We start from the raw sequence: 72,089 nt of genomic DNA on the forward strand, positions 1-72,089 counted from the left end.
GAATTCGTTATGTACTTCCGTCCACCGTCTAGATACTCAGATCCAAGGATTAACTTCACCGCGGAAAGGAATGCATTGTCTTCATAGATGAACAAGTTCATCAACCTATCATTGCTTATTCCTCCCCAAAATGCAACCTCTATTTTGCTTGTCTGTAAAGAAAAGTTGGCCTCCATATTTCAATTCGAGATACCTGTAATTCCAAAACGGACATGCGAATATATCATACTAATAGCGACGTCTATAAATTATTTCAATTTTTATCAACCTATGCATTAATTTTTTAGTGCTTTCTAATAACTAAATTCATCTACCACAAGTTCCATGCTATTGCCCTTCTAGAATCTAAGTACTTGTATTCTGCACCATAGTTTGTTTGGGTGTTTGTACACTTACACGTATCCATACTATCCTACAAAGACCTTGGATTCATATGATGTACACAGCTAATAGAAAATTTCATTCTGATATCTACTAACAAGGCACGTTATGCGCTTTTGAAATTTCCACGCATGACTCCTTCAATGCATTCTCTACTACCGCGTAGCAGTGATGAAGACTAACACCGCGTGTAATGCACTTTCACAATGTTGCGACTTTACAGGTGAATGTCATATGTTGACCCGCGAGACAGTGATTGCACCTAACACATCGTGTTAGGTGATTTCACACATTCGTGCACGACCTGTTAAACGCATTCTCTATTAGTGCAAAGCAGTGATTTTGACTAACATGGTGTGAGTATGCTTTCGAAATTTCGCTACTTCATGGGTCAATAACATTTATTGACTCGCGAGGGGGCGATGGAGACTAACGCACCGCGTTGTCCTCATTCGCAATTTCGCACATGACCTCTTTGATGCATTCTCTACTACCGCGAAGCAACGATGAAGACTAACACCGCATGTGATACGCTTTCACAATTTTGCGACTTCACGGGCCAATGCCATCTATTGACCCGCGAGACAGCAATTGCGACTAACACACCGTGTTAGCTTATTTCAAACTTTCACACAAGACCTATTAAACACGACCTATGTTTGCGTCTTCTAACCCTAACGCGACCAATCGAAAACCTAACGCGACTTCTAACCCTAACGCGGCTTCTAACCCTAATGCGACCAATTGAAAACCTAACACGGCTTCTAACCGTGGGGTGGCTCCTAACCCAATCCCAATCGTCCAATCGAAAATCTACGGTTACAAAGATGGGACTAACATCATGTGTTAGTCCCATCTGGTTCAATACTTCGCGGATTAAGCCCAACATGTTAACCCGTGAAACGATGATAATGTGATATCTTCTAAATCTAACCCTAACCCGACCAATCAATGTGCATTCTAACATGGTTGTGTCTATTAGGATTGTCTATTATGGAACTTAATGCGAAAACCAATGGTTCAAAAGGGGCGACTACCATCACTTGTTAGTTACATCGTAAGGTTTTTTGGAGCCAGCACACATGCATCCTATGTGGTCTCTAACCCTAATGCAATGATATGCATCTATTTTGGCTCCAAAATAGGCAAATATTCGACATATAGAGGCAAACAAGAAACGTAAACAAACAATGTAAACCCTAATGATTTTAAACAAAATCCCAACTGAAATAGGAAAAATATGAGTTATAGAGGAGGATTTCAACATACCTCACACCTTGCTACTGCTCTCATGAAACTCTTCTCCAGCTCAAGTTGTAGCACAACACAGAAAACTACAGTCCCAGAAATCTGCCCTCAATCATTGTGAAATTGCATGCCCTTCAACAATCAACTTGTTTTGTGCTTCAACAATAATATTTGCGTTTGCGCATTAGTCTACCTTTTTCCATGTTAGGCCGATAAAAAAGGCGCCATGTTTGTCTATCGTTTGATGAAGGTACATTTTTTGAAGCCCGCGCCCTCTTTTTCCCACCAATATGTCGTTTGAACGCAGTTTCTTCATTCGTGGGCAGTTTTTTATTTTGAGGCTTTTTTTTAAGCTCGCACCCTCATTTTCCTGTCGGTATGTCGTCCAAATGTAGTTTCTTCATTCATTGGTAGTTTTGAAATCTAGCTTTTAATGTGTGTGTTATGCACAAAAAACTGTCGGCAACCATGAAGCGAGCCACGGTCGTCCTCTGGCATGTCCACATAATTTCGTGTGGGCCCTAAGGATTGAAACCAGCAAGTCCACGACAGCTCCACGTCACATACTGTGGGTCCAACCGCTGCGGCAAATTGGCATGGTATGCATGTCTCGAACATGTATGTCAATGCATTTTGTTGGTATGACAAGTCCCTTTTGGAGCCAAAATAGACGCGTCCATTAATTCCTACAGTAATCTGTTATTGACTAAATAACATAAAACAAACACAAAAAGTTTATTAACCTCTCTTTAAGACCCATACGTGCTCTGCAGATCCCTTGCACCCATGTATCCAAGGGTTTTATGTGCATTTGGCCCCCTCGTTGCGGCCTCCATTACAGAAGTTGTTGCCCCATCATCCTCTTTAGCTACCCTGGTTTCTTCTTAAGCAACCCTTGTTTCCTCCCATTTGGCTCATTCTCTCAGTGCGGCTCCTGATGTAGTCCTAGCCATCATTTCCTCCCATACCCTGCAAGGAGGCTCGATTACTAAGGTTATTTCCTCTGTTCCTGTGTAAGGAGTCTCTAGCCCTCATTTGGCATCCAAATTATTTATTGAGACTAGAAGCTTTGCTCAAGTTGAGTCTGGCGCTTCACCAATAATTGTCAACGATGCTTAGGTAGCTGAAAATGAGGATTTATACTAAAGATGAGGCTTGGTGTATCATTTCTCTAAGCCTCTAGCCTTCTCTTTCAGATTTTCACAGTTAGGTCCTCTCTTCTTAGAAGTCTCTTTCATTTACAAACATTGAGCTTTCCCTTGCCCTTAAGGTTTTTTCATTTCTTCTTTTGTTTCCTCTAAGAATTGAAATTTGGTGCCAAGTCAACATTGGGTGTGGGCAGAGTGCTCTCTCTCTCCATTAAACCCTGGTTATCATCTCTCAACTCCCTTAATGAATCACTTCATGTGCATTCAGTTTTGGGTCAAAATGCCAAATCTTTCCATCCAATTTTGGGAGTCGTATTATGAGGCTATCAACAACTCAATTGGGTGTTTCTTCAAAATAGGTGATTCCACTTTTCACATGGGTCATTCTACATTTGTTCGTATTTTAATGGATATTGATACCTCTAAACCTCTCCCTACAAATGTGATTCTCATAGTTGGGGATAGGCCTTGGACACAATTGTTAAATTACGAAGGGCTCCCCTTCGATTGTCATCGATGCTTTGCTATTGATCACTTGGCTTCGGACTACTCTCTTTTGCGTTAAAAAGGTTATCTACTTGGTCGAAGATTACTAAGGAAGATCACTTGATGATGGAGGTCCCTTCTTCTGCTAAGGATTACTCTTCCCAAGATCTTGATGAGGGTCTAGCTCCAAATATATCATGCCCAAATGTTCCCTATGCGATTCTTCTTGTTTTGTGTTTGTCTCAGCTAGCTTTGAGTGCTTCCTCACAACATTGGCTTCCTACAGTGGTCGATGACCATCTCCCACTTGGTAAAATCCCCTCTCCCTCAGTTGTTGTTGATCACCCATTAGAGGGTCACCTCTTCCCTCTCATTGTAATGGGGCCACAGATGATAGTATCACTTGGATTTTAGAAGGCAAAAAGGCCCTTCCCCTTCTCCCTTTACTCGTTTAAGTGTGGTGAAAGAGAATTTGGTTGTTAAGATTGAGACCCTTACTTCTCATCGGTTCCTAGCTCCAATCAAAAGATTTCTCTATCTTCTTTCCCAATCTTATCAGTCATGAGATTAGTCCAATTCTCCTTGATGGCTAACATGTAATGAGTCATGTCCCTTCCTGATCTTACCCTATCAAAACAATATTTTATATTTTTTAATTTCTACTACTAATTAATAATTAGTATAATTGAGAACATATAGTCTAGTATTTTAAGCGCACAACTAATGATATCTCTAAAAATTCAAGATGTTAATTTGATTCATTACTTTAATTTATTATAATAAATTTACATTATAACAATCGATAAATTTATGGATTGAATATTTAGTCAAATGGTTCAAACGTTAATCGTGTTCTCTTAGTGGGTGTAGGGATCTACCACTTGACTTAGCTTACTCCCATATTGAATCAATTCCCTTTAGTGTACACATTAAATATAAAGGTTATACGCTAATCTTTCCATGGCAAATCTATCTTAATTTTAGACTTAAGGAGTAATAAAAATTTATAACCAAGCGACAATGAAATAGAGATCTCATGATAATATATAATAAAATCAAAACAAATATGGAATAATAAATCTCACAATGAAATATATAATAAAATCAAAATGAATATGGAATAAGAAAATTGAGTGTTCTCTCAAATAAAACATAAAAATTCAAAATAATCTTTCAAAAATGGGATATAAAATTGTCTAAATAGTCATTGGAACACTCACTTGGCCACCTAAGTTGTTTTTCACATAAATTATTTTTCTAAGATTTTACAAAGCACAAGCCAAAACACTAAGAGGAAGACTTTTCTCCATTCCTGTGTGTCAAACTCACTTGCCAAGCTTCAAAATCTACCACTCAACACTCTTAAAGATAAGGTTGTTATGATGAATTGTTTGCTCATTCCTACCTACATAGGGGGAGGGGCCAGAAGTTGTATAGGGTCCAATAGTTGTACACCCACTTGTGCTTATAATATCCAGTCTTGCCACATGTTTATACTATATATTGTAAATAAATAATCCATATGTAAGGGGAAAAAAAACTAAATGTTGGTCAAAATGGACCAATAATTGAACATAAGAGAACCTATAAATGTTATAAATAAAAAGACTAAATACATAAATTAACAAGAAAAAAAAAATTGTTCGAAATAAAATATCATAGCTATCCACTATAAGTGTGTCATTTATAAAATAAGATTCTCACTTAAACAAATATTGTTATCATAATGAAAAAATATTGTTCTTATGTGTACAACTATTGGGGTAGCAATGTATATGCATTGGAGTGTTTCATATTAATAATGTGTCTTATCACAGCTATAAAAGATGAACACAATAAATACCCTTGTTTTTTTCCATGAAATATGAGGGATTTTCCAAAGGTTTTAGTGTTCAACAATTGGTCCCTTTGTGTTCAATATAAGTTGTATTTTATATAGTAAATTGTTATTTTTATAACAAAAAATATTTTTTTGTGTTCAACTATTGGTCATTTGTTGTTGGATATAAACATTAGAGATAACACACATTAATGATTATTCATAGGGAATTGGTCCATTTAAGTTGCATATAAGCTATATTTTATATAAAAATACGATATTATACTAATTGCAAATGATATTTTTTTATTCAACGATTAGCAATTTTAAATTAAGTTTTGGTCAAATCTTCAAAAAGTCATTTTTTGGACACTTCACACCATACATGTTATTTTAACAAGTTGCATGATGAGTCATGCCTTCAAACCTTAGTTGTAGATATTTAAGTGTCCATTTTACATTTCTAAAAAATAACATAGGTCTTACGATACTCCATGTGACGGTTGCATGTTGACAAAGTTAGCCCTCACGACTGCGGGTCCCTCTTCCCTATCACCTAAGACACTTCCTTGAGATATTATCTCCACCTAATACAAAATGGAGAAGTAATAATTTTATTGGGTTTTAAAGTTAAATCCTGGTGTATATAATTCATACTTAAATAAATTATTCTAATTTCCTCTTATAAACTTATAAGGCACTAAGAGAGGGGGTGAATCAGTGCAAGCAAAAACTTAATAGATCTAATAACACCTTTCAACAACTTGAAAATCAATATGCATGCAAGAAATATAACCACATAAGCAAACATCCAACAAAGCACGCAAACCATAACACAATGATTTTTCACGTGGAAACCTAAATGGGAGAAACCACGGTGGGAATTAGTACCCACAAAGATCAACTATCTGTAGTATAGAGATCTGATCGGTTAAGGTCATACAACACCCTGTCAGGGGTACACCCCGTTAAGAGTGTTTTAGCTCGGTTAAGAGCTATACAATAAGGCCTGTTAGAACCCTGCCCTATTAGGAGCTACCCGGTTAAGGGATTTCAAAACACAAGCTAATATGTCACCTTGTTAGAGGATTTTCACCTTCGGATCTGTTAGGATCCTACTACACCTTGTTAGGAGTGACTGTGTTAGAGGATTTTCTTGCTGCATCTGTTAGGAAGACAACAAGATCAACTGATCTGAAGTTATCACCTTTGTGCCTAATTAGATCCGCTTCTTCTCTACTTCTATCACCGACTAAACATCAAACCCTAACTTCTTCTTCCACCACATGATTAAATTCTCACTCTTGATGCATAACATCATACAACTTTCATCTCTTTATAAGAACTTTGTTAAGTCGGCTAAGAACCTTAAAGCAATTCCCTAGATTCATTGAATCTAGTCACCTTTTATATTTTCCCGCTCTTTACACTTGAGTCATGTTGGTCAAACAAAACATAACATAAGTCTACCGGTTACCGATCAAAGTAACTCTGCTTTACCGGTTCTTTGTTCTTCGTGACTGTAACCGCTCTTCTTATCATAACTCGCTCAATACATTGAATCTTTTGATGTGGTTTCAATCAAAGACCCATGCCAATGTCATAAACATATGTTCCAAACCGCAGCATCTAACTCTACTCCAATCATATGTACCGGTTTCTTGATCATCGCTTTGTTCCTGCTTATCGGTTGCCTGTAACTTAGCAGTTTTGCTATCTGACAGATTCCACTACCGGTTAGGCTATACCGGTTGGTCTAAATGACTTAGATGACTAACAAAACATGGTTTTCATCAATGACAACACAAATAAAGTCATCAAACAACCTATTACAACAATATCATCATCATCGAGCCAACAATCTTCCCCTTTAGCATTGATGGCAACACTTAGGAAAAATTTTGTCTAAGTGTCACATTACAACAATCATGACCTGACTCAAATACAAAACTTTCCCTTAGCAATTACATGCTATTACAAAATTTTGACTGACTTATACTACTCCCCCTTTGACAACAATGACAAAGGTAAGCAAATACATATACAACACACCAAAATTTGCATTACCAAATGTATAAGAGTTCAAACATTTACAAATACATTTTGAGAAAAACATTAGCAAAAATTAGTCTTCAAGACTTTCAAATCATTCTCCCATGTCTACAAAAGAGTAGATGTAATCTCAATATGTGTTCGAATCTGGTATGCAAGTTCTTCCATAGCATCAAGTGTACTCATTTCAAGTGTAGCCAAAATTGTCTGTCTCTTTGTATCCTCTCTGCAAAATTTGTAACTTGGGGACTACGTGAGTTTGTAACTCCTACAATGATGTAGTCCTCTTAACCTGTTATGCCTCATATGCCTTAAGCTTATGATGTACCACAATAACATATCTACCAAAAATTGATGAATCATTTAAGGGATCAAATGATTCACTCAAAATCCTTAACTCCTGCTGAGCTTCCTTTCTCTTCTTGTCAAGATCATCAAAGAACAATCCAAAAATGCAAATAGTAGATAGAATTTTACCTCCACTCTTCAATGCTTCTCTGATTTAGTCCATATTCACAGTAAGACCTATTTTGTCTTTTTCAATTGTCTCGATTAGCATCTCAATCCTTTTCTTTTCATATTCCTTCTCCACATTGTGTAGAGCAGCCTCTCCACGACTTTTCATTAACTCCCCTATTGTTGTGACCAAGTGGTCCAGTTTTTCAATGGGAGTTGCGAGACTAACAATATCAATCTCTAGTAACAGACTAGAAAATATGTCAACTGCAGTATGTATGGTTTGAGCTTCTCTCCTCTGAGCTCTCATTATCTTCTTCTTGGCCTTCCTCGATAACACACTTCTAGTGTAACAGTGGGGACACATGTAGTACCACCTTCCGGTTCTTTCTCTATTTGAGTAAATATCTCATCAATTTCAAATACCTCTAGTAGTTCTCCTTCAATTACCAGTGCCTCTAGAGTATCTTCTTCCTCAAATGATTCAATACATTCTGGTTCCTCTTTCTCCGGTCCTAAAAACTTCTTCAAAATCTCCTTAGTCTCGACTTGAACCGACTGGAACTCCAACAAGCAATCTAGTCAACCTCTTCTTGGTCCGGAATAATGGTTTTGATCTTGAAAAAATTTCCTGCACTTCTTCCTTAGATGTCTCTAGTTGCAAATGCATCAGTACATACTCAATTGTTTCTTTGTCCTGCCTAATAATAGTCTGCCATCTTCCTTCTAATTTATTGTACAAAGAATCAGGTATTTATCCTTGTAATTCAATCAATGCTTTGCTATAATGATTCATGTACCAAACAACTAAATCTTCACTCTATTTTTGCTCTTCCTCATCAAAATGATTATAATTCTTATGTACGCCAACTAATATACCATACTTCCTTATATTCTCCAACAATTTCTCAAGTATAGTAGTTTTAGTTACCTATGGATTTACTGATTTAATAGTAGGTGTTCCAACCACTTTGGATTTCTTACCACTTGCCCTCAATTCCTTCTTGTCTCCTTCAGATTCTGTTTTCTCTGTCTCTTCCTCTGCAACAGCCTTCAAAAATCTTTGGGCTTGATCTTTCTTCCTCTTACCAGTAGCTATAGGTGCTTCCAGTGCAATCTCCTTAGCTTTTCTTCTGATTTGTATCTTAGGAGGAGGAGGGGGCTTCTCCTTAACAACTGTACTTCTGGTTTGTCTACCGGTAAGGTACACTAGAGGTTCCTGCCTTTCAGCTTCAAACCTGGTTCTAGCTTCAGCAATCATTTCCTTTGTGAAGCCTTGTTCCACAGCAAATTGCTCAACTTCTTTTCTAACCTTTTTAGCTATTACTGGTTTTGCCAACTCAGAATGTACCTCTATTGATTTATCTTTAAAAGTTCCAAACCTAGTTATATTAGGATCTTCTGGTGTAGATAGAAGGTGATCAGCATAAACAATTAGAATGTTTGCCTCTACCTCATATCCCATAGGCATGACCCATGAAGTCCTTGGGTCTGCAGCCTCCATCTAATAGGTATCAATATCAACCATAAAGTAGATAGAATCTCCATACCTTTTTACAACATGCTCTGGTATCCTTTCTCTCTTATGCATTCTCTTCTGGAAATCTTTGAAATATCCCCAAATTGTCTTTGTAAACTCATTCCCAAGCAACTTAATGTTGTTCTTAATTTGCAACATTGTCGGTGTATCCACAGACCATTGGATATCACCCATACTGGGAAAAAAAAAAAGAAATAGAAAAACAATCCAATAATCAACTGACCAAATTTGAACTTTTGTTGCTTGTCCTTCTTGATTGATTCAAGATTCAATACCAGTTGGGCTCTCAAGGCTTCTGCTAGATCATAATTAACATTCTCTTTCAACATCTAGTAAGTTGTGTGGATACCAGCTCCGGGAATGCTATTCATCTGGCTCGAATGATAAACTCTATAGCTGATAATCATAGATGCAAGCTTTACCTCTGGACCTTCAATCTTATTTACTGTCATCGCACGACCATCCCACTTCAATTTTGTCAATTGAATCACCTCATCATTCGAGATTGATCTAAGAACAGGAACTTCACCGATGGCCCATAATCTGGTGACAGCATGGATAGCCTCCTTGGTAATCTTATGCGGTCTATCTAACCACATGAATTGATCATGAATCATGCTCACAACATATCTGACATGCTCTTCTTCAAAATCATCTATAAAGTTCACAGCATGGTGAAAACCTTTATCGGTAACCCTTCTGAATTGATCATTTCCTTGTTCATCACACAGTGTTCGGTATTGATTAAAGATTGCAAAAGTTCCCAAATCCTCCAATTTCCCGCTCTTTACACTGGATAGGGCTCCAACTGGATTTGTCTCCGTCGACTTATGAGGATGCCTCTTGAATTCTAGTCAAGGCCTTTCGGTAACATCAACAATGTGTGGTGTATCCATTGTGAAAATTCAAACATAGAATCGGATTCTCAGAGAAATACCTTTAAATTTCTTTGCAACTAGGGTTTCCGATCTAAATGCTCTTCCACCGATTCACTTTTCCACAAATCTTCACAATCCGCTATCAACTTCGCCAAAGTAGCAATCAAATGCTCTTATGTGCTTCTGTCGCTCTCTAAATATGCTCTTGAAAATGCTAGGTGAGAAATGAGACTTGTAAAACACCTTTTATTTCCTTTTGCTAACTGCATTTAATACAAAACGGTTGAAAATACCCTAATCACCGTTCAACCCTAAAACTTGCTACCGATTCATATAACACATCCAAACTACCAATTTGAAATATAACCGGTTCAAAATCACTTCATAACATCGTATAGCATCAAAACATGCAGTTTTGACTTACCACACATCATTTAGGAGGTCCGAAAATGGATCTAACAATATTCTCCCCCTAAGCTTCATACACAACTTAGTTTACCAGTGAGGGATTCTCCACACCAGGTGAAGAATTGGAGTTCTCTGATGGTTTCTCCTCACTTTTCTTCCACCATATCTTATTCATCTCACTTCTAGTTTCTTCTACATCTACCTTCTTCTTTCCTTTCCTATCAACAGACTGATTAACCAGTTGGTTCATTCTAGCTCTACAAAACCTTGCAATGTGTCCCTGTTTGTGACAATGGAAACATGTCATTCTAGATGCTCTCCAGGGTCCAACATTGCCTCTATTAGTTCTTCTCCAACAATTCATAGCTACATAACCATAGTTGTGATAGATTGAACATGTCACATTCCATCTATTCTCCATTTCATAAGGACTAGACCAATTCACATAAGGTCTCTACCAAGTAGGGTTCCTCCGGTTATTGTAAGATCTATGTCATTCACCATTTGACCTCTGATTCATATAAGATCTCTTATTGTTCACTCTTGACCTGCACTCAACAACTCTATGTCCATACTTGTTGCAATTGAAGCAATATCCATCAAAAGTACTAGGCTTATATCCTTCATATGCATAAGGTCCATAGCCATCAAAAGTACTAGATCTACATCTACAAACATTTGCAGTATGACCTACCCTATGATAGTTAAAACATACTAGTTTGTAGGTTCTCTTATCGATGATCTTCTTGGTCTTTGGTGTAGATTTGGCTTCATCCATGGTGTCCTTGGTACCGGATGGCTCTCCTTGTTCAAAAGTTGTGTATCCCAAGCCATGTGTATCTTCATTTTGCTTTTGTGTCTGAATCTGCTCTTGTTGAATTTAGCTAGAAACTCATTTGCATCAGCCAACTCCTTGGTAAGATCCTCATTCTTCTTTGTAAGACTTTCTCTAAGAGACATAGCCATGTCTAGATCAGCTTGTATTTCCTCTTTTTCCTCTCTTTCCTCACGAAGATGTACATGCAAGTTACCAATCTCTCGATTCAACTTAACGATCTCATGCTCCTGATCTCTTATTTTGTCTTCAGTTGTCCTCCTAGCTTCCAACTCTTGACTCATCCTGATGGTAAGGGCTTCCAACTCTCTCCTCAGATTTGTCTTATCATCATTCAGCTTTTCCGCCTCATTAACCAAGGCATCAATGTTTGTTTCATCAGATGAACTGTTTTCACTGAGTTCCAACAATTGCTCAACCAACTCTTTTCTCTTAGCTAATGAAGCTTTGTACTTGACCTTTAGTTCATCATGGGCTTCTTCAGATTCTACAAGCCTATTTGAAAGCTCTTTGTAACTCATTGAACTTTCACCAATGTTAGCCTTAGAGATCCTTCCCAAACGATTAAGCCTTAAGGAAATTAGGCTCTAATACAAATTGATAAACTTACAAAGCACTGAGAGGGGGGGTGAATCAGTGCAAGCAAAAACTTAATAGATCTGATAACAATTTTCACCAATTTGAAAATTAATATGCATGCAAGAAATATAACCACATAAGCAAACATCCAACAAAGCATTCAAACCATAACACAACGATTTTTCACATGGAAACCCAAATGGGAAAAGCCACGATAGGAATTAGTACCCACAAAGATCAACTATCTTTAGTATAGAGATCTAACCAGTTAAGGTCATACAACACCCTATTAGGGGTACACCCCATTAAGTATGTTTTAGCCCCGTTAAGAGCTATACAATAAGGCTTGTTAGAACCCAATCCTATTAGGAGCTACCCAGTTAAAAGATTTCAAAACACAAGCTAATGTGTCACCTTGTTAGAGGATTTTCACCTTCAGACCTGTTAGGATCCTACCGCACCCTGTTAGGAGTGACCTTGTTAGAAGATTTTCTTGCTACAACTGTTAGGAAAACAACAAGTTCAACTGATCTAAAGTTAGCACCTTTGTGCCTAATTAGATCTGCTTCTATCACCGACTAAACATCAAACGCTAACTTCTTCCACAACACAATCAAATTCTCACTCTTGATCCATAAAATCATACAACTTTCATCTCTTTATAAAGAACTATGTTAAACGATTAAATATTCACCTATCAATTTAAACATTTAAGTCATTACACATCAAATATCAAGATATGTTCAATTGAAAATGCCCTAACATTATAAATCATATCTATATTACATCAACATATCTAATAATACATCTTAGATAATATAACTCGATATGAAAATACTTGCATACAAACTAATCTAATCCACAATGCATAACATCTTATTACGAAAAAGAATGGAAAATATTAATAACTAGTCCATTAAAGCAAATAAAAAACTATTACAATAAAATTTAATTAAATATATGCATAATATAAATAAAAATCTATTACAATAAAATTTAATTAAATATATGCATAATATAATTGAGATATTTGTTTAAGTTGCTGACGACATTGATTATGATTTATAAATTATCTTAGACACTAATACACACATCATCACACCCTTACATTTTAATAATACAACTTGAAGTTTAATTGATGCGTTGATAAATTCAAAATACATTTCAAGCTTCTTCACAAAAGCCTTAAATAACTCATTACATTATTTTTTTATCTTACAATGATGAATTGCATTTAATGCAAATCTTGAGCCTTCTCCCGTATATTTCTACAAGTTACCCAAACTTAGACATTTGGATTAAAAATCAATTACATCGTATTTAAACTTCAACTGCAAATGACAATTGAGAAAGTTTTTGGATTAAATTAAACAGTGATTTTTCCTGCATCAACACTACAAATGATTGTTTGGAGAGAATACCATCAATTTTGTGAATAGATTCTTTTGGTTAACGATCTCCTTTAATTTCGTGGTGTGCAACTGCTACACGTTGTTTAAGGGGAATAACATCAATTTTGTGGATTTTTTTTTGGTAGGGAATCCCTTCAATTTCGTTGTGTTTTTTTTATAATTTACTAACATTTCGCTTACTATTTGGCAACTTAAACAACTGAAATGACAAAGTAATGTACAACACTAGCATTTGAGAATATGTACAGCTTTAAGCCAAGCAACCATTCAAAGTTATGGTCAGCACAGAGCAGAAACACCAGGTTCACCTTTTGCCATGGCTGTCATTTGCTATGAAATCTTATTAACTCCAAATAGCCTCAGTCAACCCTAAGGTAAGTTTTTTCACTTCCATCAAATTAAAGAAAAGATTAGAACAATCCAATAAGAAAATCAGTGCATCCATAATATTTGGTATTTGTTGAGGGATCAAGCAAGTATTAAGTTCATTTAATTTCTTATTAGTTGCTCTTTTATACACTATAGCATGTTAATCGACATGTACCTAGAGTCATCTCAGAAAAGCATCAATCCATTTCTACAGTCATCTCAACAAAGTATCAACAAAGGTTAGCCTTCGCTTCAGTTAGAAATTAACCTAGTTAGTTTATAACATTGCTAAGGAAAGAACTTCAAAAGCTTATGGCATGATTTTGCATAAATTTATTAGCCCTAAAAACGCAATCCACAAGTAAATTGAACATTCAAATAAAATGTTAAAATAAGTAAATCTGGACTGTTTTCCAATATCTATCATCCATGATTAGTGAGCTGCTTAAAGATGAAGAAAATCCAACGGATATGAGAAAAGAGATGAAAAAACTCCAGATTTATTATTTTGCAAAACTGGATCATTCCAATCCGACATGAACCCAACATTGGAATCTGAATGAAGATGAGAATATTGATTTACTCAGATTCTTCACCTGTCCTGGTTCCCAAGAGTGGGATATCCTGGAACCTTTTCTGCAAGCAGATACAGACGAGCAATATTAAAGAACACGTGATTTGAGTATCAAATTAATCAAAGAAAATGTAGCAAGAAATGCAGGGAATGATGAAGCATACCGCAAATATGGAGCTTTGATCCATAAAATAGGTCGCATCAAATATTTATAACACATTTTCCCAAAATATATCGCATAGCCATAAAATCTTTAAAAAAAATTGAATGGATAAAAGATTCGTTTGGTGAAATGTGTGATTCCAAGAACAGTTGATTATGGGTTACAAATTTCCAGTGGTTCATTAATTTGCGATGCCATGCACATGCCAAAAATATGTAAGCAGGATACAGTGAATCATATTACAGTTACTAATTCAATTATTCAAAATATTTTAAAGAATGGAACATAAAATATTTTAGAATCGGAACATGTTCATTTGGGTGAGATACTTTTCAGATAGCACAGAGCGGGAATATTTGGGTGTTATATTTTAGAATCTGATAAAGAAAAAGAAAAAGCACTGCTCTAAATAGTGCATCACGAAGGACTCTGTATTAGGAACCATTCTGTGATTTGATTCTCATTCAAGTCAGATAAGCCTGCCACTGTGGAATTGGAGATGCCATGCATCCATGCATAGTGCAGAAACTGATATTTAATAAAGCATTGCAAAATTCACTGTGACATGCAAGGGACAAACCGTGCACACCTCCTTAGCATGCTAATAAACTCCTCCCTCTCAGACGTAATTTTTCTAGCAATCAACATTATTGTTTTGGCTCACTGTTACAAACATACCCAACTTTTCATCAGCTCTAACTTGAACAAGAAGCAAAACATATACAAGATGGTTTCAATAAATTCAATCAGGTTTGGCAGAAAGCAATAAAGAAGAAATTGCCAGATTATAGGAGTTTGATGAGCAGATTATTAAAGGAGACAGAAAAACTGGGTTCTTCTTGTTACAGGAACTGAATGTAACTCCTCACTGTCCAGGCGAACAAGGATAGGCAATGAAAGAGAAAAACGGAAGATAAATTTAAGCTCTTTGCTTCTTTTCATAAGACAAGATTGATCCAGTGGCTCTGGACTGATCCTCCCAGTTGTCAATCAGCTCAGTGGAAAGGATGAAGACCTCACAAAAGTTCTCTGCTGGTTGAGCTGAGTACTCCATATTTAATGTATAAACTTGAGGAGCATTTTTAGTGTTGCATGGCATAAAAGAACTGAAATTTTTTTATAGCAATGCTTAGTTTTTGCTGTGATTTTCTCATGTCCAAGGCCCTTTGCAGAAATTAACATTATTATTGTTCAACAATAGCGTTTCTTAACACTAACTAAATAAAATAAAATAAATTATTTATTAAATTATTAAAGTATGTATCCTAAAATAATTTTACAATATATAAAAGATAAAAATTCAAATTTGCAACCAAGAATAGGGCCCATAAGTCCTATTCAAGGTGGGTATAAATGCGGGTTTGAGGATTCACTTTAAAGTGCCTGATTTTCATATGTTTCAGTTGGTATATTGAGGTTCATCACTCCAAGCCAGCAAAGTTGAAAACACTTGAGGGCAGTCAAAGAGGTTAGGACTCATTAAAGTTCCTTGCTCTCATTTCAGATTTAAGCAATTAGGTCTGCAAGCAAATCATGGAGGATTATTTGTGATTTCTTTGGAGGGCCATCTTCTTCCATACTGTTGAGGGTTTAGGTGACAGATCTGGTCTTTAATCTTAGATCTGCGCACTGATCGCCATTTTGACACATCTAGTGAATCGCCATCATCAAATTCAACTGAATTTCCGATCCACTCAAGAGTGAATAATGCGATAAGTTGAAGAAAAATCGCCTCCCAGAATGAATCAGATTACACTTCACAGGGATAGTTAATTATTGGAACGATGGATCAGGGTATTGTGTTCAGTATACAAAGAAATCGCCCAGCTATACCTGTAAGTTGTTTAAATGCAATAAAGTCACAGCTGTACCTTCAGTTAGACTCACATTGGATCATCTATGTATGTTTTGAATCCTAAAGTCATTAAACAGCATTTCCAGCTCAGCAAGGGTTAATATAATTGAATGGTCAGATTATTCTCACGTCTGAATTGTAGACTCAGTTTCAAAGTGAAGTTTGACAGCAGATTGTCTTCATATGGTTCAATTTATCAATTGCCAAAAATAACCCAGCAGCAGAGATCTGCAACAAGTTTTCAGTTTGAGAACCATTCTTGGAGTGTCCAGCTGATCTTGAGGTTGCTGTTGTATACCAATTTTAATTTTCACATTGAATGTAATCTGATGTAGGGTTGGAGAGCTGTAAATCAGCAGATACGTAAGTACATTTGAAGGATTTGAGTTTGCGGACAGTTAATAGATTCCCACTTGCTGTTCCAATTTGCATTTGTTCAGAAATATCAGAAAATTACATAAAGAAACCAGAATACTGTAAAAAAAACCTAATCATTGAAACCACAGATTTATCCAGTGCTAACGGAAATTTTCTGCTGTCTCCTAAGGAGAAACAGGTGCATAACTTTTGCCCATAAACTCCTTTCTTTTAACTTAGTTTTGGAGAGGTCCCAGGGATGCCCCCTCTGCATCGGTTATATCCTGGGGTTGTCTCCAGGGATTCAGTAACGTCCCTCAAAAGGAAACATCCTTATCCCTCCTTAAGAATTTTTTGTGATCTGATTGAATTTTATTTCTTTTGATTGATTTTTTCCTGCTTCTTCAATGCCCTATATAGTATATTATGTCCTTTGACTGGAAACTGCAAGTCTGTTGCTGTAGAAATATGGTTCATAACAACTGCATCTCTGGTTGATGCTTTATCATGACTGAAAACTTCATTCTCTTGAATATTCAGATATTTACTTTTGCCTCCTTGAAAGTGATTATTGTTTGTTGATTCCGTAGCCTTATCCATCTTTGGATCAGTATCTTTGTTTATCTTAGAATTCAAGACTTCATTTGATAATTAGCTTCAGAATGTTGTATAGTACGCAAAGTTGCTTGGAAATGGATGTGGTACCGAATGCAGATAGGTGATTTTTCAAGATCACATGGCACACCACAGATACAGCTGGATACAACTATAGAAATATACCTAGACTCAATTATATAAATATCTAAGTGTATAGAACATAACTTATTTTATAATATTTATTATTTATTTATATATATTCTGTTTTTTATATTTTAGCTTACAATATTTATTTTGCTATTTTATTTTTGTGACCCTACTGATATATGTATATATATAAACACGTGTGTGTGCACGCATACAATTTTTTTAATTTTTGCAAGCTTTGAATGTTCTTCTGACTTCACACTTGAGGATTTTTCCCACATTGGTTTCTAAGGGATTTAACCATTTGGTTTATCTATTTTTCATTTGTATTCTATTCATTGGATTGATTACTTTAATTCCATATAAATATTTCACCATCTCAAACACTTCAGAAAACATCTAATTGTTACGCTCAGCTACTAGAGGCATATTACTAGTTCATAACAGAAAATAGAAATAACGCTCTGCATACTTTTTGTTGAACTCTTGGTTTAATAAAATAAAGACTGCTCAAATCTGATACATAGACAATGTAGGCACGTATGAACATGTACGAAAAATGCATAATGGAATATATGATGTAAATGGGAACAAGGAGTTGAAGTGAACATTCCTTTTGAAGCCTTACATTGTTGTTGCAATGGCAGAGAACTTTGGAAAGGTAATAAATCATAGAAGTCAATCCCAACCACAACGTCCTCTCCAGCAGAAATGTGTATAAAATTGGCCTTTTTGTTAACAAATTAACTCTATTGCCAAGCTTCTGACTTAGTACCTAGGCTTAATGATAGGCAGTAAATTTTACCATACTCGATGTGGAATGTAAGGCTCACATATTTTTGTGATCCCTGTCAACACTTGTTTTTGACATATTGTTCAACACTCATTTTGATATTCAGGATGTTACTCAGACCCTCATTCTAGTTTGATTTATTTGATTTACATATGTTCCTAATAGATGTTATATTGTGATTCTGGATTTCTGCTTATTAATTAATTTATGACTTTATCGTGCAATTATTTAAATTATTTTAAACAGTAAATAATTTGATGTTAATCGTGATCTTGTCTTAAATGTTGATAACTAGACTTAGATGAAATGCTGTTTAAGATGCCAACTTGAGTCAATTATGAATGAAAAATGATTTAAAATCTAACACAGGGTTGAGAAATTGATTTTATTGATTGAGATGTGCATCATGATCTTATGACTGGTTCCATATGCAATGTCAAGTGAAGTACTTGTGTGTGTAGTTAGATTAACATGTAATATTTGTGTTTTGGCTATATATTACCATGACGGATTTAATGGGTAATATTAAGTGTACAGGAATTGAGGTTGGCTAACAGGGCTAAAGAGGATTGCCAACCAATTCACTCTCGCTCCACACTTTGCAGTAATGAACCATGGCAGCACCTAAAGTTGGCATTGTACCTAAAACCCCATTATTCTAACCTTGTATTATTATAGAGACGGGTTTTATCCTATATGAGACTCATTTCTGTTTGTTTAGTTTAAATGTCTCCTGCCGTGTCCTATATGCAGCACTTATATCAATATTACGGAGTACCAATTTCTTTCATGTAGAATATGGCTGAGAATTTATATTATTAATATGAGAGTATAATCATTCCAAATCTAAAATCTACGCCAAATTGCTGGAACGTAAGCAACTAGGGCCAGCTGAACAATTTCTCCTTCCTCTAATTCCAGAGATCTGGCAGTCTCATCATTGGCATGCTCAACTATGTCAAAACTAGCATTGCTAAAATGTTCTGCTTCAACCTAGTAAAGACTGAATTTTGATACTTCTTTTTCTAAAGGCATTTCAAGTTGTAACTAATATTTTCCATTTGTTATATATTTTCTCTAATAAAAAAAGACATTTCCCCCACTGTTCCCTGTGGATGTGTCCCTAGGGTGAAACCAACATACCAAGTGATTGGATTGGTGGAGTGGTGAGGAAATGTCACCCCATTGTCCCTTTGGGCACCACGTGCAAACGGTCCTGCAATGCAGGGAATGCCCCTGGATATATTCCCCTCCGCAGGGTGCATCAAGGGACAACCTGCAATCGCCAGGGTGGCCAAGGAATGTCCAGACATCCCTCAACTATCCCAGGGAGGCTAGGGCATCTCCACAACTTTTTGAAAAAAACACTCATTTTCTTAAATTGCAGTTAAGCTCTGTAAATTTTCTTTTCAAAAAAGTTTTTGTTCATGAATCCTCATTACCATTCCATGTGAAGCAGACAAAACAAAAACAAAGAAGGAAATAAATAAGAAGAATAACAGTATTCCATTTCAACTGTGCAGTGCTCACCTTCAGCCTTCACAAGCCACTCCCTCTGTAACTTTTACACTACCCTCTTTGTTCAGTTTTAATTTAATAAATATAAGTTGATTTATTTTTAATTTTTATTTTTAAAACCTTGAATTTCAACTCGATATAGCAATCAATCATTTCGAGTTTATTTTTTCTACCAATGCTTGACTGTTTCCTGCCAATCAGATATATTGTAAATTTCAATTTATCCCACTCAAGCTTAAGGGAATTTGATAATGCTCTGTTGTATTTGTCCTCTCTTATCAAAGATAGCCAAAAACAGTCGAGACATAATTTGCCTTACGGATTTAGGAGTTCAAAAGGGATTTAGCATCTCTACCGATGAGTATGCCATAGCATCATTTGTACTGGACAATAATTTAACGATCACTATTAGACATTGGTCCTTTGCACTATAACACTTTGTGTTGCAAACTTGACAAACTCATATAATTGAGTACTATAATATAAGTATTGTGAATTTTGGTACAACTATTGTCAAACTGTTTACATAAATGATATATTGCAATTTCCTTTTTACAATTAATTTTAAAAATATTATATATTATTTTAGCCAGTCCCTAAAACTCTCTTCATGTCCTGGAGACTTATGGAATACTATATCCACATGTTCTGTTTATGGTCTTCTGGTGCTGCATTTGGCCTTCGTTCTATCAAATATGAGGATATCCGTGCTCCATTGAACTTTATAAGTATATATGTGTATTTTTCCTCTAGTGCACTTTTTAATTTACATTCCTTAAAATCATATGAATATCTACGATAAGTATCAGAGGCTGTTATAAGCATTTTTAATTAGAATTTTCTGTTTTTGTTGGAACAGACTCATGAATGTTTTGAGATACTTCAAAATGACCTTGATTTGTACTAATGAAATTATATTTCTTCTTGTATGTTGTTAATAACTACAAGTAAAGAATGCAATGTTAATTACAATGAAAGGGGGCATGCTTAGCACACAAACAACTCTAAGCATTTATTGGTCCTTTTCCTCCATGGCATAAAATTATAGGCATTGTGGGATTAATCGAAGTGTAACCTTATAATCTATTACATGTGTCAGGTACTAAAGGCTGTCATGAGCATGTTTAATTAAAATTTTAATATTTTCGGGAGATTTGACCCATGGAAATTTTTGAACTCCACAAGTGGCCATTTACACTAATGACATTTATTTCCTCATCTATGTTGTTAATAATTAAAAAGAAAGGATGCTGTTAATAATTACACAGGCTCACTTAGCACACAAGCACCTCTTGTTAAAAGAATAAATGCATGGAGATTGAGAGAGAATTGGGTGATAAAATAAAAAACACAAAATGTGTCTGGGAAAAGGGGTTAGATGAGGTTGTGTGTATGAAACAAATTAGACGTGGTTTTCTATACACAAACGTATTTCATCTTCTCTCAGATAATTTTTAGACCCAACTGCCTTCTTCCTTTGCCTATCGTTTGGCTAGAGTTGCTGTCCCCTAATTCAGTCTGCCACTTGATTCTAGGTTCTGCTTTTTCTGCCCTTGAATTTCTCTTCCCACACACTAGTGTTTCCCCACTGCCTTTCTCTGCCCAGTCAGCCACAACTGCATAATACAATTAATGTTGGCCCCTTTAAAGGCAATCAGTCTTTTTTAAATCACAGTCAGCCATATATAGGGCACAGACAGCTCTAAACAAGGGTCACTTAACCCAAGTAAAATCAGTCCCACTTATTTGGCCTTAACAGCATACATTGCATGCAATTTATATAGTCCCAGTTGGCCTCAACAATAATCCTAACATGACTAGGGTACAGACTGCAAAGTACACAGCCAATACTGAGAGGGGGGTAAATCAGTATTGGAGATTTTTGCTAACTTAAAAAACTCAAAAAAATAATTAAAACAGATATATAGCAATGGAAGCAAAACATAAGAACCAGAAAACAAAATTTTCTCGTGGAAAACCCTTTCGGGTAAAAAACCACGGCACAAATATGTTCATTCAAAAATGGGCACCAACCCAAATACACGAGTGAGCTACAACTCACACAGAGAGCACCAACTCAAGACAACTGAGGCTCCAACCTCAACCAGAGCACCAACTCAAAAGATAATCAAAACTGGAATTCTAAAATTCACAAGGCTCAGCAATGATAGCTCAATCTTCGGTCAAAAGAACAAAAATCCACTCTTATCTCCACCGTGGGCGAACCACCTACTATGTTCATCTCTTTCCAAACACACAGAAAACACACTCCAAAGAAATCTTCCAAGTTCGTATTTTTAAATCTGCAGCCTAAAATCCACACCAAAAGAATACTACTCAGTGCACATACTTCTTCAACGCATCAACTGATGAACAGATTCTTTTTCAAAAGAATCAAAAGCACAAACCATTCCCTTTTAGAGCACTGCAACCACTACAGTCGCCCAAAATCTCCATCCAGTCTCTGCCCCCAATAAAACATCGACTGTAACTCAAAAAAATATTTTCAGTCCAAGAAAAAAGTAACACTCATTCTGCGATAACTTCTTCTTGCCGTTACATGCTCCAGCATCATTAAATCAAACCGTTTTTTACCATACTTCCAATATATGCTGAGTTCATGTTTTTATGTCTTCCAACATGCACCTTCAAATCGATTCATAAAGAAAAAAAAACACCCCATTCACCTCTCACAATTTTAATTAGAAAAAAAAAACTTACACTGCACCTTGCATGATGATACCAAATACGACCTCCACAACACAAAAAAAAATGGACTACTGAAAAATTGAAAAATAAATTGAATGAATGATTCAATAATCGGATGATTACATTGAACGATATACACACATATATATAGAGGTTACAAGACGATGTTCTATAATTGGAACATAACGTTAAAGTAAAAGATTAAAGAGCTAAAAGCTAAATTAAGCTTAAAAGCTAATTAACTAAAAAGAAAAAGCTAAATGCTAAATAAAGCTTAAAAGCTAATTAATTAAAAAGAAAAAGCTAAATGCTAAATAAAGCTTAAAAGTTAATTAACTAAAAAGCTAAATGACCATTAAACAAGGAACTAAATATAGGTGACTAAAATATAATTAAATATTCTAATACCCTCCCTTAATGGTCATGCTATCTATCACACCAAGCTGCCCTCTAAATTTGAGAAACTTTGCCGGGCTCAAGGACTTGGTGAGGATATCTGCAATCTGATCTTCTGTAGGAATGTACTGCAGTATCACTGATCCATCTTCAACATGCTGGCGGATGAAATGACAATGAAGCTCCACATGCTTTGTCCGCTCATGTAAGACTGGATTTTTGACTAATTTTAGAACCCCTTGATTATCACAAAACAAGGGAGTGGGTCCTGGTTGATACATTTGCATGTCTGCAAGCATCCTACATAGCCAAATTGCCTCACATGCTGCCTTAACAGTTCCCCGATACTCTGCTTCGGTCGAGGAAAGAGCTATTGCCTGTTGCTTCTTGCTAGTCCATGTGACTGCACCTGTACCCAAGCTGAAAACATACCCAGAAGTTGACTTTCTGTCATCAACACAACCTGCCCAATCTGAGTCTGTAAAACCAACCAGCCTAGGATCTTTGCTTCTGCTGTACAAAATGCCAAAATCAGGAGTGCCCTTCACATATCTAAGCACACGCTTCGCTACAACCCAATGTTCAAGTTTTGGGGCTGACATGAAGCGAAAAATATAGCTCACAGCATAACTGATGTCAGGTCTAGTGGCGGTGAGATAGAACGTGGAGCCTGTTTGAGGCCATAGAGTGCTTTGACTAGTCTACATACCTAGTGTTCCTTACCGGCAACCTTGAAACCTAGAGGTTGTGTCATGTAGACTTCTTCCTGCAAATCACCATTGAGAAAGGCACTCTTGACGTCCATTTGATGGACTTTCCATCCAAATTGAGCTGAGAGAGCGAGGACAAGCCTAATGGTACTCGTCTTGGCTGTGGGAGCAAATGTCTCCTCATAGTCGATGCCCTCCTTCTGTGAAAACCCTTTTGCCACCAACCGAGCCTTGTACTTATCAAGACTTCCATCAACTTTATACTTGACTTTAAACACCCATTTGCAGCCAATGGGCTTCTTTCCTGGAGGAAGATCAGACAATACCCAAGTGTGGTTTTTCAGAAGACTATGTTGCTCCGCTGCCATAGCCTTTTCCCATTCAGGTACACCTTTAGCCTCTGTATATGTTTGAGGCTCATAAATACTGTGAATGTTGGCCATAAGAGCAAAATTAACTGTGTTGTTGGCTCTTACCTCTAACAGATCTACCCTCAATGAGCTCATCATCATGAAGATCACCAATGGTCTTGGCCCACCACTTAGGCCGGAGAGTAGAAGTACCAACATCTGCTGCAGGATGAAGAGTGCCTGGAATATCTAGAGCAAGCTCCTCTGGATGTGGATCGAGAAGATCTTGAGGAAAGTCAAGGGGTGCAATGTCATGCCTGGGAGACCCCACAACTTTAGAGTCAACTAAATCCCTCCCATCAAATGGAGCTAAGGGAAGACGAACACCCATACTTACAGCCTTTGGAGGGTGATCCTCAATGCTCAAATCAAGAGAGGAAAGCTGAAAAGGCCCTCTTTCTTCATCAAATACTACATCTCGACTGAATATGAGGTGATTAGTGTCTATATCAACCAACAGATATGCCTTGTGGTTGTCACTGTAGCCGATGAACATCAATTTCTAACTCTTTGGATCCAGTTTAGTGCGTGTGGCATCTGGAATCCAAACATAAGCTGTAGAGCCAAAAACTTTCAAATGATTGATTTTGGGCTTCCTACCAAACCAAGCTTCCTCTGGAGTCATCTTCTTAACGGCCTTTGTGGGAGACCGGTTCAGAAGGTAGACTGCAGTGAAGACCGCTTCCGCACAAAAGTGTTTTGGAACATTTCTATGCTCCAACATAGACCGAGCCATCTCAGTGACTGTACGGTTCCTGCGCTCAACAACACCGTTCTGTTGTGGGGTGTAAGGTGTGGTAAACTGATGCTTAATGCCATGTGATGCACAAAAGTTGGTGAACTCTATAGAACAAAATTCCCCTCCATTGTCGGACCAAAGAGTGACTATCTGACAGCTAGACTCTTTTTCCACTAAGGCCTTCAACGTTTGAAACATCGTGAACACCTCTGATTTTTGCTTAAGAAAATAAACCCACATGCGTCTGCTGAAATCATCAACAAATAACAGAAAATACCTGCATCCAGTGACTGATGGAGTGTTCAAGGGACCACAGATGTCTGCATGAACGAGTTGCAAGACCTCGGATGCTCTCCAAGCGTCTCCATCTAAAAACGAAGTCCTAAATTGCTTTCCAGCTTGACACGCTCTACAAACTCCATGATTCTTAGTTTGAATCTCAAGTAATCCTACGACTAGATCCTCTCGAACCAACTAAGAGAGATAGTGGACATTGAGATGCCCATATCGTTGATGCCAAAGAATGCTGATGGAAGTACTCCTAGCTGCCATGGCGAGCTCTTGAGAACTAGTAGAATCAACAAGTCTATAAAGACCATGATCCTCAATACCAACTGCAACTATAGTGTGAGTCTCCCTGTCAACAATGTTGCACTTGTGCAACCCGAAGACGACATCCAGCTGTGGTGAATGCTGCATAATCTGACTGACTGACAATAGATTGAGCTTCATACCAGGTACAAAGTATACATTGAGAAATATTAAATCCCTCCCACCAAATGAAATCTGAACGTTGCCCTTGCCGACAACAGTATACTCTTCACCTCCACCAAAGATCACTGAATCAGTGAAAGGCATGTACTCAGTAAACCAATCCTGACGATGTGTGAAATGTCAAGAGGCTCCAAAGTCAATGTACCAGGCTGATGATTGAACATCATCAGAGGAGGTTTGGGCCATGAACGCATAGAAGGCAGATTCCTTCTGATCAGGATGCGTGGCAGAATTGGCTTTCTGCTTGGACCCTCCTTGTTTGGATTGTTGGGATGCTATCAATTTCCGGCAATCTTTCACCAAATGGCCATATATGTGACAGTAGGAACACTGTAAGCTCTTCTTTTTGGAAGACTGCTGAGGTTGACCTTGACCTTGTCCTTTCAGCTGGAAGGACGAAGCTTTACCCTTGTACTTATGCGAAGCTGAGGCTGTGAAAGCCTGTTCAGTGGATGAACTAGCGCTGCTGCCAAACTGCTACTTCCATCGATCCTATTGGAACAGCTTGTTGCAAAGATCAGGAAACTTCAAATCAACACTAGTAGAGGAGATATTGAGCGTATCAATGAAATGCTTGTAGGATCTGGGAAGGCTTTTCAGTGTGATCACTACCATATCCTCTTCCACCATGGTTCAGCCTATAGCTTCTAACTGATCACGAATGTCCTTGATCTTCGTAAGATGTGCCTGGATAGATGACTTCTCATCCATCATGATAGAAAACAACATATTCTTCAAAAAGAAAGCTCGGCTCTTGTTGGAAGTTTCATGAAGATCCTTCAAAAGATCCCAGATCTCTTTTGTTGTTTTACCTGAAGGCACCTGTGGGAGTTGATCATCTGTGACGGAAAGTTTGATAAGCATGACAGCCTCTTGATTCTTCACATCATGTTTGTCTTGATCATCACCTGCTGTTGTAGGACGAGATTCCTTGCCCAAAACAAGTTGATCAAGGCAACAATACTCAAAGATGGTAAGCATACGCTGTTTTCAGGTGTTGTAGTTGCAGCCGTTGAGCTTCTGACTGTGTTCCAACATGATGTTGGTTAATGATGCCATCACGGAAATTGAGGTTGATCGAGGTCAACTAAGTGAAAGCAAGAGACGGAAGAATCTGAATTTTAAAAAAATCAGAATAGAAACAGCTGCTGAAAAAACTGAAACCCTATAGGAGAATTCTAGCACGAATTCCAACGCATGAATTTCGAGGTTTGGAAAAAACCCAAAAATTAAAATTTTCTGCACACTTAAAACAGCATAAATGGTGCCAAAAAAACAGCAAAAATCCCAACGTCCACAAAAATAGCAGAAATTGTGAACTGTTTTTAAATTCCAAGGCAAATTTGCTGGCACAAAAAATGAGGCATGGAAAACGAGGCACCCAAAAAAATCTGAGACCAACCCAAAAAAGCTCTCGAAAAACCCACCAAGAATCTACAACCAAAATAAAATTTAGACTTGAACTGAAGGGTCAAAACCCTAGTCAAAAATTGCAGAAACCCTAGGAAAATTTTCAACCTGCAAAAAAAAAACTGCCCTGGAAGAGAAAAAAATCTGCTTTTTAAAAAAAACAGTTTTAAAAAAAATCTCTTCAATAAAAACTTTGAAAAATTTTAATAACAAAAATTTTTGAAATTTTTAATTTCCATGCTCTGATACCATGAAAAATAAATTGAATGAATGATTCAATAATCGGATGATTACATTGAACAATATACACACGTATATATAGAGGTTACAAGATGATGTTCTATAATTAGAACATAACGTTAAAATAAAAGATTAAAGAGCTAAAAGCTAAATTAAGCTTAAAAGCTAATTAACTAAAAAAAAAAAGCTAAATGCTAAATAAAGCTTAAAAGCTAATTAATTAAAAAGAAAAAGCTAAACGCTAAATAAAGCTTAAAAGCTAATTAACTAAAAAGCTAAATGACCATTAAACAAGGAACTAAATATAGGTGACTAAAATATAATTAAATATTCTAATAAAAATCGCTGCCATTTACATCCACAACTTAAATGGGAAATGCGATGCCAAAAAAAAAATGGCTCCACTCCATTTCAATATGTAGGCCACAATAATGTTTTTCCAACACCAATAAGAGCACACACAGCCCGACTAGGCCCCCATAGTCTTTTTTTTTAAATTCCCTCTCAAATTTGTATTAATGAAATGGCACGAACAGGGAAATTATGATTTCAGTTTTTCAATGAATGCATGAATACCATAGAAATATACTTCGCACGATACAACATTAAAAGAAAATGGCAAAAATGTTAAACACAATGCACCACTGAGAGGGGTGAATCAGTGGTTCTCAAACTTTTTCCCTTTAACTGACTTATGTGAGTATACCAATTATTAGATTCTAACTCAATGCAGACTTACCGGTTAGTGAGGAGACTAGACACAAATGCATTCACATAAAAGGGACATCACATAACACCAGTGTGTACAAGGAAAACCCAGATGGGAAAAACCTCAATGAGCAATGTTGCTAGAGTCTACTGCTCCAATCCAACCTCACAATGAAACTCTGTTACAATGTTTAGGGCTACAACCCAAGGAGTTACAACCCCTGATTTAGGGCAGCAACCCCTTACTGATTTATGGGCTACAACCCAAACGAGCTACAACCCCTGCACCGAGCACCAACTCGGCAATCACAATAAACATTCAAATACAAAAGTAATATCCTGGTTACAAAAGAGTTTTGCAACCTCTGCACACAAATTCCTTCTGTCAGTGAGACACCTTCTCTGCTACACTAGTGCACCTCTCTCGCTGTTGTTGTATTATCGGTAAACTCTACCGGTTCACCTTTCTTCTGTTCTGCTCTACCGGACCTTCTCCTCACTGCTCTACTCTTTACCGGTACTAAACTCTGCCGGTTCTATGTCTGCCTTCTCTACAGCTTCCTTCACTTCTGCTCAACCAGTATGGACACTACTGGTTCTGCACTGCTACCGATTGAACACTTCAACCTGATTCTCCCTCACTCTCAATCTCATCTCAGATACTCGTTGAGCACTTGACTGATTTTCTCTCACATGCAAAAGTAACACTCAATCACTTCACAGCAGCACTCTCTTCATTTATTTAGCAGCACTTTCGATATCTTTGGCTTGCATATATATAGCCTGGTTTTCCCACCAAATGCCAATTCAAATCTCAGGCGGTTAGGGTTTCCTCATCATTTTCGAGGCAAACCAAATCCAATCAGATCTTGTCCGATCTAATCTCCCAGACAGTTAACTATACATCCTCACCATTAACGCGCCTTCCAATACACATCTTCTAATCTTAGCAACCACAACCTCATCACTCGACCTGCCTCTATCAAAACGCCATTAATGTTTCTACTGTTTCCTTCTCGAGGTCTTCTCATAGTCTGATCTTCTTGCTTAGACCCAACCGCCAACAACTCCCTGATTTGTCTTTGTCGCTCATTCTTCCTCGAGCTGCACTCTTCTGAACCGATCCACAAATCACGGGATCCATATTAAGTGCACACCTATAGAGGCGACTATCTCTGCACGGCACTCCACCAACCTCTGCATGCTTGCCACTTCATCTCCACGTGGCTTCCATGTCGGCATCCTCCTCTACTTGAACAACTATGTCGGTATGGATTGGATCACCAACCAACTCCATTACCGGGTTCATCTACAGGTATGCCAACCCTGCCGGTTAAACCCTCAAACCGGTCTATCATCAACCTTGCACTCTGCTTCTCTTCCGATGAACTACTCAATCGATTAGCACTCTTGCTAACCTGCCTTATGCACATCTTCATCAGATGGGGAGTCTTCTTCATCTGCACCTTGTCCATATTACCAGTGGACTTACATACCAGTAAACACTCTTGATGACACCATGTCATCAACCTTCCACAGACTCCATCTTCAATCAGGCCATTTTCCTCTATCTGCATTTGCTCAACCTTGCCTTCCACCTGATCAACTCAAACCATATCACAACCGGTTTGTCAAAATGATAAACTCATCACTCTTCATTTGTACTGGTATCTCAACATGCCTTCTCAATCAATCTAGTGTGTATCCCTAATTTCATGCACTTGAGGCATTCCTTTGATTTACCAGTAGACCCGGTGTGAGCCTTCAAAACACCTTGCCCATCCTGCTTGTACACTGGTCATGAGCTTGCCAATTGGCAACTACATACTGTCAACACAACACTTATCAGTTGACATCCTTTCCTTACCAGTGATACATTGTACCGGTAACCAATCCATCTCATCCACACAAGTCAGGCACTAACTTGTGTACCGGTCACACCAGTGATCATTCCTCTGAATGACATTCTCTTCCTTGCCTTACCGGTGATCTGCAACACAAGGTGATATCAAGGATATCTCAACCTGTACTCATCCTTAACAGTGTTGCATATATATCTCTCATACCGGTAGTCATCCCATACCAGTTGACATCAATGACAACACAATGCCAACAAAAAATAAATAGCATATGTTCCAAAATTTGCACTTTCCATTATCTGCATGGAGGTGAAATGATAAATTTGATGTTTCCGCAAGCTGTTAAAACATGTCGCCTTAATAGCTGGGCATAAAACTCAACTCTCAATAGTGCAGGTGCCAAAAATAATATTCATAATGTCTGCTAAGTATGGTTCAATATATGCTGATTAAAAAAAATTGACTCCCTTATTCCACGTGCTGACCTTTCTTAAAGATTGCCTTGATCCTTTTGAAAGTCCAAATGATGATGCAGCAAATAATCTGATAGAGCAGCTGACAAAGTGACAGGTAAGCGCACACACAACCAGCTCCAGCAAGCAACCAAGTAGCTTTAAAAAAAGGTAACCAAGCAGCTCAAGCTGCTCAACCAGCTAGGCCAACACAGGGAGCTCAACCAAAATCCATTATCAAACTCAAAATAAGCCTTTGACATCAATGACAAATAATCCAACACAGAAAGCCCTCTTTGCCCTACGCTGAAAATTTGCCAAGTACTTGCAGGATAATATCATAGCCGAGGAACTCATCTACACTGAGTTTTGCCAAGTTAATGAATTTAAGTATTTTTCTACTTCAACAAGATTCTGCCAATTTGCTGTGTCCAAGTCAAAATTGGGTCTGCTGAGTTTTGCCAAGTCACAAATTTTAAAACTATGATCGTAACAGCTATTCAACAGTCAGCCCTAATTCCTCAAAAAAATGTTTTTAAAAATTCTCCTTCAAACTAACTGATTTTGTTTAGTATACCCTCTACAGGGCTAACCCACACCTCTACTCACAATTTGCTGTCATACTAAATGTTAGAAGAATAAATGCATGAAGATTGAGAGACAATTGTGTGCACATGCTCCAATGTGTGTATTTCTGCATTTATTAATGTACCAGGAAATTACATTGATGGTTATAGTTTACATCATATAAGTTATCTGATTATCTCATTAGACATAACCGATGTCTGTTATTATGTCATCATATGTAATTAATGCCTATTCATTCATAACAATCTAAAACACCTCAAATCATTTGTTGCTCATCTTTCCCAGTGGCATGCCTATACTTATATCGATGATGCTTGGAACAGAATTTAATAATTTCATGTTTTAGCTAACTAAGTATATTAGATTCATGATCTATTTAATATATATGCTAGAAGGAATATAGAAACTATAATATTTTACTGCAATATGATCTGACTTTGCAGTATAGTTTCTAAATCACAAATCAATTTTACTATGGTCTTCAACCTATCAAAAGTTACAATGGTCATTAATAATGATGACCATTTGCCTAGGGTAAGCTCATGATTAGTATAATTGCCTTTTATTAGCTGAGTTAGGGAACAGTCACTAGTTACAGTAAAAACATGTTAAACTTTGATGCAAAGTCCTATTCAAATATAGTGTTCACATGCCTTTGTATCTAAAACTATGCTAACATAGTGACACATCTGCACCCTCCACCCCACATCCCTATCCCAAAAATGTCATTGAACATAGATCTAAAACCATGTTGACTTTCCACAAACAATTTATACATGCATCAAATATAATCAACAGTGTGCAAAACTTGCACAACAATCAATAAATAAGATAATAAATGAAAAATGTAGAACAAGGTGAATAAACAGTACCCCAGCATTGTTTAGCTCCCATACTCTATTTACTCCATAATCCACTACCTGCAAGCCAAAATGTCACAAGCATTGTAGTAAAAAGAAACACCTTATATAAATGGAAACTGGTATTCAAATGTTAGATGATAAAACTAGTATGCAAATGTTAGATGATAATGATTGAAAAAGACTCAAAAACTTGATACATAACTAGCTATTTTTTGTGCCTTGATATATCATCAAGGCCGGCCAACCATTAACTGTTACACATGCTTCAGGGTATGAAAAGTATGGGTCTTCGTAAGTGTTTTAACTTTTAAGTAGTTCATCTGGCATGTTGAAACTCTCTATAATTTTGTACAGGATCTTGTCTTCCTACAGTAAAGTTTGTAACATAGCCTAGATATCAGTTTTGTGGTCATCCTTGACGCATATGGCCATTATATCCAGAAGGAATTGTTCTTATTGAAAATCAATGTCAGCATATTTAATGACTTTCCTTTTGCAAAAGAAAATTAAAGCAGCATTACTAGTTGACATTTAACTTACACATTACCAGTGGACATTTACCATACACCCCTTAGTAACAAGATGAAAAAAATTAATTTTAAATTGTTCACATGCCTTGTCGAAAGATCATGGAATTATCATTGTACTCAAAGACATCATAAAAACGCCCACATGTTTGTGAGGAAAACAATCACTAGAGTCTAAAAAATATCACTGTACCCAATGAAATTTTAGCATGCTCACAAGATTGTCTAGTTATTGCGTGAGTTATTATTTCCTAGTCCAATCAATTTCTTTCGTTATTACCATATCTATATGCAAGTTCACTAAAAATCATCTCCAAAACAAAAATCTTAAAGAAAAATAAAGCTTAATCTGTTTAAATAATTAAGCCACGAGACACCCAACTACCAAATCCATTTGAGCTCAATATAAAGGATTGTCAATTTTTTTTTTAAATACTAGTAATATGTATGTATCTTTACAATAATTTGATGGCCTACAATTGGTAAACAAAAAATGTTCTTTTCTCTACTTGGTTATCATAAAGACAACATAAAGGGTACAATGAACAAATTCTAATCATTTGGTGAGCATTATTCTTAAATATTCCCAATAAGCATTAACAACAAAAGGTTTGTTGCTGCTTTAAAGAAAACACAGAAGAGACAATCAAAGCTTATATCTCTTCTCAAATTAAATTCTTCCAATAAAAATGAATGTTACATCTAGAAAATGTATCAAACTGATAGAAAATCAGGTTATAATCTTTAATTTATAATCCTAACGCCTATCTACTTGACTGCTTAAAAGATTTTACTAATATCTCTTCTCAAAGACAACAGAGAAGAGACAATCAAAGTTTATATCTCTTCTCAAATTGAAGTCTTCCAATTAAAATGAATGCAATATCCAAAAAATGTATCAAACTGAGAGAAAATCTGTTTATAATCTTTAATTTGTAATCCTGGCACCTATCTACTTGAAAAATTAAACTATTTTCTTAATATCCCTTTCTCAAAATTGATCACTAGAATTGATCTCTTTTGGGTTGATTATAAATTTATTTAAAGTACAATAAACAAAAGGATTTATAGATTAATAGCTTATGATATTGGTAGTAATTGTTATCATTGTTAAATTCTTGTGAAGATTCCACTTATGAACCTAATCTCTTAGGTGTAGGTACCTAAAATGCAAAATGGATGCTAATATCATTAACATAAGTGGGGATATGGTTAAGAAGCCTCTCAGATAGAGTTGAGTGTGGTAGGTTGCACACCTTGTAGTTGGTCACTTGTGGCGGTGGTGGTTTGCATTCTATGAATTGTGAAAGATCCTAATACCTAGATTTAAGTTTCAACCTAATATCTAGATTTAGGTTTTAAACTTGGTCCTTAAGTTGAGCTTGGCTCAATCTGTAAAGAAATATCTTCCAGAAGATTGAAAAGCTTTCTTTGGTATGTTAATATTACCCTTGCAACACAGATACTGGACATAGAATGCAGTGAAAAGGAATGATTGTTTACAGTTAACTGCTATTGCTAGATAATGTTATAGGTTATATAAACAATATTATTACCCTCTGTTAAGTGCAAGAATGGATTACTATCATAGTGCTATTTCTTTTTTTGTTTTAGTGCATGAATGAGATATGTTCATACCATTCATAATTAGGTATGAACATATCTTATTCATACACAACCCCTAAATGGATTTTGCTAACCTAAAGCTCCTAATCCTTTTATTCTTTTTTCTGAAGAGATTGATATGACATTGTTGTTATGCTTTCTCCTGCATTTCTTAACATTTTTCAATGGGCTTTAACTTGTATGCATGATAGTTCTGTCAAGAGTTTGATTCCTATCGGCAATAATAGTTGTTATCAAACCTTTTGGCTGTGCATGCCAACCGATAAATGCAATGCAAATATCATTGTATTGGACCTTTCTATGTACTCATATTCTCTTTAGCATCACAGATCCATGACATGGTAAAGGATGCAGCTAGCAGTTGATACAGACGCGGATGACAGATTCTACATTACTAGTGCTGTGGTATATGTTAGAAGCTTAGTAAAACACTTTCTGAGATAAATATCAACAAAACCACTATCAACAACAGAATCAAGACGCTAATGCTGCTACTTTAACCTCTAAAATCTGTTCAAATAGTTTGTACTTCTGTAATGTTGATTTTTTTGAACTAAATCAAATCACAGGAACCAAACGCCTATGTTTATTTTCCATAGATTGAAGGAAGGCTTTAACAAGAAATAATATAATAAAAATATATTAAATTGTTCGAAAAGGTACTTTAAGTTATAACTTTGACAAAAAAAAAAAAAAAAAGCTTAATTTATTTTATTGAATGGAACCAAAAGTAAATATTAGATACATGCCCAAAAAAAGAAAATAAAAAATGTGACATACAAGCCCAATCAACGTTCTGTTCCTGTCAGCCCTTTCACCAACTTTTGTTCAAGGAAACACATTTGTCCTCCTGTGATCAATATTTGTTCTCATATGATCGATGTTTTGTTCAAGGAAACTCTTTACAGTTTTTCTAGAATTTCAATCATCATCTTATATTTACATACAATTAAAGCTTGTTTTATGTTTGCTGTTTTTATAGTGAACTGAAGAATAGGTAGACAATAGCAGAGATATTCAATTAGTAAAAAAGAACTCATAAATAAATCAGAATGGACTTAGAGGAGGTAACCACCAATTAGGCCATATGCTTGAGCACTCGCAAGCCTAAATCTTATCGATTAAAGAAAAATTTAGAGAGATTTTCCCATTAAATGCCAAAAAAACAATAAAAAAATTATAACAAACAATCAGATAAATGAGTTGTGTCGTGTTACCCGTTCGCCAAAGAAAGCACCAGCGATTATGAAGGTGATGTACACAGAATTCCTTCGCATCAAAAGGCGGTATGCCCCCTCCAGAAGTCCACTGGTACGATCCATTTTCTTCAAACCCTAACCCTAAGCAGAAAAAAAAGAAGCAATTATTACCACCAAATGGATGGAATTTCGCCTCTGTTGGTGGAGAAATTGTAATGACGAGGAGCGGAATTGTTTCGATCGAATGACACCTATGATCTAGTATTAAAAACTTGTTCACAAAATGGTTCTTAATTTTCTAAGCTTCAACCATGACTTACAATGAAACGAAGAACTGACCAAACGCTAGTGGGGAAATGGAACAGGTTTTTGGAAGGGAGGTAGGGGTTAAATTTATGACATTGTAAGGTGTAAGGTCTCATTTATATATGGCTACTTTAAGATACACTCGTTTAATTATAATACAAATCTAAGTTTCATTTTTATGAATTCTAGTCAGTACCTTTTTTAATGAATTTGGTGTAAGTTATGGTGAATGATGAGTTACATACTACAAATCTAATTAATATTCAAGAAATAAGAAATGAGAAATTTGTAGGGGCTTATGATAGTTTGATCAAATTTACAATAATGTATGGATCTAGGTTTACATTTTTACAAGGGATAGTTTGAAATATAATTGAATGTGTATATGGTGAAAATGGATAACAATAATAACAAGATTGAAAGGCTAAATGAATTCAACCACAAAACCCTAGCCTAACAATAACAAAGATCCACCATAACATATGAAGATTATCTAAGACAATGCAAATCAAATGAAATCACAAAGATTATACCATTACATATCCAATAGGGTTTTGATCTCCATTCTTCCTATCTCCATTGATCTTGCTTGATATATTTGCTCTCAGATTTTATGTGCACAAGAGCTCAACAAATAACAAAATATGGTTGCAAGTAGGATCGTAGTGTAGTCAAGTCCTTAAGATCATCGATTAGGGTTTGATAATGAAGAAAGCATCTCCTTAAATAGAAGACGCAATATGAAATGGAGGGATAAGATTGAGAGGTGTAAAAGGAGGTCGGCTATGATTAGAGGGTAGGTAGAGGAAATAATAAAATAATGAAAGAGGTAGGTAGTGTAAGAATTAAGAGATGAATGACGTGTCATGTGTAGAAAAAGTTAATGAATTAATTAAATAAATAAAGATTTATTTGATTAATAGAAGAAATGGGATAATTAAATAAATAAGATATTTATTTAATTTAGGAAAAGGATAATTTAAATAAATAAATGTATTTAATTAAATAAGAAATAAGGCTAGAAGAGGATAAATGAATTAATTAAATAAATAAAGATTTATTTAATTAATAGAAGAATTAGGCTTAGATAATTAAACAGGACAATTTTAGGTGTCTACATTTTGCCTCTCTTTGAGACAATACGGCTTGTCGCGTTGTTTCAAAGAAGATAAGATGAACTGATACAGAGTTGCCCCAAGATGGGAATGATATGCCCCCTCGAGAGATTGGATGAAAATGTCTGAAAAGATCACAGACAATCTCTCGATAAGAAAGACGAGATAGAATGGACTGACCGGACAAAGTGACAAAGTCACGGGATAATGAAGACTGACTTGGGAAACGAGGGCGAGGGCGAGGGCTAGGGTAGGCTATAAGATAGACCACAGGCAAAAGATATCCTCATTGTCATCCACACATCCACAAGAGCAGAGTGCAGAGCGAGAAAAGAGCAGTAGCAGTCAGCAGTGATGGCTTTCATTCACAGATTCGACAGCGTTCGTCGATTCGAGAGGCCAGTAGAGGCAGGAGAGCCAGTAAGTACCACCAAACCTCCTCGTACTTCGATGCATTTATTGTTGTCATTAATGCATGGTAGATAGGGCAATAAATGTGCTTAGAATAGGGTCCCAAAAAATGTCAAAAATGTTTAGGTGCGTCTGCATTGGTGTCAGGCGCGTCTATGTCCGCTAGGCGCGTCTATGTGGGTGTCAGCCGCGTTTGTGTTTAGAAGCATGTTTATGTCAAATGTGGACGCGTTTGTGTAATGTAGGGGCGTCTGTGCCAAGAAGGCACGTCTGTGTTGCCCAGGCGTGTCTGTGCAGAGCATAGGCACGTCTGTGTCTTTCAGGCGCATATGTGTCTTTCAAGCGCGTCTGTGCAGTCTTTAAGCGCGTTTGTGCCAGGAAAGCGCGTTTATGTCCAAAAAAAATGAATTTTTGTCTTCTAGGTCAAATCGACAGTTCTGTGATGAACATACGCTGTCAATTGGATAAGCTGCTGAGAGGATTCACTCAAGCAGGTCATCTAGGGAAGACTAGGATAGATCAAGGCACTTTGTGATGAACAGTGAGTACCAAGATAGAGTACTTTGTGATGAACAGGGAGTACTTAAAGTATAAGCAACACTTTGTGATGAACAGGGAGTGTAAATGTGAGGAGCACTTTGTGATGAACAGGGAGTGTCAAACACGTAGTACTTTGTGATGAACAGGGAGTACCACTAGGATAGATAGCAACACTTTGTGATGAACAGTGAGTGTCACTGGGATAGACAGCAATATGCAATTAGATAAAAAGTAGCATTTTGTGATAAACAGTGAATGTCACTATGACTGACACGATTGATTTGCTTGACTGCAGAAGTATTTGTCGATGCTGGAGTCATGGGAGAGATTCCTGTCGACACAGAGATTGCGACCTGAGCTGACACTCGGGGACCGAGCAGCGATCGAGGCGATGGGATTGAGACATGTTCTATATGTGCCTGAGTTTCGGGCGAACATGGGACTGCTGACTGCTTTAGCCAAGAGATGGCATTCAGAGACATGTACGTTTCATTTGCCGATGGGTGAGATGACCGTCACCCTGGAGGATGTCTACAGGATACTCAGGATACCGATCGATGGGGATCCGATTCCGTACGATTGAGATGGAGACAAGGAGGCACTAAGATGAGTGTTCCAGGACCCTGGATTGGAGATGAGGGCTGGGCATGTGGCTTGGGATACTATGACTGCTACAGGATTGGCGCTGCCAGTAGTGATAGGAGGAGCGATCAGTGGGTTCCTGTGTCCTGATAGAGCGACACGGGGGTTGGCTGTGGGCCGGGGAGGAGCATTGGAGACACTGGTGACACAGCACACCAGATATGCCTGGGGACCGTGTGTGCTAGCACACCTCTACTATGAGCTACATCAGTTCGTATACCATGGATCAGTGGGATTAGGCTGTGGGGTGACACTGTTGTAGGTGTGGGCTTATGAGCATCTGTCAATGACAAGGCCGATACACTTCAGAGGCAGGGGACATGGATGCAGTTTTGTGCACCTGTATGATATGATCACGTCGCAGCCACGGATTGGCAGGTTGGAGCACTAGCGACGGGTGATAGATGATATTGATGTGGTCATCTGGAGGTCGTACCTGGGATGCGAGGAGTGAGAGGACGACGCAGTTGAGCTTCCTTACACCTTCCGGAGTAGGTACCTGATTGGGCGGATGCCCTATGTGCTAGAGAGATAGCTGGTAGACAAGGTTTGCAGGCAATTTGGCAGGATCCAGAGGATGCCACGGGGCTCAGGCATGTATGCGTGGACAATCAGGGATCAGGCACAGTTTGGACCCTTGTTGTCATATGATCAGGTTGTGATGCAGCTAGCAGAGATGGTACCCCTACCCTGGGATATGTGGCCAGAGGTCGACGATGCCGGCATGGATGCCGAGTATACAGCTTACTGGGTCGAGCACCCATTCCCACGCCTTACAGATCCAGGAGAGTTATTTGAGGGCGATGATGGCAGGGATGATGATGATGATGATGAAGCTGATGGGGGCAGAGGCCGACGAAGGAGGAGGGGAGCAGTTGGAGAGAGGAGAGTTGCACCACGGAGGGAGGGAGCAGAGGAGAGGCAGGCTCGGGTGGTGAGAGGTCGCGGTGGATTACCGCTATAGGTGCCAGTAGCACAGGGTCCCAGACAGGTACAGAGACAGGTACAGGGATAGAGACAGGTACAGGGACAGGTGTCAGTACAGGTACAGGCATAGGGGGAGCCACAGGGGGCTGACGTAGAGGAGGATGAGCTGATTGAGCTCAAGGAGATCTGTCAGGGACAAGCAGATGAGATTCAGGATTTGGAGAGGGAGAGGGATTAGCTCAGGCGGAGGCTCCGAGATACTGAGCGTGAGCGGGAGCGGGATCAGGCTATTCAGCGTTATACAGAGGCTGAGACAGCACTGAGGGCGGGGAGACAGACAGTGGAGGACACAGGGGCAGGATATGCTTATGTCCTGCGGGCAGGGGAGGAGATTGCCTACTGGCGGGATCTCTATTATGGTGCAGTGCCAGCGGATCAGCGGGCGAGGAGCTTCCATAGACCATCACGGACAACGACAGCTACGGGAGGGAGCCGGAGGAGACAGGCATCCAGTGGTGGGGTCATGGGTCCTCCACCACCACCAGATAGAGGGGACAGAAGGGATGATCCTGGGGCGGGTCCTTCGGGGGCTCAGATTCCGTCAAGGTCAGGCGGCTCCGAGGGAGGGAGTTCATCATAGCCTTAGAGGGCTCCCTTTGTATTAGTATTGTACCATTTTTGTATGATGATGTAGACACCTTCGGGTGATTGTAGCCATATGATTTTGACATCATTGTATCATGACACTTTTGATATATATATATATGAGATGATTTATCTTTGTGGCAGCTATATGCATGTGTACCTATGTGATGAGATGTTTTTATGTGATGCTTATGTCATGGATGCAAATATGTATATGATGCAATGCAATATTTGTTCTTTTATGTTTTATATGTGTATGCATGATGCAAATATGAATGTATGTAATGCAGATGAATATGATAATGCAAATATAAATTGTGCTAACAAGTGTTGCGTGCAGGATGTGATGCAATTGTGATATCTATATGTATGTATGAAATGCTTATATGTGGTAATGCAGGTGCAAACTACATGAAATGCAAATATTTTTGATGTGTCATTATACTCAGTCATGTGATAGCAGGCTACGCGGACTCGAGAAGGACGATGGAAGTCAATCAAGAAAGGGGGATGAAAGATAGAAGATATGAACGTGAAAGAGCTTCTTGTGCGTTATCATTATTGAGCTTTATTATAGCAAGTAGGTTATGACAATCGAGGCATATGTTTGACCCAAAAAGTCATTGTACCTGTTTGCATGGAGATAAGACAGTCACAAACAAGGAATGCCCCAGTTCACACTAGACTCACAGTGTCCTCATATCTTTGGACAAGTCATAGCATTACTAAGAGACAATCCACAGACAGCAAATACAAATAGGTGACGATACCCCATCCTTGCCTTTCTAGTCAAAGACATCTTAGAGATATAATCTCTAGTCAAAGACATCCCGGAAAAGCTAAAAGACATGTCACCAAAAAGATAAAATCAAAAGAAAACCAAGACTCGACGCCAACATCCACTGTAGTCCTCAAGTTTAGTGTCTCTTGTCACTTGTATAAGTCTTATTTGATTGTGGTCACAATGTTTACTTTCACAAAAATGATAGATAGCACAGAACCATATGTTGTCTGAATCTGTTGAAAGATTTGATTTGTTGAAGCCCACTGTTGCTACTGTGTCTCATCTGAAACTGACTAAATCCATGAAACTGATACTTTATCGTGGAGAAGATGAAACTTTATTGCAGACTGGTGATGCAAATGTTGCTTTATTGCGGATTATGCGCGAATATACTGAAGGAAGCTGGAAGAAACTATACTCCTCAAAACATGTGATGTTCTTAGTTCCACACCCATCACTAGACGTAGGATTTGCCTCAGCCACAGATAGGATTTGATTTATTATGGATGGAAATGGAGGTTTATTATGAATGGCTAACCAATCTTGGGTAGATCAATAACAAGCCATGATGGGAATGGTTAAGTTTATTATGGATGAATTGGTCATGAGTGTGTGCAAAGTGAAATGATGAAAGTGAATCCTGAAGGAGGGAGGAGCAATGTCTCTATGCATAGCACTGGTGACTCAGTTTTCACCATGGTACTTGCCTAGGGCACCACCGAAGTGGTTTTCACTGTTGGACAAAATTATTTCTCTTTACTTTTTCGATTTTTTTGATTTTTTTGTATTTTTGAATTTTATTTTTTTTTATTTTTGAATAAGGATATTCCGAAGAGCTATGTGTAGAACCTGCGAAGGTGTATTTTGTTGATAGGATCCTCCAAAGGTTCACCTTTTGTAGTTGAGAGCTGATATGCCCCAGATCCATATGTTGTTGTAATGATGTAAGGACCAAGCCAATTTGGTTTGAACTTGCCCTTCTTCTCTCTGTCTTGCTGATTCTTCAGGTTTTCTCTGAGAACTAAGTCACCTACCTCAAATGTACGAGGCTTGACTTTGTGATTGTAGCTGCGACTCATTCGTTGTTGGTAAGCCTTGAGATGATTAAAAGCAATTTGTCTCCGTTCATTTAGCAGTTCAAGTTCTTGTAAGCGAGAGACCCTATAGTCTTTATCACTGATGATGTTTTGCAAAGAGACTTGTAAAGAAGGTAGTTCAACCTCAATAGGCAAGATGACTTCAGTGTCGTAGACAAGTGAATAGGGTGTAGCTCCTGTAGGTGTGCGAACACTTGTGTGATAGGCCCAAAGTGCAGGATTAAGTTGGATATGCCAATTACGCCCAGCATCGTCGACTGTCTTCTTAAGGATTTTAAGGATTGTTTTATTAGACGCCTCAACTTGGCCATTACCTTGGGGGTAATATGGTGTGGAGAAATGATGGGAAATATGGAAGCGGTCATAGAGTTCACGAACATCCTGAATTTTTAAGGGACGCCCGTTATCAGTGATAATGGAAACAGGAATACCGTATCGGCAAATGATATAGTTAAGGATGAACGTAGCAATCTATTTTCCAATGACTTGTGTGAGAGGCACGGCTTCAATCCATTTGGTGAAATACTCTGTGGCAGTGATAATGAATTTATGACCATTAGAAGGAGGGTGAATCTTGCCTATGAGATCGAGTCCCCTGACGAAAGGGCCAAGGAGACGCAAGTGGTTGTAGTTCTTGTGCTGGCGCATGTATGAGGTCTCCATGAATTTGACATTGCTTACATTTCTTGACAAACCGATATGAGTCTTTTTCCATATTGGGCCAGTAATATCCAGTCCTAATGAGTTTCTTGGCCAAGGTAGGACCACTAGCATGTGGACCACATATCCCTTCATGAACTTCACGTAACGCAATCTGAGCTTCATCACTTTCTAAACATCTAAAAAAAGTGTCATCTAGACCTCGCCGGTATAGGATATCAGCTAAAATGACATATCGAGAGGATTGGCAAATGAAGGTGCGACGTTGGTTATTTGATAGATTAGGAGGAAGGATATTATGGCGAAGGTATGTGAAGATGGAACCATATAACTGGGACTCGGGACCGACAACACATATCATCTCAGTAGGAGTGATCTCATATGACGGAACCAAAAGGTTATCCACCAAGAACTCATAGCAGGTCTCATTTGGAGGTAGATCGATCAGTGAAGCAATTGTAGCCATGGCATCTGCGGCGTGATTCCGCTCTCTTGGTATCTGCTCAAAATCTATCTTTGTGAAGTGTTGTTTCAGATCATCCACCATTTGTTTGTAAGGCATTAATTTTTCATCTTTTGTTTGGTAATCATCAGTTGCTTGATGGATGACAAGTTGAGAATCCCCAAAAACACGAAGTTCCTGGATCTTCCACTGAACTGCAATCCGTAATCTAGTTGTTAATGCCTCATATTTCGCTATATTGTTAGTGCAAGGAAATGATAAGCGGTATGATTTTGGTATAGAATCCCCTTGAGGAGTTATAAAGAGGATGCCAACTCCTGCCCCATGCTGTGTGTATGAGTCGTCAAAGTACAGTTGCCATGGCTTTGCATGTGACATTGTTAAAATGGATTCATCTGGAAATTCTGAACTTAGAGGAACATCATCAATCATGGGGGCATCTGCTAATTGATCTGCGATGGCTTGTCCTTTTATTGCTTTCCTGTCCACATACTCGATGTCGAATTCACTTAGGATCATTACCCATTTGGCTAGTCGCCCAGTAAGTGTTGCTTTATTGAGAAGGTATTTCAACGGATCTATCCTTGCAATCAACTTAGTCTTATGAGTAAGCATGTAATGTCGTAATTTCTGTGAAGCAAAGACCACGGCGAGACATGTAGGCTCAATTGGTGTGTAGTTTAGCTCATATCCCACCAATGTGCGACTGATATAATATACTGCCTTTTCCTTGCCCTCTGCAATTTGTTGTGCTAAGAGTGCCCCAAGTGTTGTTGGAGTAGCTGAGATGTATAGTAACAGAGGCTGATCTGGAACTAGTGGCATCAAAATTGGCGGATTCAAAAGATAATCTTTGAGCGTCTGAAAAGCCTGTTGACAGTTATCATCCCATTTGAATTTGATGTTTTTATGTAGCAAGTGTTGAAAAGGATTGCACTTATCTGCAAGTTGTGCTATGAATCTCCTTATAGACTGGAGTCTCCCTTGTAAGGATCGAAGTTGACTGATATTTCTAAGTGGTTGCATCTCCAAGATGGCCTTGACTTTTGCTGGATCGGCCTCGATTCCTCTTTTGGACACAATGAATTCTAGGAGCTTCCCAGAGGTTACTCCAAAGACATATTTCTTGGGATTTAATATTACTTTGTACTTTTCCAACCGATCAAAGATGACTGAAAGTATGTCCAAATGTGTATCTCTGTCTATTGATTTACCCAAGAGATCGTCAACATAATCTTCCACCGTTACATGCATGAGATCATGAAAGATAGTAGTCATGGCTCTTTGATATGTAGCACCTGCATTTTTTAGCCCAAAGGGCATGACATTCCAGCAGAAAGTTCCCCAAGGACAAGTGAATGATGTTTTGTGTTGATCCTCGGGTGCGATCCTTATTTGATTATAACCAGAAAATCCATCCATCAAAGATAACATTTCATGACCTGTTGTGAGATCAACAATCAAGTCAATATTTGGTAATGGGAAGTCATCCTTTGGACAAGCTTTGTTGATGTCTCTGAAATCTGTACATATTCTGATGCTGTGATCTGGTTTACTGACAGGCACTAAATTGGAAATCCATTCAGGATAATCAATTGGGCGTATGAATCCGACATCCAATAATTTTTCAAGTTCTGCTTTGACTAGTAATGCCACTTGTGGATGCATTTTTCTTAATTTCTGTTTCACTGGCTTTGCCCCTGGTTTGACTGTCAAATGATGCATTACCAAATCCGGATCCAATCCAGGCATATCAGCGTATGACCATGCAAAGTTGATTTGTCATTCTTTGAAGAAACTTATGAATTTTGACCTTTCGGACTCTGTCAATGATTGAGCCAAGAATATATTGTGTGGAACCTCTTCTGTACCAATGTTTGTTTTGATAGTCTCCTCTACCAACATGGATGACTTTTCCTCATATGATGCTAGGAGAATGTCGAGCCTTCCATCTTCGGGTGCCTCAGAGAGGTTTTTGCCCTCAGATACGTCCTTTCTTTTTACTTTTTTGGGGTCAGACAGTGCCACAGTGTGGTTTTCGCCATAAGACCCTTGGTTTGTTCTTATTTTCACATTTTTGCGACTGGAAGGTCCGACACCCTCACCAAAATATGCTATGTTGTTAAGTTCTATAGTGTATCCTGCTTTATGATCCCCAGGGGGAAGATCATCCCGTATGCCAAGGTAGTCAATAACAGCTTCATCATTTTGGAATGTATCAAATTGCGCTTGTCCTTCATGATCCCAGTCAATGAGTTGATGGTGAACAAGGGGAAGGCCTTTAACATCTTCGAAGTTAGCGGGGCTAAGAGTGAAGATGTAGTTATATTCGGGTATGTCAAGGTAATCATCGAGGTCATCGATGACACTCTCCTCATCAGTTTCGATCGCGAGCGAATCCAAATTGTCATCACTAGCAGTGCATTCTGGGACAGGTGTTCTCATCCTATGTGATTTCAACCTAGAACCTTGAGACAAAGACTGTGTGGAATCCTCATGGGTTGTTGCTTGACCAACTCTGAACTTTTTATAAAATTCCTCTTCTTTTGTGGGTTCATCTGGCTCTCTGAATGTCTTGGTGAGCTCGTAATCACTGGAGGATTTGTCTGAACCCCATTCCCATTCGTTGGAGTCTGTGGAATAGCGATCCTCTTGTTGAATTTTGGCAACTTTGATTTGTAATGCTTCTTCTGTCCTTTTAGTGTGAACCTTGGAAGTCAGAAAACCAAGTCCCTTCGAGCGTTCCTTTTTGAAAGTCAATTCAGGTTGTAAAGGTTCAATGATGCCTTCCTTTCGTAACCCAAGAGGGCTTTTTCCATCATACCCAAATTTTTGTAGAATCTTGAAGCCTTTGCCATATTTCTCACAGGGTATATTGATGTGATCTTGTGTGTCATTTTCAATATCTTTGTAGAGCATTTTGTATAAGTTTTCCTCTTCCAGTTCGCCCCATCTTTGAAAGGTAGTAGGGTCCCATTTGAGTACCATGATGGATATTTGCTTGTTAGGATGTGGTCTTCCATATTCTTTTGGGGAACTCATGACTTGTCATAAGTACATGGTCTGATTTAAAGTGTATTCTCCCATGCCTTTGTCCTGAAATTTGCCTTTAAGCTCACCTTGCTTTGATGTCGAAGGTTTCAATGACTCAGGATCAATGTATGCTGAAGAAGGAACAGCTTCACGATTACTGGGAATGATGGTCTCAGTTTGCGATCTCAAGTTATTGCAATATATGAACGGATTAGGATCACCGTTAACTGTTACTTCTATTCCATTGTGAGGAAACTTAATGCATTGGTGATATGTTGAAGGGACTGCCCTCATTTCATGGATCCAAAGATGTCCTAGCAATATATTATAAGTGAGATCTAAATCCAAGACTTGACAAATCACATCCTTTGTAACTGGCCCAACTCTGAGAGGCAAGGTGACTGTGCCCTTGGATGAGCGTTCTTCATCATCATATACCTTGATGGTGATTTGATTTGTTGCATTCACAACTTTATCAGAATATCCCAATTGTTTAATTGTGCTCAATGTACAAATGTTTAGAACAGCTCCTCCATCTATCAGGACTGGCTTTATTCTATGTTTGTGTATGAAGGCTTCAACATGTAGTGGTGCATTATGTGGCCGACTTATGGAGGCGTCATCGGCTTCTATGAATGTAAGGGAATGTGGAATGGAAAGGTATCCCACCATGGCTTAAAACTGGTCCACGTTCAGATCAGTAGGAACGGCAGTGTCTCTCAAGATTTTGTCAAGAATGGCTTTATGAGCAGGGGATATGCGTAAGAGCTCAAGGATGGAGATGAGTGCGAGTGTCTTCCCTAACTATTCTACAAGGTCATACTCAGGTTTGGTTGATGAAGAAGCGGTGTTTTTAGTTGAAGTACCTGGCAAAGTAATTTTACCTCAACAGGTTGTAACATGACATTCAGAGGTAGGTTCGGAAGAAGATCCAACACCTTTTAGGACAATCTTAGGTCTCTGAGTGGAATTCTCAGGAGTTTTGTCCTTGATGATAATAGTAGAGACATAATTGTCCATCGAGATGTGATTGATGGTTGAATCATAGTTGTAAGATGCTCTGGTATAGTTGGTTTGATCATCTGTGGCTTTAGCTTTTCCCTTGTCATGTTTTGGGAATGGTTCCTTAAACATCTCATGTTCTTGATTGGATGCGTGTCCCTCAATCTCAATGTCACCTCTATCAATGAGATCTTGTACGATGTTCTTCAGTCGGTGACAATTTCCTGTCTTATGACCCTTGCTCTTATGAAATTCACAATACTCATCATCATTCCACCAATTTGGTTTAACCTTTGGTTCATATGGAGGAAAATCTAGAACTGTGATTACCTTGTTCACCACTAGCTTTTTGAAGACTGACTCAAGTGGTTCTCCCAATGGAGTGTACTTCCTTCATGATCTAGAAGTTGTTTGAGTATTCACTTGATTGTTTGTAGAACTTGATCCTAAAAAGATGAATTTGGGTCGCACTGTATTGGCATCAACAACACCATCATTGACTGTGTTCTTGTTTTTATTCCAAAATCTTGGCTTGTCTTTTCCTTTAAAGTCATCTTTGTTCTCCTTAAATATCTTAATGACTCCTTGCTCAATTAGGACCTTTTCTGTTGCTAAGCCTTTTTCAATGACGTCCCTGAAGGTAGATAAACAAGCTTTCCTTAGATCATAGCCAATGTCTTTGTTAACATTTTGTGTGAACATCTCTACCATTTGTTTTTGTGGAATTTCACAAGAGCATCTACTAGCTACATTCCTCCATCTTTGTAAAAATGATGCAAAAGACTCTCCCTCTTTTTGCTTGGTGTTGCACAAAGTAGTGACTGATATGTCTGTCTCTATATTGTAGGAGAAATGTTGAATAAATGCCTCTGCTAAGCCACCCCATGACTTAATACCAGGTGGGAGTTGGGAGAACCATTCCATAGCTTGATCACCTAAGCTTTGTGGGAATAATCTCATCAAATATGTCTCTTCTGAAGCTACTTCAATGCAAGCTGTAAAAAACTGTCTTATGTGTGTCTTAGGATCCCCTTTTCCTCTATACTTATCAAATTTAGGCGTCACAAAGTGTGTAGGAAATGGAGGCATTGGAATGCTTTTGTCAAATGGATAGGGACATATGTCTCTCATTGTGTATGTTGGCTTTGGTGTATTTATGTCCTCCATTTTCTTTTGTAAGTCCCTGATTTGTTGCTCCAAATTGCTCTTAGGTGGAGATCGACTTCTTGGAGCATACCCCATGCTTGAGGCACCAATTGGAGGAGGAGCTTGTTGCATATATGGATGATATTGATCATACAAATGTTCATATGGAGGAGGTCTATAGTGATGCTGCATATATGGACCACTTGGTATAGATTCATGTTGAGGAACACCATATCTATTTTGTGCATGTATACCATACTCTACAGGCATGTCATGTTCTACTGTGTTGCCCCCAAATTTGACACGGGGTTTCCTTGTGTCCAAATTTTGAGCATGCCTTTGAATATCCAATTGCTTTGGTGGTTGATCCTTAGCATTTGTATGTGATTGAGCATATCTTTCTGCATAAGACTTCCATAATGGTCTGTGAAGGTGAGTATCATATGCTTGACCATGTGTATGTGGGACCTCTAGTTTTTGAAACAAAGATGATGGTGATTTAGGTACCATATATGGTCCTCTATTTCCTCCACTATTAGGCCTTCTTTGATCCATGTTGGAGTGAGTTTGTTGCAAAGGTCGATTTTCCATTATTTGAGACATGTCAAAATCATGAGGTATCTTGGCTCCACTTTGTGCCATCATTTGTAAGAAGTACTATCTATCCCTTCTCATTATTTCCTCAACCAACTGATTGAAATGGGGATTTATAATGGATTCTTCCACATCTGCTGAATGTACTGAAAAGTTGTCCATATTGTCATTGTGTGTATCATTGTTGTTTGTAGTGTCTGTGTTCTCAACATTTGGAATGTTTCTATAGACATCCATGTCAGGTAATGTGTTATGATCAGTATTGAAAAAGATATCATTGTCATACTCATAAGAACTCATGTTTGCGGACTCTTGAGCCTCTTTAGTTTCTCTCCTAGATTTTTGAAGACGGGTTTCAACCATGAACTAGGTATTGACCAAGATGTGTGAGACTAGATGAAAATGGAAAAAAGTATGGAAGACCAAGAGTTGGATGGAATGTAAATGAATCTGAGGTTTACTTGCAATGTCCAAAGTGTAATACCAAGTATGTATGTAGTAGAGTAGGTGTGACTTCCAAAGAGAGGATAGTTTCTCTTGATGAGGTAAGTTAACCTTGACTCTAAGTAAGACCAAATGAGACCCAAAGGTAAGAAACCTTGATGAGGGACCACTTAACAAAGTGTTGTTGTATGTAGTGTGTTGACAAAGTATGATGAGGACAAGCAAGTGACCTTTTGACTCAAGTTTAGACAAGTGTGAATGTAAAGCAAGATGTGAAGCAACGATGGACTATGCGAGACCCAAAGACAAGTTGAATGCTAGATGAAACCTGTAGAAACAACCTAGGAAGCTCAAGAATTCTGAAACTGATTGCTCTTGTTTGCTGGATTGTGACAATTTTTGCAATTTTGAACACAGACACGCCTGTATACTTCACAGACGCGGTTCCCCGACACAGACGCGACTCTGTTCAACACAGACGTGCTTCAGAGATTTTTGTGAAATGCACTGTTGATTCTGGGTGCACAGATGCGATTCTGTCCTTCACAGACGTGGTTAGACAGCACAGACGTGATTATGATAGACACAAACGCGTTTCTGTAAAACTTGTGCAATTTTTTCCAATCTGTGAAGTCATTTTGTTGTGACCAAATTTGACTGTTTGACTATTTTTAGTGACAAGAGGACACAATGTTGATGAAGACCCAATGTTTGTAAGTGTCTAGACTCCAAAATGACTCCAATAAAAAGTGTGTTGTTTGATGTAAAAATTGTTTTGCATACACTTGAAGACATAAAAGACACAATGTTTTGTGGTTTGGTCTTGAATGTTTGAATGTTTAAAATAAGTCAAGCATAATTCTTATGGCTGGAGAAGACAATAGTTGTTGATCCCACATGGGGTTTTACCCCCGAGGCTACATTATTCAGAGCGGATACTTAGATGCTTGACCTCACTGGTTCCACCCTCGACACTCACTTCTCGGGTCAGCCAAGCATTAGTCCCCATGAAAACTCCCCGTGGCGAACTTTGTATCTCTACTAAGAACCGTATGTGTGTGGGCCGCTACCAGAGGTCCGACCTCCCGCCCCAACAACTAGAAGGATTTGGGCCTCTAAAACAAAAAGGTGCTAGTAAGGGCATCCGCTCGTGTGGCCATACATGTGGCACTTTCAGCTCTGTAAATACAGAAGGCTCCCAGCCGGTAGGGGTTACGCCCTACAACTGATCAAATAAATTTGATCAAACGGGTTTATGGGGAGACATAGTGTCGGTATGAACTAATCAACACATGTTATCCATAGTTTTCACCATGAATACATTTGTTTATAGTGGTTCAGAAGAGGTGGGTTTTCCTCGCTACCACTTGGGTCGCTCTCTTCTCACTAGTAGTCCTAATGACCACACGGGAAGACAGACCCTCTAACGATTAAACAAAAAGAGCCTATTGCTCAAGACACAAAAGACAATGATTCAATTTTAGTGCACCAATTGAAGTGTTTGCTAGTCTATTGAAAACAAGGCACACAATAAAAATCCAAAAACTCTTGCCAAGGACCTACAACAAAAGGTTGTTAGTAGTTTGGATTGTTTTAAATAATCACCCCTTCCTACAAGCACACAAGTTAGGTAAATTTTAAACCCAAAAGACTTTGTGAAAATAGGGGCCTTCAACCAAACGTTTTGCTTTCAAGACAAGCTGCACCAATTTCGTTAGCTAGATCTGCAAATGTTAGCGCAAAATAAACCAGATCTGAAACCCTAAATGCGAAACTGGAATTGAATGAATAAATTTCAAAATTTGAAACTGCTAAACACAGACACAGCTACCCCCAACACAGACGTAATTCTGTGATGCAAATGCGGTTCTGTGATGCACAGACGTAGCTATAAATCACAGACGCGGCTATAAATCACAGATGCGGCTACACAACACAGACGCGACTTAAACAAGCACAGACGTGACTTCGGGACATAAACGCAGGTTCTGAAACCTACAAAGCAAAATATTGCCGATAACACAGACGCGATTTAAGTTGTCGCAGACGTGCCAGAAAATAAAAAACGCGATCCGAAAGTACGCAGACGCGGAAATACCAAAAATGTTGTCGAAACGTCTGATCTGCAACTTCAAAAATACAAAATCTGCAACAAGGAGGTTAAATACAAAGGGACAAGAGTCCCACCGGGCATGCCAAAATGTATATGGTGAAAATGGATAACAATAAGAACAAGAAAGGCTAAATGAATTCAACCACAAAATCCTAGCCTAACAACAACAAAGATCCACCATAACATATGAAGATTACCTAAGACAATGCAAATCAAATGAAATCACAAAGATTATACCATTATATGTCCAATAGGGTTTTGATCTCCATTCTTCCTATCTCCATTGATCTTGCTTGATATATTTGCTCTCAGATTTTATGTGCACAAGAGCTCAACAAAGAACGGAATGTGGTTGCAAGTAGGATCGTAATGTAGTCAAGTCCTTAAGATCATCGATTAGGGTTTGATAATGAAGAAAACATCTCCTTAAATAGAAGACACAATATGAAATGGAAGGATAAGATTGAGAGGTGTAAAAGGAGGTCGGCTATGATTAGAGGGTAGGTAGAGGAAATAATAAAATAATGAAAGAGGTAGGTAGTGTAGGAATTAAGAGATGAATGACATGTGTCATGTGTAGAAAAAGCAAATGAATTAATTAAATAAATAAAGATTTATTTAATTAATAGAAGAAATGGGATAATTAAATAAATAAGATATTTATTTAATTTAGGAAAAGGATAATTTAAATAAATAAATGTATTTATTTAAATAAGAAATAAGGCTAGAAGAGGATAAATGAATTAATTAAATAAATAAAGATTTATTTAATTAATAGAAGAATTAGGCTTAAATAATTAAATAAATAAAATATTTATTTAATTAGACAGGACAATTTTAGGTGTCTACAGAATGCATTCATATTGAAGATCTAATCTAATCTTTATATTCTTTATGAGCCATGCTCCATGTTTAAGTTTAGTAAATGGGTTAAGGATAAATGGTGGAGAAGAATGAGTTTCACAATATACATGTATGTCTATTTTATTCACAAATGGGGCTCTTTATAATAGTTATAAAGACACATTGAGTCAGGGGTCAAAGTAATGGTAATACATAGACTTAATCCCATCACCATGTGTCGTCAAATAGAAACTTGAGATAAGTGTAAACATATTAAGAATCTGAATCCAGCATTATGTTCTTTATGAGAAGTAATGTTTAGTCTAGCATTTTAGCCCTTGTGATGTAGCGTAGTTGTAAAGAAAAAACTCAAAACCAATTACTTATGAATTTGAGTCACACCAAAAGACCAAACTAGGTCTTTAATAAGGAACACAATTTTTAACGACTATGTACTTTACCAATAGAAGTAAGGCATGTGTAATGGTGAAAAAAAATAGGGTTTCCACCATAGAAGGAAGAAACCACTAATTTACGACTTGGGTACCATTACATTAGGGAAAGATAGGAATTAGATAGGTCTAAACCTAATCGATCTAGATTCTGATCTAATTCCAAGGGGTTTTGAATGTGCCCTCTTCTTTCCCTTGAATTGAATTTGTTTATTGAAGATGTTGAAATTAGGGTAAATGGGCTAAAATTGATGTAAAAATACAGGATTGTAAGAGGATTTAGACTTGTTCCTAAAAGGAGCTCCTAATTTGTCGGGACCAGTGTGACGGTCACTCTGGTCCTTCGAACTTTTCATACTCCAATGGGGGATTGATTCATCTTTGTAAATAAAGCTTATTCTGAAGGTCGCAACTTAGTACCTACTTCCTACACATAGAAAGAAGGGGAAATAGGTTGGGAATATGGGTTTGCCTAAGTCAAACCTCGGTTTAAGAATTAACCTTGAATGAAATGTTGCAAATACTGAAATAAATGATGGAAAGATATACTTCAAATCTACAATGATTGATAATGATGTTTTGCTTCTTGAATGTAATCACATATGTTGTATGAAATGACATGGACATGACAAAACCCTAATCACACACACACACACACACACACATGCTTGCATATGAATGTTGTAATTTTCTCTACAATGGTTGAATGAAGAATTATGTGGCCTTGAAGAATTCTGGAAATGCTCGATGATGAACACTTCAATGCTTGAATGCTTGATCCCTTGAATGTGAAGACTTCTGATTGCTTAGGATGAAATTAGGTTGATCAAATGCATTTATATGTGAGGATCTAGGTCAATTTACTTATTAGGTTGACCTCCAATGGTCATATTGAGCCACCAATTTATTTTCGCGTTGGAGAGGTAGCTCTCACCCCCTCCTTGAAAATTGGGCCCCAAAGAGGGGGATCAAGGCGCTAGGCACTCTGGTCCTCCTCAATTTGGGACTAAATTTTTTGCCAATGGAGGAGGATGACATCTCCGAGGAATCACTTGGTAGGTGTTTGAAGCATAAAAGTTGGAGTTAAGGCATTGAGCAGGCCTAGATAGGAGGTGAGGGGGAGATGTGCTAAAGTAGGGACACAAACATGAGGTGTAAATAGGCCCAATGATAATTTACAACACTACAACATGTAAGGTCCATTTAGGTACTAGACTATAAGATTAGAACTCATAAACAAATATTTATGAATGTTGATAACAAGATAAACAAATAGAATGAAAATGTAAACCAATAGTGCTCATATTTAATTAAACCAAAAAAATTAGTAAACCATGGATTGGAACATAGGAATGCATATATGAAATTAGTAAACCATATAAAAGACCTAGAATATCTTTCCTCATGAGGAAAATATCATACAACATGGTGATGCTAGCTGGAAAATTTTTTAATGCTAGCTCCACTAAGACTCGCAACCTTGTAAATCCATTAGATAATTATATTTATCTTCAATCCTTTGCATGCTCATTTTAAGACCCTTGATGTTTGAGATCCTTTAAATGTTTGGATAAATAAAAGGACTTAATGCTTGTTCATAGGATAAAATGCAATAAATTAAAAATATAATTGTTCACTCATCTCATATCTACCCATAAAAAATGTAACAAAAAAAAAACCTTTTAGTTTATTGTGTTTCAATCCTTTTTGTAGACACCTAAAAATTAATTAAATTTTATTTAATTAATTATCCCTATAACAAAATTTAATTAATTATCCCTATAACATAATTAATTTTTAATTATCCCTATAACATAATTTTTAATTAATTATGCTAGCCCCTCTAACCTTTCCAAATAATTAATTATATTTTATTTAATTAATTATTTCCCCATTCGATTTAATTAATTCATCCCTTTTCTCTTAAAGGTTTTATTTATTTTAATAAATCAAACTACCCATAGCCCACTAGCCAACTATTCCTCTAAACCAAATTAGTTAATTAATTTGCAATAATTAACTAGCATCCTAGATTCCTACAAATCCTCCCACTAAGCCCACTACTTAAAGCTAATTAATTAGTATCTAATCTTCATTACCTTTTCCCTAATTTTAAATTCATCAGACCACCTACCCAAGTCTACATGTGACACCCATCTTAAATGAACTTGCATGCATGTCATTTTTAAGCCTCCAACTCACTCTTTGACCAAGGGTGCTCACACATGTGTGACAATGCTCTTCCCAATAGAGCTACCGTACACTTTCCCCTTTAATCCATTTATCACTTCTCTCTCCCTACACCTCTTCCACTTTTCCATTTTTGTGTCTACTTGTCATTCTCTTGTTCTTCTCAAGATGTGCTCACACATGCGTGAGCACACCTTGCTCTCTTTCCTATGACAAGTGTTCTTCCCCAAATCTTCCACCTTGTGACACTTGTCTCAAGGTTATGAATCCAAGCCATCTCATCTTCTGTCACTTAATCCTATCTCTTCATCAACTTTCAATCTTAATTGTCCATCTCCATATCACAATTTCATGCTACCCTTATGCTGCCAAATTCACTAGTTGTTGTGCAACAAAGGAGAGCAATCCACAAATTCAATACATCAAGGACAAATCAAGTAGTCTAGGTTTCAACTACTTTGGTCCAATCCAAGGAGCAATGAGGCATAATATTATTGTTTAGATTTGTATTTCATGTTTAGACATTTAGTTAACTTTGCACTTTTTATTGCAACCACTTTTCTTAAGGTATCTATTAACCTTTACAAAAATGATATTTAATAATTGCAAATAAAATGTAGATTTATTATTAATGTGAAGTTAGATACTAATTTGATGTATGAGGCCCACTGGATAGATGCTCCTGTGTGTGTGTGTGTGTGTGTGTGTGTGTGTGCGCATGCAGAGACAGAGACAGAGAGAGAGAGAGAGAGAGAGAGAGAGATTCTCTCTCTCTCTCTCTCTCTCTCTCTCTCTCTCTCTCTCTCTCTCTCTCTCTCTCTCTCTCTCTCTCTTGTGTGTGTGTGTGTATGTGTGTGAGAGAGAGAGAGAGAGAGAGATCCTTCTTTTTGAGTCAAATGCTTATTAACTCTACAATGTACAAATTTACCCTTACCTTTTTTCTCACGCACGACTAAGAAAACATTTATGCAATCCTCTACATAATAACATAACCAAGTCCTTTTTGTGGCTTCATGAAGTTTGAGAGTAAAACTTAAGATAAAATAACATTTATATATAATTATCGGAGTTGAGCAAATACAACACCACAGAAGCCCAAATGATCTCTGCAAGCTGAAAAACCTGTTACAAGGAGAAGCAAGGAAGCAAATCACAGAAGGAACAAAAACATGGGAAAAATATGCTCCAAAAGATGAGAGCTCAATAATCTCCAAAATGTATTGTCAATAATAATCCTTCTTCATACAAGAAAAGAAAGAACTCAACCTTTAATAGGTCAAGAAACCCTAAAAGGGAAAACCTAGGTTTGCACATAATAATTAATTAAAATAATTAATTATATGCACCTAAAGTTAGCTTAAGTGTAAAAGAGATAAAGGGAACTTAAATAATTAAACAAATAATGTTTAATTAATCAAGTAAATACCTGAATACTCTAACACCCCCCCTTAAGCTAGACTTAGGGAGAAGCTAAAACCTAGAACAGCTACAGAAAGCAATAAAGATGGGTCCTGCCAACAAGGCATGATCAGGTACCCAAATACAATGAAATCTCTATGAACTGGAGAAATAGAGAAAACCACGTGGGAACAAAACTCTACTCCAAAAAGAGATGGAAAAGAATATCATTGAAGCATGAAGAACCTGTAAACTCTGTCGAAAAATAACTGCTGATCTGGAGAACCTCCACTGAAATAGAACATGACTAGGTAGAGAAAACTATAATATGCATAAGTGGCCTCAAATGACACTACTCGAATCAGATGGCAAACAAGGCAAACATTGAACTCGAAGATAGAGATGGCATGAGAAACCAAAGCCTGAAGAGCTGATCAATCGAACCACGGAAGCATTAGAACCAACAGGATAAACCTCCCCATAATGCGGAAGAGGGACAAGGACAGGGACATTGAAAAGAACAACCAACAAGAACTGCATGAAGAAGAACCATGAACATCAAAGGTGCTGAGAAAAGTACAGGGTGTCGTGGAAGGAACACTCACTTGACACACATCATGAGGCGAATGTCATGGAAGGAAAACTTACTGGACAAAGGAAGATAGCAAACAACAGGCAAACATCAACCCCCTCATGGCACTTGATCAATAGTGCATGTACAACAAGACACACGATGTGTAAGATCCGAAGTAAACAATGCATGATGGTACTTTATCTCAGTGCGTTTACATAAATACAAGCTACAATGATAAGAAGACTAGAAATAGAAACGTGAACCAAAATAGAGACATCCTACGCAGAGAAGAGATCCCAAGACCTAAAACAACCACGATATCCACCAAAGTGTTGAAAAGCAAAAAAATGAATAAAATATGCATGGAGTAGAATATAGAAATAAAACTCAGATGGCTGGAAAGTACACAGCACATGCTTTTCGAAAATATAAAGTTTTCAAAAAATGAAGGTTGGATGCTCATTCTATGGCTCCCGGAGTGCAAAAACTAGACCTCACTTTGACTGGAAAAAAAACATAGTCAAATAGCAAAATTGGAAAAAATTACCAACACCATGAGGTTGGGCTCGGAACTAGCTTTTTGACGCCTATTCGTTTTTGAAAAAATGACTCTGTATGCCCAAGATATGGCAAAAAAACCAAACCCCCCCTTGAAAGAGGCCGGTGGCTAGTGGGTGGCGCTCCGGTGGCAACCAGGCAGAGCTCCAGTGGCGATTCCGAGCAGAGCAGAGCCGCTAGGTGAAGCGGAGTTGGCTAGCGGTGTAGAGGGTTTCGGTAGGCAGTGGGAGCAGGGCCGACGGAGGGAGCTGGGCTAGCGGCAGGTGCAGAGCCGGGCGGAGGCCGACGGCAAGTGCAGAGCTGGCGGCGGGGGCCAGGGAGGAGGCCACATGGCGGTTGGGGCAGTGGAAGCTTTTGGAAGCGGCGATGAGGCCGGGGTTGGCTAGCGGCGGCGAGGTGGCTGCAGGGCAGCGGAGCGGAGAGGTGTTGTGAGGAGGAAGGGCTGTCGGGAATCGACAACGCAGGGAACCGAAGGCGACAGGGTGCCGGAGACCGCAGGGCCGGCGGGGGCCGGAAAGAAGTCAACGACGGCAGGGCCGAGCTCGCACGGACGGCGACGGTGCCGTACCAACACCCGCAGGGCCTACAACAAGGTAGGGGCCCCACGGTACCCATGCCCCCAACAAAACTTTTCCAAAAAACAAAAAAAAATTCCAAACCCTATTTTTTGATTTTTTTTGATAAAAAATCAAAATCCGGCCTGCATGTCGTAAAAAGGCAAAAAAAAAAAGTTTTAAAATTTTTTCTCGAAATGCGTGCCAGGGTCGTACGGTTTGGATCTGAGAAAACAATACTCCCAGAGGCTCAGGAACCAAAATAGGTCAAATTTTATATGACCATAAGGGTTTTTGGGCCTTTTGAGCATGATGGTGAGGTCCATTTAGGCCCAAAGTGCTCAAAAAAAAAGGGTCAAACCCTAGGTACAAAAAAAAATTCCTAAAACCCCAGATTTGCTTCCAAAGCAAAAAATTCTCAAAACAAGAATAGGTAGTTGCAGATTTGAAGCTCTGATACCATATAGGAGTTGAGAAAATACAACACCACATAAGCCCAAATGATCTCTGCAAGCTGAAAAACTTGTTACAAGGAGAAGCAAGGAAGCAAATCACAGAAGGAACAAAAACACAGGAAAAATATGCTCCAAAAGATGAGAGCTCAATAATCTCCAAAATGTATTGTCAATAATAATCCTTCTTCATACAATGAAAAGAAAGAACTCAACCTTTAATAGGTCAAGAAACCCTAAAAGGGAAAACCTAGGTTTGCACATAATAATTAATTATATGCACCTAAAGTTAGCTTAAGTGTAAAAGAGATAAAGGGAACTTAAATAATTCAACAAATAATGTTTAATTAATCAAGTAAATACCCGGATACTCTAACAATAATGTCTTATCCCTCAGACACAACCCCCTTAATCATATCCATTCTCTTATCAATAATCCTAATAAAATACATTAATATAAATACTCTTTGGACACCCCTAAAACCTATTGATATATCTATAGATATTTTTTCATTATTAAATATTTCATTATAAACTCACATACTATGATATCGTATATCAAATATGACTATATGTTCTTGATACTTTTGACCCAATCCAATCAATTAACAATGGTGACATCATCATAACTGTTGAAATTGTTGACAAAATAATTAAAAATTCGCATACTTCTCAAAATAGAGGAATTAATCAATAAATTCGAGATATTATGAAAATATTTGAAATAATAGTGCATCATTTTTTAAGAAATTAAAACACTTCCTAAAGAATTGTGCTTATGGGTTATTGCTTTCATCACATAATTAAATTACTAAAAACCTTCCTTGTCTAACCATCTTTAAATAATGTGAGACTTTGTGTAATATCCATTAATATTACATTAGATTATGTTATCACACTACAAAAGTTTGCTCATAAATGTGATGACTAATCTTAACCACACCAAACCCATTTTTGTACATTGATAGTTTAAAAGAATTTATGAGAACACAAGGATGCTAGGGGTATATTACTAGGGGAAGAGCACCAGTAGCCGTCATAGCTAACTTCGCACATCCATAGATCTTAAATTGTACATCGGATTTTGATTTTTTTTTTTTAGTTGTCTTCGTATGCGACTTAGCTACTTATAGCTATTGATTTGGCTTCTAGGTAGTAACGATGCACACTGTGGAATCAGTTATGCACACAAAGGTCAAAAAGTACACATTTCAAAGTGTTGCCTGATACCCAACTAAAGATGTTCCAATAACCGTCAACTCAAAATCACTAGTACTTGTTGACAAATGTCCCAATAGTGGTGCACAAATGTTCCAATAATGGTACACAAATGGGACAAATGTTCCAATAGTTGTGCACAAATGGGCCAATTAATTACAAAAAATGATCGGCTATTGGTACAAAACAAATTTATTAATGGTGTTTTCACTATGACAGCTATTGGGGGGTCAACATGACAATAAGGTGACGGTTATTGGAACTATGTTATCTATTGGTGCTCTTCCCCTAGCACTTAAACCCTTGAGAGGTGCAATTGATGCACTATGAACAAGTTTAAGGGAATATGCAAATTTGTTGTTAATTTTTTTGAATAATGTATTTGTTATTAACAGTTACTCAATTATCAATTTTAATTTATACTAGCACTTGCATCCTAATGAGGTGCAACAGTTATGTTGATAGTCAAATATGGTTTGATAATGGATTCAACAAGTATTAGCATAGTTAATGCATACAAACTATTTGACAAAAAGGGTTATAGAAGGTGATGTATTAAATTTAAAAAAAATTAAAAGTCCTCCATAGAGTTTAATATTTTTTATTGATTTACCATAATAGACCATTTTACTAAATTCAATAGTGTAAAGAATTAAGTCTAAAAGATAGTATTATAAATTAGCAATCCACCTTATTGAAATTTAAACATGTGCATCTAGTAATGAGGCAAGTACTCACATCCAATTCGAGTGAATTCTTACGCATGAAAAAACATTTTTTGGTCATGAGCAGTGTCATTCAAAGCATATTACACGCTCTCTTTTTTTGTACTTTAATAGTAATTATTTTTTAAAATTGGCATTCCACAAATTTCCCTAAGTGAAGGTTAGTTATCTAAGGCATGGACTTGGAAATTTTAGTGTTTGTGCCTATGGTCTGATCCACTTGCCTAAAAAAACTCAAGTTCCTTAAGTCCTTAATTTTTTTAGGATAGAATCAATATCCTTCACTTAAGATTCTATTATTTTTGTCCACAATCACATTTGTATTTGGGGGAATGTAGTAGTTGTTGCTTCACTGTAAGAGATTCCATCAATACTGCCATTAGAGTCATCCTAAATACTGTGTATATTGGTACAAAATCAAGCTTAAAAAACCTACAAATAAGTAGAACATTGAAAAGAAAGATGGTAAAACTATATGGACAATTTTTACACATAATATTTTTAGGAAAATCCCTCCATAAACCAAATCTACTAATAGTAAGAGCTCAACAAATTTATAAATGTAAGCTCTAGAGGACAAAATTATCACAAAATTGTTGTAATAAAAACCTAGCCAAATCAACCGATCAAATAAAAAAAACCCAGTAAAATCATATTTGCCATCTTGGTAAATGATTTTATTTTTTTCCTTAAACCTTCATGAATGATTCAGATCCATGAAGAAATCAATAAGTCCGACTAATTGTGAAAGTATAAAGCTAGTTTTGCAAACCTTGTCCTACCAAATGTTGAAAGAAGACAAACCTAGAATATTCACATGGGCAAAAGTCTTCCAAAATAGTTATCATTTTTTTTTAATTCATCCATCTTTTCTAGTCCACCCAATACAAATAATTTATTATAAACCCCAATTTTTCCAAATGACTCTAAAACCAGTTTCTGTTTGTTCTTTCTCTAATTTAATCTTATTCAAAAATAAAATGAATACTTTAAAACCTTAACATCAAGCCACCTCTGGCTTCTTTGGCCCCACAAAAACATTCACAAAATTATTAGAAGTTAATGTTAATGAATGGGTGAGTTTCCTTTACACTTGAGAGGGGTTATTTTATGGTTTTAAGTACTTTTAACCCAAAAAGTACAAAAGAGAATAAAAGAGAAGAGAATGAAAAGGGGAAATGCAGAGAAACCTGAGATAGATCACACAGAAACAATTATTTGAGATTGCTCAACACCAATGAGAAAAGAAGGAAAAATATATGCAAATTTATCAAATAAAATCTAAAGTTTAACAAATTTACATAACAATGATTTGAATTAAATTTGCAAATGGCAAAGAAGTATCCTATGCAAAAATAAATGCATAATCTAACACGAGAAAACACAATGCTTAACCAACATATTGAAAATCAAAGTCTTGTTCGAAGTTTTATATTATTTCCCGAATTTGCAATACCACATAATCTTTTGTCTTCCTATACAATCTATTGTGTGTTTTATAGGGACCATTAACAACACAAGCACAAGAGAATGCCAATAAATGTCATGGATTTTGGCTTTGCTACCAAAAGTTGTATTTGCTTGAAATCTTATAAAGCAATTCCAATAAATCCATTTCATGCATATCCTATTACAAATGCATACATGAGGCCATGTAGGCAGAGGAAGACATGCATAGAGCAAGCTATGGGAAGTAGGACACTTGCAATGTGTAGTATTGCAAACATGTTGTATATGTATGCAACCTTGCAACTTCAGAATGTATTTGACTTATACCCTTTTGACTTATAAAAAGTGGGCATTTTATAGCAATTTGCACTTTCCTCAAGTGCAATAGAGTTCCAAACCTCCACTTTATGTTTCATTAAAAAAAAAAAATCGTTGCCCTTGCATGATGACAAGAAGTAGGAGAAGCATGGCAATTTGCTTGTATGCATGCTAAGTCCACCCGTTTGCATTTTGACTTTGTGTAGGATTTTGGAATGCAGAAACAAACAAAATTGGTAGATTTTTGGCTTTAAAATGCAAAATTTGCAAGGTTGCACATGACCTTTTCTTTTTTTACATTTAGAACATGGAGTTTTGCATGTAATATGAAAATTTTGCAATTTAGTTTTTTAACTTTGAAAGTTTCAATATTTAAAATCAAATTGACATTTAATCAAATTGCAAGCCTTGTGACCCTAAAACCATGAAAAGGCATGCAAATTAGTGAAAAAAATTAAAATTTACCTAAACTTCACTCTTTACAACTCATAAGCATATTAAACAATCTTTTTTCTGATTTTCACCAACAACTCCACCCTAAAATTTTAAAACTCCATTGCAAACATGATAAATACTACTATTCTACACTTTTGCCAATTGGGCAATTAAATTCATCACAAAGTTAAAATTTGACAATCTTACTAAAAGTTACACTTGAATATCAACTTGCAACCACATGAAAATTGCAAAGCGTGGAATGCAGATTTTAAAAGGAGAACTACAAATTGCACTTAAATTTTGTGGCTTTGCTCATTTATACATTATTTGAGCTTAATTTAGTAAGAATGAGTCAAATATTATTACAATTCAAATATCAAGCATTCTAAGAAGCATGCGTACTGCAAAAGAACCTTGAAAACTACAATTGGACTTGAAATGATCTGATTCCAATATGTTTGAACCTTAAGAGGGTCCCTTAAAACATGTTGTCAAACTTTTTGAAACACACTGCAACTTCATGAAACTATGATCCGAAGGAAGAATAAAGATGCCAAAATGTATCCTAAGATTTAATCTCTATCAAACTGGATTGAAAACTTGCATTTCTACTATTGAGATTTGATCAACATTCAACATTTAACTATTATCATATTGTCATGTGTGTGAAGTAGGATACCTGCAGTTGCAACATAACCACTCAATAGATCATTACAAGCATGGTTAGCAAATTGAAATAAAATGAAAGATAAACCATGACAAAGCGACCTATCACCTCCTAAAAGATGCGAGTGTGGGATTGCTCTCAGATCTAGATGAGCAATCCCAGTGACTTGACTACACCAAGACAAAGGATTTAAAATGATATGATATGCAAGCTAGATGAGTGTATGATAAAGCTAGATTGATCCAAGAAGCTAACTATGCTAATGATATGCATGATTATGTTAAATGATAGACACAATTAAGCTAGATGAGAGATTTATTATGCTATATGATTCAACAATTATGCTAGAATATAATCAAATTAAGCTAGATCTAAGATGCAATTGCCTATAATAACAATGCTCAAATGATATGCTAGAATGGATATGCCTATAGTAACAATGCCCAAAATGATATGAGATGGGATGCCTATAATAACAATTCTTAAATGATATGAGATGGGATCCTTTGTGCTCCAAAATGGGGGATATTTATAGGATTTCCAAGGCCAAGGGTGAGGTGGCAGGAATCAACAATCAAGATTGAATCCAAATATATCAAGGGTCAAATTGGAGTAGGTTCGAGGGAGGGACACTTGTCATCTCTGTGGTGACAAGTATCAAGGAGCCTTGCTCATAAGAAGGAAAGTTTCCAAGGGAGGAGACATGTGGCATAAGTGCCATGTGTCTCAAGGAGAGAATATCCAACCCATAGGAGGTTAGGATGTGCAAGATAGGATAGGGTTAGTTAAACCCATGGCTAGGTGGAAGGGTTAGGTTAGGGGATGGTTAGGTTAGGTGGTTAGAAGTTAGGAGGCATGTGGGTAATTTGAATTTTAAAAATTCAAATAATAGGAAAAGGCTAATTAACTTTCAACAACTCATAAATTGATTTGTTTTAATTAATTAGGGGATTAGAAGAAATGAATTAAATAGGAGGAGGATTAATTAATTCAGATTAATTAATCAAAGGGGACTATTAAAATGAACTTATTAAATAAATCCTTAGATTTATTAATAAGCAGGTGAATGGGCAATTTAATCAAATTGCTAATGAATTCAATTAAATTGGGAAGGTGGATTAATTAAATAATTGCTTATTTAATTAATTATCTTCAAACCATTTTTAGGTGTATACATTTTGCCCCTCTTTGAAGCGAGGTGTGATGATGCGTTGATTCAAAGAATAATCTCATTTTAATGATGTTGATGTGATATTGGTTCGATAGGATGCCCCAGACATAGATTGATAAATTGTGGTATGGTGATGCCCCCTCGAGAGATCAATTGAGATAATTGACCTGCGGAATGTTTAGATCTTTGCGAAATTGATTTCCCGACTACAAATGATTTGATTTTTAAAACATTGAATGATGAAAGTGCGAGTTCTTTGATCCCTATGATGTGGTTCTGGATGTGATGATCGATAAAGCTTGATTGAATTCGATAAGATTTAGATTGATGAGATTCATATCTAGTCTGGTTTCAGGAATGACACCTCCCGTATAAGACAAAGATGATCAAAGCATTTGGTTTCAGGAATGATATATCTTGTATAAGACATGATCAAAACAGTTGGTTCCAGGAAAGATACATCTTGTATAAGACATGGTAGATCAAATAAGATGGATTGATAGATTTGATAAGATGAAATGGATAAAGAACTGACATTTTGTTGAGATCCTGTTGCAGGAAGATTCAAATGTGTTGATGCTGGTATATTTGAGGGAGTAGCATAAGATGCGTGTTGGGTCGACAATATCTAAAGAGAGATGAGTCATCGTTCTGATTGTGTATACACCTATGATGATACATTGATGATTACTGCGATAGACTTGGCCCTGGAGAAGATGAGCTTTTGTGATCCTATGCAAGAATGAAATGCAAATGCAAAATGCAAAATGCAAACTACAAAATGCAAAGCTATGATCGGACCAGTCATTGGGTTATTGCTTTTGTCATCATTGATATTTTAAGATGTGGGAAGTGAGTGTAAACATAGATGGTATAATTGAACCATGATGACCTGAGCACTACTTTCCTAGATTTTGATATTGTAAGTTAACACAAGCATCAAGGTATAATTGAACCAAGATGACCTGAGTGTTGTTTGCATAAAATAGTCAGTATTAACCATTTCTATATGCGAATCAGAAATGCCTTCGATGACACTCCAATGATCATGTCATGAGACAAATTTGCACATATTAATGACTAATTTAAAGACAACAGACAAGAAAAATATCATGTTCCTTCCTTGTTCCTCTAGTCAGAGACATCTTGGAGTCACTCAAAAATCATGATAGCAAAAATCAAGATATGGAAAAGTTGAACCAAAGTGTTAAAATCATTATCCAAAAGATATCATCCATTGATATGTGTGTGTCATTCTTAGACTGACATGTGATAGTTTGATGGTTGATAATTTGATCTTGTGTTCAATGTTGGATGTGTCTCAGTTTCACTTGACAAGAGTTGTCTAACTATTGTTCTACTTGTTTTATGAAGCTCAAAATGATCAAAAAATTTTCCCCTAACTAGGTGAAGGATTTTGCCGCAAGCCTAGAAACAAATTTATTATGATATACCTGATGATCCAAACCATGGTGAGAAATCAGCTGCGATGCCCGTGTATGTACAAAGGCTTGATTATGGATATGGACAACGCTGGTGGAAATGAATGCAAGCAGAAGGATGCATGAACTAATAGATGGAAGAGCTAGCTGACAGATAACGCTTGTTGCCAGGTTTTCACCATCTGTTTTTATTGCACTTTTTCTCATATTTAATTTTTAATTTTTTTGTATTTTTTACTGTTTTCAATTTTCTGCTTTTTCACTTTTTAGGGAGGGATTTTCTATTTTTGTAGACATAAAACTTCTTTAGATGCATGCTATTGATGGGTTCCTTGAGTTGATCCTTGTCCTATGTTGATAGCTAATATGCTCCTGACCCAAATATTGTTGTGACCACAAACAAACCCAACCAGTTTGGTTCAAACTTCCCTCAATCTAACTGGTTTCGTGGATTTTCCTTTAGTACTAGTTCTCCAACTTGAAAGGCTCTTGGTTTGACATTGTGATTATAAATTTGACACATTCTTTGTTGATATACCTTCAAATGATCAAAGGGAATTTGTCTTTGTTCATGGATCAATTCTAACTCTTGCAATCTAGATGCTCTTTGTTCTTCATCTAGGATAAGTCCTTTTAATGATACTCGTAGAGAAGGTATCTCTACTTCTATTAGCAGTATTGCTTCTGATCCATAGACAAGAGAGAAAGGTGTGGCGCCTATTGGTGTGCAGATACTAGTATGATAGGCCCATAGAGAAGGGTTCAATTGAATATGCCAATCTCTGTCAACATCATTCACTGCCTTTTTTGAGGATTTTTAGAATAGTTTTGTTTGAGCCTTCTACTTGCCCATTCCCTTGTGGATAGTAAGGTATGGAGAATCTGTGTTGGATCTTGAATTTCGTACATAGCTCTTGTACATCCTAATTCTTGAATGGTTGCTCATTATTAGTGATAATGGTCATGGGTATGCCATAGCGACATATGATGTAGTTCAAGATAAATGCAACAATTTGTTTTCCTATGATATTTGCGAGAGGTATGACCTCAATCCAATTTGTGAAATATTTTTTAGCTACAAGGATGAATTTGTGACCATTGGATGAAGGAGGAGTTATCTTTCCTACTAGATCAAGACCCCATTGGAAGAAAGGCCAAGATGTTGCCAATGCATGAAGTTCTTATGCTGGTGCATGAATTAAATTTTCATGGATTTGACATTATTTGCATGTTTTGGCTATTTGAAAAGAATCTCATTCCATAGTTGGCCAATAATAGCCTGAGCGCATGAGTTTTTTCAAAAGGGTAAGACCACTTGAATGAGTGCCACAAATGTTGTTATGGACTTCATTCAAAGCCTTCTCAGATTCTTCTTACTCGAGACATCTTCAAAGAGTACTGTCCAAACCTCGTTTAAAAAGGGTATCCTCAACAAGAGTATAATGGGATGATTGGCGAATAAACTTTCTCTTTTGATTCTTTGACAATTCAGAAGGGAGGATATTATCTTTCACGTATGTATAAGTTTGGCCATAGTGGGAGGAATCATTCTTGACAAGGTGACAGATAGTTTGGGAATCAGGACAATTATGAGTAGGGTAAAATAACTCTTCCACCAGGAATTCATAACCCTCTTGATTTTCCTGTGTCTACAATAGAGAAGCAAGTGTTGCCATGACATGTATTTCTTTGTTATCATTCCTCAAAATCTATTCAATAGTTATTTTGACAAAGTATTTCTTAACATCATCAACCATCTTCTGATAAGGCATTAGCTTCTCATCTTTTGTTTGATAATTGTCATTGATTTGATTGATGACAAGTTAAGAGTCTCCAAAGACCTGAAGTTGTGTAATGTTCCATTTTATGGCCATCTTGATTCTTGTGACCAAAGATTTATATTTTGTTGTGTTATTGTTACATGGAAAGCTTAATTTGTACGCTTTTGAAATTGCATGACCTTGTGGTGTGATGAATAGAGTGCCTGCTCCTAATCCATGTTGTGTATATGAACCATCAAAGTACAATTGCCATGTCTTTGTGGTGACCGTTAGGATATCAGCATCTAGAAATTCAATGTGTAAAGGACAATCATCTTGAAGTGGTGCCTCTGCTAGTTGGTCGGCAACGACTTGCCCCTTGATAGATTTTTTGTCTACATACTCAATATCAAATTCACTTAGGATCATGATCCGTTTTACTAATTGTCCTGTTAATATTGCCTTGCTGAGCAAATACTTTAATAAATCAATTTTAGCAATCAACTTGATGGAGTGAGGTAGTAGATAGTGTCAATTTTTTAGAAGAAAACACTACCACCAAGCATGCTTTTTGTGTTGGTGAATAGTTGAGCTTGTATCCCACTAATGTTATGTTGATGTAGTAGATGGCTCATTCTTTTCCTTCATTATCATGTTGTGTGAGCAGAACTCCTGATGATACTTTGATGGTTGATACATATAGTAACAATGGCTTTCCTGGAATTGGTGACATTAGGACGGGTGGTTGCATGAGGTAGGCCTTGATATTATTGAATGCATCCTCACATTGATGGTCCCACTTGAAATTAACATTTTTGTGCAATACATGAGAATGGTTGGCATTTATCTACTAGTTGAGCAACAAATCTTCTGATTGACTATAGTCTACCTTGGAGTGATCTGAGTTGACTAATATTCCGAGGATATGCCATTTCCATGACTGCTTTGACCTTTGCTGGATCTACTTCGATACCCCTAGCGGAAATAATGTATCCCAATAGCTTGCCTAAAGTGACACCAAAGGCACATTTCTTGGGATTGAGCCATAGCTTGTATTGTTCTAACCAGTCAAATATCTTTTCCAGTATTCCTATATGTTCTTCTCTATTGTATGATTTGGCCAATATATCATCTACATAATCTTCCATGAATGTATTTATCATGTCATGGAATATCTTTGTCATAGCTCTTTGATATGTAGCACTTGTGTTCTTTAGTCCAAAAGGCATGGCGTTCCAACAGAAAGTACCCCATGGACATGTGAAAGTTGTCTTTTCTTGATCTTCAAATGCTGTTTTAATCTGATTGTATCTGAAGAAACCATCCATTAGAGAAAACATGGAGTGTCTAGCAGTTAAATTTACAATGATGTCAATGTTAGGCAAAGGAAAGTCATCCTTTGGACATGCACTATTAAGGTCTCTGAAGTATGTGCATACTCTGATACTTTTATCTAGTTTGGAAACAGGAACGATGTTTGATACCCATTGAGGATATGCTATGGGTCTAATGAATCCTACATCCAGTAATTTCTTTAGTTCTGCTTTGACAAGAAGAGCGATGTGAGGATGCATCTTCCTTAATTTTTGTTTAACTCGTTTGGCTCTCGGACTGATATTTAAGTGATGCATAATAAGATCTGGATCCAACCCTGGCATGTCTGCATATGACCAGGCAAAATTGATTTGTCGTCGTTTGAAGAAGTCCATATATTGTTGCACTTCTTGCTCTGATAGAGAAGTTGTTGGATGTAGAATATTTGGTTGCTCTATTGTCCCAATGTTAACTGCCTCTGTTGGTTCAATCAAAATGGATGACCTTTCTTGTTAGTATTCAGGTAAAGTGTCAAATCTCCCATCTTTTGGCGCTTCAAGGAGGTTTTCACTGTTAGATGTGTCTTTTATTTTTACTTTTTCTCGATCTAATGTTGCCAATAAATATGGTTTTCAACATTAGACCTAATATTGTTTTCTTTATTTTCACTTTTGTGAGTGAGAGATTTGGCACCCACTTGACTAGAAGATGCATTGTTGAGATTCTTTGTGAAAGTTGTTGCGGGTTCAATTGCATTAAGATATAAAGATATGGCATGGTCATTATGAAAGGTATTGATGGCAGTATGTCTTTCATTTTCCCAATCAATAAGTTTAGGATGGATTAGAGGTAAGGGGTCCTCATGTTGAGATGCTTCGAGGGTATTAAGGGTCATGATAGAGATGTCAAAGTTTTCGATAAGTATTTCAATATCTAAAATGATACTCTCATTAGAATCATCTCTCACAAGTAGCTCTTGATTGTCTTCGATTAAGTCCAAGTCAACCGAATGTGATTCTAATTCAAGTGGGCTAGTTCCTAACGTTTGCCCCGCATATGCATGAACTACATCGACTCCTACATCTTCCTCAAAGAAAGTTTGTTCCGTTGATTTCTTAGACTGATAGGAATCCTATTCCCATTCATTTGAATCTGTCTCGATTGCAACTTGCAATCTATAGATTTGTTCATATAGCGTTCAATTTGTTTCTTCTATTTTTCTTTCTATATCTTTTCTTCTCTCATATTTAGCTTCCTCTAGGCTAATATTGAGTTATGTCAACCTTGCTATCAAGTCTCCTTGATTTGTACCAACTTCTTGTTTGTGATGATTAGGAGTTAAAGCTGCATGGGAGGTGTCTTTAGTTTGTTTTTCCTGTTGATTAGAAGCTTGCTTCTTTTTCCATTTCATGTTTGTTTGTTCTCGTTGCTTGGCCTATGTTTCTTCCCTTTCAATTGAAAGTTGTTCTTGTTTGTTTTCATATTCATCTTGTTGTTGGCTAGAAGATGTGTCCTTTGGTAGAGTAATTTGTCCATACCCTAAGCTAGATTTGTCTGTAGCCTGCTAAGTATGAGGTTGGATAGGTTATGAGATACCTTCTTTTCATTTTCCTATAGGTTTTGTTCTAGTGTCCCATTTTTTGAAGGATGTTGAATCCTTTTCCATATTTTTCTGTAGGTATTCTAACATTGTTGATATTTTGTTGGACTTCTTCATCCTTGTGTAGCCACCGTAGCACATCTTTGTCTTTTGTTTCCTCTGATAAGGTCCTAACACTAATAAATTCTTCATCAAATATTGGAATATATTTCACAATTGGTTATTGTTTAGAGTTTGATGGTTTTCCATAGGATTTAAGAGAAAGTGGTAATTGTGCTAGTGAATATTCTTCGTTCCCTTGATCTCTTAGCTGCATTTGTTTTTCCATACTTGACAGAATTGAGGCAAATGATTATTCCTTGGATTTAATGTTTCAAGATGATGCCTCCTTATTATGAGGAACAATGACCTCCTGAGCTAGTTTCATATTACTACAGTAATGAAACGATTTTCAATTTGTCAAGATCATGGTTTCCTGCCCATTGTATGAAAATTTTAGGCACTGATGATATGTTGATGGAATATTTTGTATGTCATGTATCCAGGGTCTTCCCAAGAGTATGTTGTATCTAGAACTTGGCATGATATGTCTTTCTGCAAAGGTCACACTCTAATGGGTAATATCACAATTCCTTTAGAGGAACACTCTTCTTCATCATATGCTTTGATGGTGAGCTTTTTTTAGGGATCAACTGCATCTTCAGAATAACCTAGAGCATGGACAAGATTTAATGAGCAAATGTTTAAGCCAACTCCCCCATCTATTAGGACACGTTTAACACGTGTTCTATGAATGAGGACTTCAATTTGCAAGGGAGCATTATGGGGATGTTGAAAGGAATCAATGCTTAGATATCAAGGAGATGGGCTTTGAATATGACACTATGAAATAGAATTGATGGCAATTATGGATATCCCTTGGGGAATTTCATCCTTGGATGTATTGTTTAGTGAGGATGCCATGGAATGTTCTTGCAGGATTTCAAGAGGTGTAGGAATAGATGCCTTTGGAGAGTCAATTTTCTTATGGGAGGTTGAGTCATTGCTAGACATAGGCGCCACCTTTCTTTGGCGATGTATTTGAATCCTTGTGAGGTTTTGACATCATTGGCTTTTAATTTTTGGACTTGTTTGATTTCTTTGATATGTTGACCTATTATGTCGTCTTCTTGTATTTTACTTTGGTATTCCATTTTTTCTATGATCTTCAACTATTTCAAATATTTTGATTTTCATTTCTGCAATCTTTCATCTCTGCGCTCTAGTTAAAACATGGATACACGTGTGTTGAATATTGTGAAAGGATTCAATTGTCCAAGATGTGTTTCGATAAGTGACCAACTGTCAATGTAGATATGATAGAGTAATATGAAATGAAAAGATAATTCAAGTATTTGTAGATTTGTAACTTTTTTGATCTTCAGTTGGAGTGCAATGATGATTTTGATAAGACCAAGTCCAATAGGAACGATATATCCTACAATGTGGGACAAGGTTATCCTAGCCAAATGTTGTAGCTTCATGATAAAGGATGATAGATCCTGATGAGAAACTACGTTTTGAGTGATTAGTTTATCAAAGAGGGTGATAATGCACTTTGAGATGTTAGATCTTGCACTTGATGAAGGTGAATACTTGAAAATCTTGGGGGTGTCTAGTTCTAGAATCCGATTTGACAGAAGATAACTTGCCCGAGTGAACCAAGAAGACAACCTAAGCACAAAATGACAGATATCAGGTGTTTGTGCTCACTGTAAATTGACCAACCAAACATGACAGATCTAAAAAAGACATACAGTAAGACAACTCTAGATTGATAGAGACAAAAATTTGTATGATAGTTTATAGAGTCCCAGACGACAATTCATATAGACCCATACGACAAACTAGGAACCTCGTATGACACTTCCTACAGAAAGATACAACAAAGGCATAATCTCATACGAGAATTCCCACAGAACCAAATGACAACTGATAACACAAAATCTTCTACTAATCTGACTCATATGAGAATTTACATTGAACAATACGATAAAATAGATTTCTTGTATGACAAACTAGAAAGCTCGTATGACTGAGGACAGAGTAGAGACAAAATTTTGACTTTGCATATTTTTTATGAATGATGTTTGATGTTTTGATTATGTTTTCCAGTTTTAGATGTCTAAGTTTCTGTTTCAGGGATGAAAACACAACAAGCACATGATATGATAAGTGAC

At 37.1% G+C, this 72,089-nt stretch overlaps 1 protein-coding gene across 2 annotated transcripts; it reads right to left on the bottom strand.

Annotated features, from left to right (window-relative positions):
• Window positions 1–13,908: 13,908 nt before the first annotated feature.
• On the bottom strand, window positions 13,909–35,289 carry LOC131073310 (cytochrome b-c1 complex subunit 9, mitochondrial). Of its 2 annotated transcripts, XM_058009717.2 has the most exons (4): window positions 35,146–35,289; window positions 34,844–34,966; window positions 31,483–31,530; window positions 13,909–14,247 (listed from the first exon to the last, which is right to left on the bottom strand). In XM_058009717.2, exons 2-4 carry the CDS (start codon window positions 34,946–34,948, stop codon window positions 14,191–14,193), a joined length of 210 nt encoding a protein of 69 aa, XP_057865700.2. In that variant the 5' UTR covers window positions 34,949–34,966; window positions 35,146–35,289; the 3' UTR covers window positions 13,909–14,190. The 2 variants fall into 2 exon arrangements, with proteins under 2 accessions (XP_057865700.2, XP_057865701.2); XM_058009718.2 differs by having other exon boundaries at window positions 34,844–35,217.
• Window positions 35,290–72,089: the final 36,800 nt, after the last annotated feature.

The sequence above is a fragment of the Cryptomeria japonica genome, chromosome 5 (genome assembly GCF_030272615.1).
Source record: "Cryptomeria japonica chromosome 5, Sugi_1.0, whole genome shotgun sequence".
Classification (NCBI taxonomy): Eukaryota; Viridiplantae; Streptophyta; class Pinopsida; order Cupressales; family Cupressaceae; genus Cryptomeria; species Cryptomeria japonica.

Excerpts from the sequence above, each read along its gene's own strand:
- LOC131073310 (XM_058009717.2), bottom strand. The coding sequence starts at position 34,948 with ATGGATCGTACCAGTGGACTTCTGGAGGGGGCATACCGCCTTTTGATG. Across the intron at positions 31,531-34,843 it reads GTGCTTTCTTTGGCGAACGG|GTAGTGGATTATGGAGTAAA; the intron begins GTAACACGACAC and ends TTTGGCTTGCAG. Across the intron at positions 14,248-31,482 it reads GGGAGCTAAACAATGCTGGG|AAAAGGTTCCAGGATATCCC; the intron begins GTACTGTTTATT and ends ATCTGCTTGCAG.